Here is a 71,391-nt window from a genome sequence, read left to right on the forward strand (position 1 = left end):
GGTGATTCAGAAGGTGCAGCTTGCCAAGAGCGGGCTGACCGAATCCTGCAGCAGCCTTCTAATAGGCTTTGAGGTAAGAATTTCAATATGTATAAAATGGTACCACATAGACAGTAGCCCCTGATTCTCGGTTTGGTGTTCGGAAAGAAAAGTCGGACTAAGGATCTAAAAAGATATACGCAGGAGTTATATAAAAAATATGTCAATATGGGATTGCAGGTTGCGCTGCTGACCTCTGCCGCACTGACTGCGGAGGTCAATACTTTGAAGGAAAACCTTGAGCAGTCCGAGAACGAGCTCGGCCGTGCCAAGAAGCAGCTCGAGGACAAGGAAGGTGAGTAACACCTGAGTAAGATTGTACCTTATAGAAAAGGATTTTGGTTGCAAAAAGAATGACAAGGATAACGTGGGTATTGTAGGGGCCACTAACAAGGTGGCGACCCTGAAAGAGGCGGTGGCCGCGGCCGAACGCAATGCGGCTGCGGAGCGCACCGAGCGAGAAAAACAGGAGGCGCGGGTGGCGGAGGTGCAGCAAGAGCTCCAGGACCTCGTGAAAAAACATGAGAGCTTGGAGCGTGACTCGAAGACTCGAGAGTCTGAGCTTGCAACGGCTCTTGAGAGTGCCAAAGCCGCTAAGGCCGAAGCCTACAAGGCCCTCCAGGAGATTGAGGCGGTGAAGAAAATAGCAGCGGGTAAGGCATTTTTCATGCAAAGTAAGCATGTGAGTGTTAATTACCTGTTGCTTACCTGAATTCGGAGCTCTCCCGGAGCGTTCGCAGATCTTCCTCGCAGCGTGTCCGATGTTGCCGCATTCTACCGGGCCGAGGAGGGGAGCTCGACGGAGAAGGTCTTCTGGTCTCAGTATGCTGAGGCCGGACATCCGGTGCCCCTTAGCGACTAGCTGAAGCAGCTGGTCAAGCTCCACAAGGCGGCCGAACAGGCCATGAAGGGCCTCATAGTTCGGCTGTGGCCTAAGGAGATCATGCCTGGGAGCTACTTCGGCCTGGTGCGGCGGCTGGTGGATGCGTGCCCGTGGGTTGAAGTCATCAAGCACTCCGCCTGTATTGAGGGTGCCCGTCGGGCCCTTGCCCGCGCAAAGGTGCACTGGGGCAAGATGGATGCCCAGAAGCTTGTGACAGACCCACCACCAGAGGGCAAGGAGCATCGCACGCCCGAGATGTATTATAAGAGTGTGCTGAAGGGCGCCCGCACTATTGCGGGGGAGTGCTCCAAAGATGTAATTTTTGAGTAGACTCGCATTTTTGTTTTCCTGTGCGCTGAAAACTTAGTTCATATGCGCTAAGCAATGCTTGTTAATTTAAAATATTACCTTCTGTGCGGCTGTTTATCAAATCTGAGAGATGGCAAGTCATCGGCTTCAGCCCCCATGCCACGAGTGTTGGGGTGTTCGGGATAAACTTGAGCACTCTTGTTCCCATTTTTGGGTCCATCTAGGGAGGCGCTCAACACAGCGAACAAGGCAACCGGACTTATAATGCTTGAACACTCTCACTTAGCCATAGAATTCTATAATTTTAAATTTCGGCGAAGCCCCTAGTCTTCGGAAGGACGAATTTGGGGCGCTATCCACGCCTGGGCCGGACAAGATCCGGCTCCTCGCTCTAAGCGGCATAAGTCTTTAAGGACTCACAAAAACCTCTCGAACAGCGACCGGCTCTCGCCTCATCATGACGGTCAGTTTTAGCTTTCTCCACTGAGGCGTTAACCCACCTCAACTGGGGCGCAATCGCAGTGGTTCTCCCAGTGCTACCTTAGCCGATATAACAGAACGTAAGGTACCAAAACATGGGAGCCGGGCAAACCCAACTATTGACCCAAGACATGATTCGGAGCCGATGCATATAATGTTATAAGTTCGGGGTGCCGCACTTGTGAAAGTGTTCGGACTTATCACACCATGATGCAGGAAACATAAGCCCCTGGTGTGTGTTAACCATACCAAAGTGTACGGATGCAACATGTCGTAAATGAACATATGTATGAAAAAGAAATGCAATTATAAGCAAAAAGGTGTTGCATTGTCTTATTCAATAAGTGCTGCTATGAATGCAGAACGATACAAATAGTGCGATAAGCAAGGGACGGGATTGTTAAATGTGTCCCCCTCCAGGGGTAGGCTGCGGATTGGTGTATAAAAAATGCTCGTAATGGAGACCACCTGTATATTCGTTGTAGCCTTTATCCTTCCTTGGCTGTTGCATCATGAGTTCGGCAGGTCTGCTGCCGGACAGGGCCTCTGTCGAACGGAGTCCTGTGGGTAAAAAATAAAAGGTAAAGAAAAAAAGAACAGCACACTTGAGAGCCCCTGGTGTGGTTGAGCCGCAGTCTGGGCTTATTGTGGTCGTGCCCCTCCTCCCATGCCCATGGTATCTTCAGAGTGTAATGGTGTACACGAAGGACTTGCTTTGATGTCTTGAAGGGGCTGGGGTTGGGGCCGCACTGCTATGTGTGCTCGGAACGTGCCAGGTGGTCTTGTTGTAGGTTACTCCGAGCGTGCTTAGCTATGTCCGGCCGTTTAACGGCCGGACTCGAGAATTGCCTTAAGAGGTTGCTTTGTACTTCTGTCGCGAGAGCCGCTGTATGTTCCTCCGTTCGGAGAGAACGTTCAGTGTTTCCATTGACCGTGATGACTCCTCGAGGGCCTGGCATCTTGAGCTTGAGGTATGCGTAGTGCGGCACCGCGTTGAACTTTGCAAACGCGGTACGTCCGAGCAAGGCATGATAGCCGCTGCGGAACGGGACTATGTCGAAGATTAACTCCTCACTTCGGAAGTTATCCAGGGATCCGAAGACCACTTCCAGTGTAACTGAGCCTGTACAATTGGCTTCTACACCTGGTATGACGCCTTTAAAGGTCGTCTTGGTAGGTTTAATCCTTGAGGGGTCTATACCCATTTTGCACACTGTATCCTGATAGAGCAGGTTCAGGCTGCTGCCGCCGTCCATCAGGACTCTGGTGAGGTGAAATCCATCAACAATTGGGTTTAGGACCAATGCAGCGAAGCCGTCGTGGCGGATGCTGGTGGGGTGGTCCCTTCGGTCAAAAGTGATCGGGCAGGAGGACCATGGATTGAACTTCGGGGCGACTGGCTCCATCGCATATACATCCCTGAGTGCACGCTTCCGCTCCCCTTTGGGTATATGCGTTGCGTATATCATGTTCACCGTCCGCACCTGTGGGGGGAAACCCTTCTGTCCTCTATTATTCGGCGGTCGGGTCTCTTCCTCGTCATCGCTATGTAGCCCCTTGTCATTGTTTTCGGCAATTAACTTGCCTGCCTGCTTGAATACCCAACAGTCCCTATTGGTGTGGTTAGCTGGCTTTTCGGGGGTGCCGTGTATCTGGCACAAGCGGTCGAGTATTCGGTCCAAATTGGACGGACCTGGAGCAGTTCTTTTGAATGGCTTTTTCCGCTGACCGGGTTTAGAGCCTCTGAATCCGGCATTGACTGTTGTATCCTCACTATTGTCACCGTTGATGCGGCGCTTGTTTTTGTTACGACGCGACCTGCCATTTCGGTCCTTGAAATCTGGACTGCCAGAATGTTTGCTGAGGTTGTTGCTGCGTGCTAGCCAGCTATCATCGCCCGCGCAGAAGCGGGTCATGAGTGATGTGAGGGCTGCCATGGATTTCGGCTTTTCCTATCCCAGGTGCCGGGCAAGCCACTCGCCACGGATGTTATGCTTGAAGGCCGCTAGGGCCTCCGCATCCGGACAGTCGACGATTTGGTTTTTCTTGGTTAAGAACCGTGTCCAGAATTGTCTGGCTGATTCGTCTGGCTGCTGAATTATGTGGCTTAGGTCATCAGCGTCTGGTGGTCGCAAATACGTGCCTTGGAAGTTATCGAGGAATGCGGCTTCCAGGTCTTCCCAACTCCCAATTGACTTTGCTGGCAAGCTGTTAAGCCAATGTCGGGCTGGTCCTTTAAGCTTGAGGAGGAGATATTTGATGGCGTGAAGATCGTCACCGCAGGCCATGTGGATGTGAAGAACATAGTCTTCGATCCAAACCGTGGGGTCTGTTGTGCCATCATAAGATTCAATATTAACGGGTTTCAACCCTTCGGGGATTTGATGATCCATTACTTCATCTGTGAAGCATAGTGGGTGTGCGGTGCCTCTGTACTAGGCGATATCACGACGGAGCTCAAAAGAGCTTTGTCTGTTTTGTTCGGCCCAGCCGGACTTACTGTGTCCGGCGCGACGGTTGTCGTCACGTACCATGGGGCGCCCACGCGATCCATAGATCGATCTTGATTGTCTTGCCTTATCCTCCAATATATCTCGCAAGTCCGGAGCGTTCCCCTGTGGCCTTGTGCTTTTCGAGCGATGCCGGGGTACGGGTCTAGTGAAGGGCCGAGAGGCCTCTCTGTCGCGACCACGGGGTGGTCGGTCAGCCGTATTGTCTCCTGGTGATGCGGGTTCATACGCTTCCTCCTCTAATCAGGGGAGCAACTTGCGTTTAGGGTAGCTTATGGAGGGGCGTTCGAGCTCATGCTCTTCGGCCGCGAGGACTTCAGTCCATCTGTCGGCTAGCAGATCTTGATCAGCTCTAAGTTGTTGCTGCTTTTTCTTGAGGTTGTTCGCCGTGGCCATAAGCCTGCGTTTAAAATGCTCCTGTTCGACGGGATCCTCAGGCACGACGAATTCATCGTCGTCGTGGCTTGCCTCGTCTCCGGAGGGAGGCATATAATCCTCTACATCTTCTTCTGCCACTCTCTCGTGAGGGCTGGCGTCTCCGTCCTCCTGCGCTGCATCTTGCTGGAGTGGGTTATCTTCGGCACTATCCGGTGTATTATTATCTCCGGTGCCGGAGTCTTCATTCTTGCTGTGGCGGGATTTAGAGCGGCGCCGCTGACGCCGGCGCTTGGGCTGCTTCTTGGAGGGGTCATCCTCCTCTGTTCCTTCACCATTCCTATCCTTTGGGATATCCACCATGTATATGTCATATGATGAGGTGGCTTTCCAGTGCCCGGTTGGCACTGGTTCTTGTTCGTCTCCGGCACCGTCGTCCATACCGTCGATGTCCTCGGAGTCGTAGTCTAGCATGTCGGTTAGATCGTCGACAGTGGCTACCAAGTGGGTGGTGGGTGGGCTTTGAATTTCTTCGTCGTCCGCATCCCAACCATCCTGACCGCAGTCCGGCCAGGGCTCTCCTGATAACGAGAGACACTTTAGCGAACTCAAGATGTCGCCGAAAGGTGAGTGTTGAAAGATGTCTGCTGCTGTGAACTCCATGATCGGTGCCCAATCGGATTCGACCGGAGGGGGCGCGGGAGGCTCGGAGTCCGGCGAGGAGTCCGGCACCTCGGAGTCACGAGCTTTATGAGGGACAAGATCAGTGTTCGGCTCTATCGCCGTAGAGGTTGCAGCCCCCGAGGCGGTGTCTAGCCATCCGTCCCCGATCTGCGCAGCCGGCTCCGAATTGAAGATCGCAGCGGGTTCAAGTGCGGCCTCCAGGGTACTATCCGGCTGCAGAGCTAAATCATGGTCGCCGTGACAGTGCGGCACGCTCGGCTATGGCTCCAATCCTTTGAAGATCAAGTCCCCGCGGATGTCTGCCGTGAAGTTTAAACTTCCAAATCTGACCTGACGGCCAGGGGCGTAGCTTTCGATCTGCTCCAGATGGCCAAGTGAATTGGCCCGCAGTGCAAAGCCGCCGAATACGAAGATCTGTCCAGGGAGAAAAGTCTCACCCTGGACTGCGTCGTTGATGATGATCGAAGAAGCCATCGAGCCTATCGGTGACGACACAAAGGAACTCTCAATGAAAGCACCAATGTCGGTGTCAAAACCGGCGGATCTCGGGTAGGGGGTCCCGAACTGTGCGTCTAGGCGGATGGTAACAGGAGACAAGGGACACGATGTTTTACCCAGGTTCGGGCCCTCTTGATGGAGGTAAAACCCTACGTCCTGCTTGATTAATATTGATGATGTGTGTTACAAGAGTAGATCTACCACGAGATCAAGGAGGCTAAACCCTAGAAGCTAGCCTATGGTATGATTGTTGTTCGTCCTATGGACTAAAGCCATCCGGTTTATATAGACACCGGAGAGGGCTAGGGTTACACAGAGTCGGTTACAATGGTAGGAAATCTACATATCCTCATCGCCAAGCTTGCCTTCCACGCCAAGGAAAGTCCCATCCGGACACGGGACGAAGTCTTCAATCTTGTATCTTCATAGTCTTGGAGTCCGGCCGATGATGATAGTTTGGCTATCCGGACACCCCCTAGTCCGGAACTCCCTCAGTCGTCCTCATCCTCTTTGTCGACCGCTCTCTCATGAGGGTTGGCTCCTTTGTCCTCCTGCACTAAATCCTGCTGGAGGGGGTTGTCTTCAGCACTATCCGGCATGTTGTTATCTCCGGTGCCGGAATCGCTGTTTTTGCTTTGGCGGGACTTAGAGCGGTGCCGCTGACGTTGGCGCTTGGGTTGCTTCTTGGAGGGGCCATCCTCCGTTTTCTCCTCGCCATCCCCCGCTTTAGGGGTGTCCACCATGTATATGTCATATGACGAGGTGGCTTTCCAGTTCCCTATAGGTGCTGGTTCTAGATCGTCTCCTTCATCGGCATCCATGCCGTCGATGTCTTCGGAGTCAAAGTCGAGCATGTCGGTTAAATCGTCGACAGTGGCTACGAAGTGGGTGGTGGGTGGGCTACGAATTTCTTCGTCGTCCGCATCCCAACCGTGTTGGCCGTAGTTCGGCCAAGGCTCTCCTGACAAAGAGAGAGACTTTAATGAATTTAGGATATTGCCGAAAGGCGAGTGTTCGAAGATGTTCGCGGCGGTGAACTCCATGACCGGAGCCCAATCGGGCTTAATCGGAAGAGGTGCGGGATTAACGGAGTCCGGATCGGAGTCCGGCACCTTGGAGTCACGGGCCTCGCGAGGGACTAGGCTGGTATCCGGCTCTATCACCATAGAGGTTGCAGCTTCCGGGGCGGCGTCCAACCGTCCATCCCCGACTGGCGCAGTGGGCTCCGAGCTAATGGTCGGAGCGGACACCTGAGCGACGCTCTGGGTGTTGTCCGATGGCAGAGCTAAATCATGCCCATCGTGACAGTGCGGCGTGCCCGGTCGTGGCTCGAATCCGTCGAAGATCAAGTCCCCGCGGATGTCGGTCGTGTAGTTTAAGCTTCCAAACCTGACCTGATGGCCAGGGGCATAGCTTTCGATCTGCTCCAGACGGCCAAACGAGTCGGCCCGCAGTGCGAAGCCGCCGAATACGAAGATCTTTCTGGGGAGAAAAGTCTCACCCTGGACCGCGTCGTGCTTGACGAACGAAGAAGCCATCGGGACTAAAGGTGACGACACAGAGGAACTCTCAATGAAAGCACCAATGTCGGTGTAAAAACCGGCGGATCTCGGGTAGGGGGTCCCGAACTATGCGTCTAGGCGGATGGTAACAGGAGACAAGGGACACGATGTTTTTACCCAGGTTCAGGCCCTCTCGATGGAGGTAAAACCCTACTCCTGCTTGATTAATATTGATGATATGGGTAGTACAAGAGTAGATCTACCACGAGATCGGAGTGGCTAAACCCTAGAAGCTAGCCTATGGTATGATTGTTGTTCGTCCTACGGACTAAAACTCTCCGGTTTATATAGACACCGGAGAGGGCTAGGGTTACACAGAGTCGGTTACAATGGGAGGAGATCTTCATATCGTATCACCAACCTTGCCTTCCACGCCAAGGAAAGTCCCATCCGGACACGGGACGGAGTCTTCAATCTTGTATCTTCATAGTCCGGGAGTCCGGCCAAAGGTCATAGTCCGGCCATCCGGACACCCCCTAATCCAGGACTCCCTCATGAGGCATAATCCAATTGAAAACTAAAATCATGATGACAAGTTTCATGTTTATCATTATTTTTAATAGCATACAAGTCATCACAATAATCATCATGGATAGCAACTTTTTTTCTCATAATCAATTGGAACCTCTTCCGAAATAGTGGAATCATCACTAAATAAAGTTGACACTCTTCCAAGTCCACTTTCATGTTCATCACAATAAGATTCAACATCCTCCAAAATAGTGGGATCACTACTTCCTAAAGTTGACACTCTTCCAAACCCACTTTCATCAATATAATCATCATAAATAGGAGGCATGCTTTCATCATAATAAATATTCTCATCAAAACTTGGGGGACAAAAAATATCATATTCATCAAACATAGCTTCCCCAAGCTTGTGGCTTTGCATATCATTAGCATCATGGATATTCAAGGAATTCATACTAACAACATTGAAATCATGCTCATCATTCAAAGATATAGTACCAAACATTCTAATGCATTCTTCTTCTAGCACTTGAGCACAATTTTCCTTTCCATCAAACTCACGAAAGATATTAAAGAGACAAAGCGTATGAGACAAACTCAACTCCATCTTTTTGTAGTTTTCTTTTACAAACTAACCTAGTGATAAAACAAGAAACAAAAAGATTCGATTGCAAGATCTAAAGATATACCTTCAAGCACTCACCTCCACGGCAACGGCGCCAGAAAAGAGCTTGATGTCTACTACACAACCTTCTTCTTGTAGACGTTGTTGGGCCTACAAGTGCACAGGTTTGTAGGACAGTAGCAAATTTCCCTCAAGTGGATGACCTAAGGTTTATCAATCCGTAGGAGGCGTAGGATGAAGATGGTCTCTCTCAAACAACCCTGCAACCAAATAACAAAGAGTCTCTTGTGTCCCCAACACACCCAATACAATGGTAAATTGTATAGGTGCACTAGTTCGGCGAAGAGATGGTGATACAAGTGCAATATGGATGGTAGATAAATGTATTTGTAATCTGAAATTATAAAAACAGCAAGGTAGCAAGCGATAAAAGTGAGCGTAAACGGTATTGCAATGATAGGAAACAAGGCCTAGGGTTCATACTTTCACTAGTGAAAGTTCTCTCAACAATAATAACATAGATAGATCATATAACAATCCCTCAACATGCAACAAAGAGTCACTCCAAAGACACTAATAGCGGAGAACAAACGAACAGATCATGGTAGGGTACGAAACCACCTCAAAGCTATTCTTTCGGATCAATCTATTCAAGAGTTCGTACTAGAATAACACCTTAAGACACAAATCAACCAAAACCCTAATTTCACCTAGATACTCCATTGTCACCTCAAGTATCCGTGGGCATGATTATACGATATGCATCACACAATCTCAGATTCATCTATTCAACCAACACAAAGTACTTCAAAGAGTGCCCCAAAGTTTCTACCGGAGAGTCAAGAACGTGTGCCAACCCCTATGCATAGGTTCATGGGCGGAACCCGCAAGTTGGTCACCAAAACATACATCAAGAGGCACATGATATCCCATTGTCACCACAGATAAGCACGGCAAGACATACATCAAGTGTTCTCATAAAAGACTCAATCCGATAAGATAACTTCAAAGGGAAAAATCAATTCATCACAAGAGACTAGAGGGGGAGAAACATCATAAGATCCAACTATAATAGCAAAGCTCGGGATACATCAAGATCGTGCCATAGAGGGAACACAAGAGAGAACACGAGAGAGAGAGAGAGAAAGATCAAACACATAGCTACTGGTACATACCCTCAGCCCTGAGGGTGAACTACTCCCTCCTCGTCATGGATAGCGCCGGTATGATGAAGATGGCCACCGGTGATGGATCCCCCCTCCGGCAGGGTGCCGGGAAGGGCTCCCGAGAGGTTTTTGGTGGCTACAGAGGCTTGCGGTGGCGGAACTCCCGATCTATCTTGATTTTCAATGGTTTTAGGGTACGTAGGCTTATATAGGCGAAAGAAGTCGGTCGGGGGGTGCTCGAGGGGTCCACGAGACAGGGGGCCGCGCCCTGTAGGGGGGCACCCCCTATCTCCTGGGCTCCTCGAGGATCTTCTGACTTGATCTCCAAGCCTCCAGGATGATATTCTTCCAAAAAATCACGATGTCGAAGTTTTCATTCTGTTTGGACTCCGTTTGATATTCCTTTTCTTCGAAATACTAAAACAGGCAATAAAACAGCAATATGGGCTGGGCCTCCGGTTAATAGGTTAGTCCCAAAAGTAATATAAAAGTGTATAATAAAGCCCATAATCATTCAAAACAGATAATAATATAGCATGAATGCTTTATAATTTATAGATACATTGGAGATGTATCACATAGCAACGAGAGGGGAGAGTGTTGTCTACGTACCCTCGTAGACTGAAAGTGAAGCGTTATGACAACGCGGTTGATGTAGTCATACGACTTCACGATCCGACCGATCCTAGAACCGAAGGTACGGCACCTCCACGATCTGCGCACGTTCAGCTCGATGACGTCCCGCGAACTCTAGATCCAGCTGAGGTCGAGGGAGAGTTTCATCAGCACGACGGCATGGTGACGGTGATGATGAAGTTACCGGCGCCGGGCTTCGCCTAAGCACTACTACGCTATGACCGAGGTGTGTAACTGTGGAGGGGGGCACCGCACACGGCTAAAAGATCAACCTGTGTTGTCTGTTGTCCCTTTGGGGTGCCCCCTGCCCCCGTATATAAAGGAGGGGAGAAGGAGGCTGGCCAACAAGGGGCGCGCCAGGGAGAGGGGAGTCCTACTAGGACTCCAGTCCTAGTAGGATTCGGCCCCACCCTTTTTTCCTTCTACTGGAGGGGAAAAAGGGGAAGGAGAGGGAGTAGGAGAAGGAAACGGGGGTGGCGCCCCCTTCCCAAGTCCAATTCGGCCTCCTCCCATGTGGGGGGGCGCACCAGTCCCTTGTGGGCTGGTTAGCCTCCCTCCTATGGCCCATAAGGCCCATATATTTCCCCGGGGGGTTCCGGTAACCTCCCCGTACTCCAGAAAAATGACCGAATCACTCGAAACCATTCTGATGTCCGAATGCAACCTTCCAATATATGAATCTTTACCTATCGACCATTTCGAGACTCCTCATCATGCCTGTAATCTCATCGGGGACTCCAAACTAACTTCGGTCATCAAATCACATAACTCATAATACAAATCTTCATCGAACGTTAAGCGTGCGGATCCTACGGGTTTGAGAACTATGTAGACATGACCGAGACACATCTCCAGTCAATAACTAATAGCGGAACCTGGATGCTCATATTGGTTCCTACATATTCTACGAAGATCTTTAGCGGTCAAACCGCATAACAACATACACTGTTCCCTTTGTCATTGGTATGTTACTTTCCCGAGATTCGATCGTCGGTATCATTATACCTAGTTCAATCTTGTTACCGGAAAGTCTCTTTACTCGTTCCGTAATGCTTCATCTCGCAACTAACTCATTAGTTACAATGCTTGCAAGGCTTATAGTGATGAGTATTACCGAGAGGGCCCGGAGATACCTCTCCGAAACATGGAGTGACAAATCCTAATCTCGATATATGCCAACCCAACAAACACCTTCGAGACACCTGTAGAGCACCTTTATAATCACCCATTTACGTTGTGACGTTTGGTAGCACACAAAGTGTTCCTCCGGTATTCGGGAGTTGCATAATCTCAAAGTCTGAGGAACATGTATAAATCATGAAGAAAGCAGTAGCAATGAAACTGTAGCGATCATGATGCTAAGATAACGGATGGGTTATGTCCATCACATCATTCTTGTAATGATGTGATCTCGTTCATCAAATGACAACACATGTCTATGGTTAGTAAAGATAACCATCTTTGATTAACGAGCTAGTCAAGTAGAGGCATACTAGGGACACTATGTTTTGTCTATGTATTCACACATGTACTAAGTTTCCTGTTAATACAATTCTAGCATGAATAATAAACATTTATCATGAAATAAGGAAATAAATAATAACTTTATTATTGCCTCTAGGGCATATTTCCTTCATTGTCTTTGTTTCCAGTAATGCCCTTCAGCCACTGGGCCACCGTCTTACTGGTGACCTCCTCTGGGTGGACCCGAGCGGTGTCATTGGTTCCCGAATACATCCACATCGAATGATCACGGGCTTGGAGTGGCTGGATGCATGGACTGAGAAACACTTCCAATAAGTCCATGCCAGTCACGCCCTGACAGACCAACAGGACTACCCGCTCGACTAGCATGTTTGTCTCTACTCTCTCCGCTGCAGACACGATCAGTGAAGAAGGCTGCTGGACTCGACCTAGGGTAAAGGAAGGAAGACCGGTCGACTGACCAGGGGTCGGAATGTCTTGGCAGTAGAACCAGGTCGACTGCCATCCCCTAACCGACTCAGGAAGTGTCATAGGGGGGAAAGTGCTCCTAACCCTCATCTGAATCCCTAAACCCTCGGACATCTGAATCACGTGCGTCCCCTCGTCAGTCAGATTTTCCTTCTTCATAGATTGAGAACGACAAGTGAAGATATGTTTGAAGAGACCCCAGTGCGGTCTATAGCCCAAGAAGTTTTCGCACAGAGAAACAAATGCAGCAAGGTATTTGATGGTGTTGGGAGAGAAATGGTGAAGCCGGGCACCTAAAAAGTTCAGAAAACCCCGAAAGAAATGATGCGGAGGCAGGAAGAAACCAAGATCGACGTGGGTTGCAAGGAGGACGCACTCACCCACCCGCGGCTGAGGCTCTATCTTGTCCCCCAGCAGCCTCCAAGTCCCGTTGGCGATCAAGCCCGCGACAGATAAATACTCCAGATCTTCTTGCCGGAGCATAGATCAAATCCAATCCCCTTGGATCCATCCAGGCGGCAACCCAGACCTCGATGACGATCCCCGACTCGTTTTTTTGCCCTTCGCCATGTCGTCGCTTTCTTCGCACGCTCCAGGGTTATCTTCTTGTCCTTCACCATTGTGGCGGGCTGCGCACGGGCGGGGTCGCGGCATCGAGAGTGGAGGAAGACGTGGTGGTGAAGCAGAGGAAGAAGAAGGGGGATGGGGGCGCACTGCGCAAATGCATCGGGCTCGACGCCTTTTATGGGCCTCCTTTCGAGTGGCTGATGCGTGGGCCTGAGCGATCCTGTCAAATCTCACAACAGTCGCGCACCAGATATGTGGCGAAAAAGGTGGCACGGAAATCAAGGCGCCCCTGTCTATTCGTCCCGTTTACTGCGGCGCGCTCCGCCTCACGCGCTTCCCCAAATTTTTGAATCCCGTGAGATTCGGGAACCTCAGTAACCAATCACGCCGAAGATTTCGCACCATATCAACACTCGAAGACTGCCAGTATAAATTCACTCGACGACCTCTGAATTGATCAAGGCGACCGAAATGAAGTCAAAGTTTCAGCATGAACCCCGAGCTCAGTAAGAATGCTTATGAAGCATAAGAGTCATGGCAGGGTTAAGTTCGACTCTCTTTTCACTCGGACCTCAATCCATTCGGGGGCTAATGACGATGCCATGGACCTGGGGGTAGGGTCATAGGCCTGACCTATACACCCTACCCAAGGTTGCTACCCTAGAATCAAGGACATTCCAAGTATAGCAAGAAATACCGACTGAAGTAGCCATGGAGTGCAATCCACTCGACCAGTGACCTCACTCGGATACCCCCAATTTCACTCGACCTGGATGAAGTCATTCGACCATACATGAAACCACTCAGAGTAGAGAAGACCTAGAGTCACTCAGGATGGCAATGGTCAGGCGTTCACTCCGTAGGCTTAAAGATCATTAATAATACTTTATAGCTGGCGTTACCAGTAACATCATGTCTTAATGTACATTGAACCCTATAAAGGGGGATGGCTGGGGTCTTGGCACACTCTATGTAAGCCACCCCTCTCCTCTAGGACAAGGGTTCACACCCCTTGTAACACACACCCATATTCCAGTCGACCGCCTCAGGGCATGAGACGTAGGGCTTTTACCTCCTATGAGAGGGGCCTGAACTCGTAAACTCGTCTATACAACCTTGCCATAGCTAGAGCCTTGCCTCCTCAAACGTACCCCCTACTCTTACTGTCAGACTTAGTACCATGACAGTGGCCCGTTTCCTTTTTGTTTGTTTTCGTTGTGTGCCTCTTCTGGACAAGTGGAGAATTTGTAGATTCCACCGATAAATGGGCTCGTAGTTTTTCCAGTTGCAAGGCCACCCTCACCTCACAAATAGGCATGTGTTTTGTATTTCATCCCAGTTGCAAGTTCACGTTCAACTCGCAACTCGGCTGATAGTTTGTTATCATTCCAGTTGCAAGTCCACCATCGACTCACAAATGGTATCGTAGGTTTATGTAGTTGTCCCAGTTGCAACTCCTCTCTTGACTCCCAACTGGGCTCGTATTTTATTTCATCCCAGTTGCAAGTTCATCCTTAACTCGCAACCAGGATTGTAGTTTCGTAGTTGTCCCAATTACAAGTCCACCCTCGGCTCGCAACTGATCCCACAGTCTTGTTGTTGTCCCAGTTGCAAGTCCATCCTCGACTCGCAACTCATATCGTAGTTTCGTAGTTGTCCCATTTGCATGTCCACCCTCAACTCACAACTATGCTTGTAGCTTGTTTCATCCTAGCTCCGAGCCTACCCATGACTCGTATCTCGCCCTTTCTTTTCTTGTTCATCCTAGTTATTGGTCCACCCTTGACTCGCAACTGAACCGGTAATTTGTTTCATCCGAGTTGCAAGCCGGCCCTTGACTCGTATCTGGGATCGTAGTTTTTTACTTGTCCGACTTGCAAGCCTACCCTCGACTCACAAACGGATCTGCATTTTTGTTTTTCATCACAATTGCAATCCCACTCTCGACTCGCAACTAGGCTCATAGATTGGTTCATTCCAATTGCAAGCCGACCCTTGACTCACAACTAGGCTCATAGTTTCGTAGTTTCCCTAGATGCATACCCACCCTCGACTTGCAAATAGGCTCGTAGTTATCCTAGTTGCAAGTTCTAACCTTGACTCGCAACTGGGCATGTGTTTGTTTTTCATCCCAGTTGCAAGTCCACACTCCAGTGACAACTTGGATTATAGTCAGTTATTGTCCCGGTTGCAAGTCCACCATCAACTCGCAAATGGCAACATAGTTCTTTGCAGTTGCTGATGTTGCAAGTCCACCCTTGACTCGCAACTAGGCCATTAGTTTGTGTCATCCCAATTGCAAGTCCACCCTTAACTCACAACTAGGCTCATGATTTCGTAGTTGTCCAAGTTGCAGGTTCACCTCGACGCTCAACTGGGCCCATAGTTTTGTTGTTATCCAGTTGCAAGTCCACCCTCCGACTCGCAACTAAGCCATTTGTTTTCATCCCACTTGCAAGTAAACCATTGAATCGCAACTGGTATCGCAGTTTTGTGCAGTTGTCCCAGTTGCAAGTCCACCCTCGACCAGCAACTAGGCTCATAGTTTATTTTTCATCTCAGTTGCAAGCACACCCCTCCTTGTAACTGTGACTGTTGTTTATTTTCAATCTAGTTGCCAATCCACTCTCGACTCGCAATTAGACCCGTAGTTGTCCCAGTTGCAAGTCCACCCTCAAATAGCAACTGGTCCCATAGTTTTTTTGTAGTTGCCCCAATTCCAAGTCCACTCTTCACTCGCAACTAGGCATGTGTTTTATTTTTCATCCCAATTGCAAGTCCACCCTTCACTCGCAACTGGCCCCAAACCAATTTTTTTGTCCCAGATGCGAGTCCACCATTGACATGCAACTTGGCCCTTGATCTTTTTTTAACAGTTGCAAGTCCACGCTTGACTCCCAACTGGGCCTGACCTTTTTTGACCCAACTGCATGCCCAACGTCGGCCTGCAACTTGGCTCAACCCTTTTCTCATCCCATTTCTAAACCCACCATCAACTCACAACCAGGATATTTTTTGTCCTAGTTACAAGTCCACCATTGACATGTAACTAGACTTTTCGATCCCTTTTTTCTCAAGTTTGCAAGTCCACCGACTCACAATCGGGCCTGGTTTTTGGCCTCGGTTGCAAGTCCACCATCGACCCACAACTATGGTTGTTCTTGTCTCAGTTGCAAGTCCACCCTTGACGAGCAATTGGGCCCGACTTTGTTTGTCTTAGTTGCAAGTCCACCATCAACTCGCAACTACGACTAATTTTTTCTCAATTGCAAGTCCATCGTTGACTCGCAATTGAGCATGACTTTTTTTGCTTTAGTTGCAACTGGGAGAGGGGGGCCTTTTGTCCTAGTTGCAAGTCCATGCTAGACACACAACTCTGGATGAACCAATTTTTGTCCTAGTTCCAAATCCAACTACACCCCTGGCATGCAATTGGGGCCTGCCTTTTTTTCCAGTTGCAAGCCCACTGACGATATGTAACTCAGACTATGACCAATTTTTATCCCAGTTGCAACTCCACCCTTAATACGCGACAGGGAGCCCGACCCATTTTTGTCTCAGTTGCAACTCCATGCTCGACATGCAACTGGACCAGAAACCCTTTTTTGTACCAGTTGCAACTCCACGCTCGACATGCAACTGGACCAGAAACCCTTTTCTGTACCAGTTGCAAGTTCACCCTCGACATGCAATTGCATGTATGCAATGCTACAGGAATTACGGGCGGAAGGAGAGTTGTCCGCGAGTTGCATGTCCACATTTTAAAAAATCATGATTTTTTCTTTTTTCCAATTTCATATATATTTTTTTACAAAAAGTCATGAATATTTTCTTAGAATTAGAAAATCTTTTGAAAATCACAATTGTTTTTATAAAAAATGAAGATTTTCCAAATTTGTGGACATTTTATTGTATTTTATTTTATTTTTCGAATTCTTGAACATTTTTCAAATTTGCCAATTGCGTTTTTTTATATATGCAAATCAATTTTTCCAAATAATGTTGAAATTTTTTTAAATGCATGATGATATTGTTTAAAAAATACGCAGCAATCATTAAATTTTGTGAGCTTTATTTGTTGAAAACCTGGGCGTTCCCAGCGTGTGCCTGGATTATGCGCTCGTCTTGGGCCTCTGCTTGTGCATACAGCAGGCTCCCGCGGAGGACTCATGTAAAGAGAAAAAAAGAATGCATACCTACGTGACACGGACACTCAAAATGCATCTGCTGATTGATCCGGATTTTGCCACTGTAGCTTGATGCCCATAGCTTTGGCAAGAGATAAAACTGAAGGCTTAGCCCAACAACAAAGAGACTACAAGGTCCGTCTCCTCTCCGATGGCCCTAGGGTCATGGGGCACGATGGATCTCGGCAAGGGCCGGCGGGAGGGTTCCGTTTTTAGTCGTTTCTTTCAGTTTTATTAGGGTTTGTGTCCTGTTCAGGAAGACGAGACGGCGGCGACTCCCTGAAGATGAAATAAAGGTCTCCCCGCTAGTCCCCGTTCCAGCGGCACGTCTAGCACCGTTGGTGGGCGTGTGGAGGTGTATCTCCGGCAGATCTATCTTTGGTGGATTTGCTCGGATCTCGTCGTTGTTCGTCTACGTTCGCGTATCTTCGGATTGGATCTTTCTGATCTACGTTATTCTTCATCTGCGGCGGTTGCTGTTCTGGTGCGCTGGTCCTACGGGGCCTTAGCACGACGACTTCCCGACTGTCTACTATAACAAGTTGTGCCCGACTCCGGTGATGGAGGTGCGATGACGGCGGCGCGCCTTCGGCTCGGTTCAATGCTGGTAATCGTCGCTAGGTGGTCTATGGATCTGGATGTAATTTTTACTATTTCTAGTATTCATTGTACTGCCATAATCGAAGATGAATAAATCGGAAATTTTCTCGCAAAAAAAAAGAGACTACAAAAACAGTTTGCCTAATTCACATCTAGATATTTTTTAAAAATGTCACATCTAAATTTCCACAAATAACGCAGTAATAAGAAACAAAAAAAAGCTGAAACAAAAATAAAGACCATAAACATAATGGACGTGAGGTTAGATGTTCACATCTATCCTAGACGGATCGAAAGCCCCCGTTTCGCCATACACATCGGTGGGTGCAATGCAAGCAGGCAGGTTCTACACGGAGCCGAGGTCGCCGGACGGCCGCCGTGTCCTCCGTTTCACGAGCTGTCCTTTCCTCTGCTCGCTTCCTTCTTGCTGGTTTTCGAGCCTTTCCGTTTCATATCTCCTTCCTTTCCTTTTTGGCCCGATCCGTTTCCAGGGTGTTCGTCCCGGACACGTACAAGGAAAGGAAAGGAAAGGCGACGTGATAAATATGGCCCTCGTTGTCCTCGTCGTCGATAATTTCCTTGGCCGTGGACGGACAGATCGATACGCCGACGTGACTTGTACGATCAGATCAAGCTTGCGAGCGAGACAGCCGGTAGATCCATGGACGACAACATGCTTGCTGGCTTGCTGGCGGGCGCCGGCCTCCCCGTGCGGCCGCCGGGCGGCGACACGCCGCTCCCCGACTCGTCGGAGCAGATCTACATCGCCCCCGTCGCGCTCCTCAAGATGCTCAAGCACGGTACGCAGCCAACTAATCGACGGCCAATCTTAAACAATCTTAAATTAATTGCGTTGATCTGATCTATCTATGGATGGTTGCAGCGCGCGCCGGGGTGCCGATGGAGGTGATGGGGCTGATGCTGGGGGAGTTCGTGGACGAGTACACGGTGACGGTGGTGGACGTGTTCGCGATGCCGCAGAGCGGCACGGGCGTGAGCGTGGAGGCTGTCGACCACGCCTTCCAGACCAACATGATGGACATGCTGCGGCAGACGGGGCGGCCGGAGATGGTGGTGGGCTGGTACCACTCCCACCCGGGCTTCGGCTGCTGGCTCTCGGGCACCGACGTCCAGACGCAGCTGAGCTTCGAGCAGCTCAACCCGCGCGCCGTCGCCGTCGTGATCGACCCCATCCAGAGCGTCAGGGGCAAGGTGGTCATGGACGCCTTCCGCCTCATCAACCCGACGGCGATGCTCACGGGCCACGAGCCGCGCCAGACCACGTCCAACGTCGGCGGCACCGTGCGCCCCTCCGTGGAGGCGCGCGTCCACGGCCTCGGCGTGCACTACTACTCGCTCGCCATCGGGCACCGGCAGAACGAGGTCGAGGAGCGCATGCTCGCCTGCCTCAACCGCAAGCGCTGGTCCGACGGGCTCGTCCTGCAGAGGTTCGAGGACGCGGAGAACGCCGGCGCCGTGAGCGGGATCCGGGACCTCGCGGTGCAGTACGACGCGCAGGTCAGGGAGGAGGACGTAACGCCGCCGGAGAGGCTGGCCGTGGTGAGGGCGGGCAGGCTGGACGCCAAGAAGCAGCTCGGGGAGAGAGCCGAGGCCGCCATGTCCGGCAACATCGTGCAGGCGCTGGGCATGATGCTCGACACGGTCACCTTCTAGGCAGTACGTATGTGACTTGGGTTTCATCGGTTCAGCACTATAATTGATTTGGGCCTGTTCCATAGTTGGATGATCTTCGTTTGTCTACGGTGATCGCTTTTTGCAAGGAGCTTTGCTACGGACATGTCTGCAAAAGATGGTGCTGAAGATATATTGACGATCGACTCTGCTCTTTTCGCCAAAAGAAAAAGAAATAAATTGACTCTGCTCTTCGGTTCTCTGAATAACCTTTCTGTGTTTTAAATTGACGAGTCAGCATCAAAATGACAGTTTAATCTCATGAGAGCATGGTTAATAATATAGCCAGCTGCTGGCTATATGATGTTGCCATGTCACATATAGTCAAGCTTATAGCCAACAAGTACAATAGCTAGATATAAATATGTACTACTACTTTGTTGATACATGGCCCACCCCACTGTCTCATAAAGTACTTAGGAGCACGTGTTACGGCTGACTGTTAACTAGTAGTCCGCTTCTATTCTCTCTCCTCTTCTCTCTCTTCCAAATAAACAAGAATATAATAGTATTTAATGTTTTACAGCCCGCCTGCATCACCTTGTTGTATTTGTTCTGAGGGGCAGGCGCAGACAATACAACGTTCCTGCTGTCGAGCCCCTAGTGTTTCTTTCCAAAATGACATCGAGGATCATTGATCGGATTTTCAAATCCGTACAATATTTAACATTTTTAAACATTCTAGTATTACAATATATTGTGTATGGAAAACGACTAGAATCAGCCGGCTGATTACGCGCAGATTTTCGCCGCCACGCAGCCGTCAGATATGTGAGTACGATCGGACGACACATAACCTCTACTCAGCTTGACAGATCTTCTCCACGCGTGCCTTTGACACTTGACCATTTTCTGCAACATCATATATGTTGCAGAAGTCCTTTCATAACAAACTCATATTGTAAAAATGTTAAGATGAAAAAAAAAATCTGCAACGATACCTGTGTGCAGAAGTCCTTCCGGAACAACTTATGTTTTAAAAAAGTTAAGACATTTTTTTCTCTAACATAACCTCTGTTGCAAATGTTTCTGCAACATGAGGTCTGCTACAAACGGCTCTACAACAATGCATTTGTTGCAATGCTGAGGAAAAGGTTGGATCGATGGATGACTATCAAACAGCTGTGGAGGCGGCGGATCTTTTAAAAGGATCCGCCGGCCGATGCATAGCGTCACCCTATGCGTATATGTATTGGAATATAAATAATTATTTAGTATAAACAGGGTAAATATTTTGTACTTCATAGCATTCACAATTGTAATATGTTTTGAATATTTCATTATGGACTACATAAAAACTAAATGAGTGAATAAGGACATTAAAATGCGTCTATATACATCCAAATTAGAAAAACGTTAGAACATCTTATAATTGTGAATGAAGAGAATACACTGATGAAGCTCGGCAAATGGCCATATGGGATTTTGCCTGTCAATGAAAGTCGAAAGTCCTAATTGAAGGAAATATGCCCTAGAGGCAATAATAAAGTTATTATTTATTTCCTTATATCATGATAGATGTTTATTATTCATGCTAGAATTGTATTAACCGGAAACATAATACATGTGTGAATACATAGACAAACATAGTGTCACTAGTATGCCTCTACTTGACTAGCTCGTTGAATCAAAGATGGTTAAATTTCCTAGCCATGGACAAAAGAGTTATCATTTGATTAACGGGATCACATCATTAGGAGAATGATGTGATTGACATGACCCATTCCGTTAGCCTAGCACTTGATCGTTTAGTATATTGCTATTGCTTTCTTCATGACTTATACATGTTCCTATAACTATGAGAAATATGCAACTCCCGTTTACCGGAGGAACACTCTGGGTACTACCAAACGTCACAACGTAACTGGGTGATTATAAAGGAGTACTACAGGTGTCTCCGAAGGTACATGTTGAGTTGGCGTATTTCGAGATTAGGTTTTGTCACTCCGATTGTCGGAGAGGTATCTCTGGGCCCTCTCGGTAATGCACATCTTTATAAGCCTTGCAAGCAATGTGACCAAATGAGTTGGTTACGGAATGATGCATTACGGAACGAGTAAAGAGACTTGCCCGTAACGAGATTGAACTAGGTATTGGATACCGACGATCAAATCTCGGACAAGTAACATACCGATGACAAAGGGAACAACGTATGTTGTTATGCGGTTTGACTGATAAAGATCTTCGTAGAATATGTAGGAACCAATATGGGCATCCAGGTTCCGCTATTGGTTATTGACCGAGAATAGTTCTAGGTCATGTCTACATAGTTCTCGAACCCGTAGGGTCCGCACGCTTAACGTTACGATGACAGTTTTATTATGAGTTTATAAGTTTTGATGTACCGAAGTTTGTTCGAAGTCCCGGATGTGATCACGGACGTAACGAGGAGTCTCGAAATGGTCGAGACATAAAGATCGATATATTGGAAGCCTATATTTGGACATCGGAATCGTTCCGGGTGAAATCGGCATTTTACCGGAGCACCGGGAGGTTACCGGAACCCCCCGGGGGGTTATTGGGCCTACATGGGCCTCGAGGGAGAAGAGGGAAGGAGGCAGGAGGGGGCCGCGCGCCCCTCCCCTTCCTAGTCCGAATAGTACAAGGGAAGGGGGCGGCGCCCCCCCTTTCCTTCCCCTCTTCCTCCTCTTTCCCCCCTTCTCCTATTCCAACTAGGAAAGAAGGGAGTCCTACTCCCGGTGGGAGTAGGACTCCCCCCTTGGTGCGCCCTCCTTGGCCGGCCGCCTCCTTCCCCCTGGCTCCTTTATATACGGGGGCGGGGGGGCACCCCATAGACACACAAGTTGATCTACGGATCGTTCCTTAGCCGTGTGCGGTGCCCCCCTCCAGCATATTCCACCTCGGTCATATCGTTGCGAAGTTTAGGCGAAGCCCTGCGCCGGTAGAGCATCATCATCGTCACCACGCCGTCATGCTGACGGAACTCATCCCCGAAGCTTTGCTGGATCGGAGCCCGGGGATCGTCATCGAGCTGAACGTGTGCTGAACTCGGAGGTGCCATACGTTCGGTACTTGGATCGGTCGGATCGTGAAGACGTACGACTACATCAACCGCGTTGTCATAACGCTTCCGCTTACGGTCTACGAGGGTACGTGGACAACACTATCCCCTCTCGTTGCTATGCCATCACCATGATTTTGCGTGTACGTAGGAATTTTTTTTGAAATTACTACGTTCCCCAACAGTGGCATCCGAGCCTAGGTTTTATGGTTTAATGTTATATGCACGAGTAGAACACAAATGAATTATGGGCGATATAAGTCATACTGCTTACCAGCATGTCATACTTTGGTTCGGCGGTATTGTTGGATGAAGCGGCCCGGACCGACATTACGCGTACGCTTACGCGAGACTGGTTTTACCGCCGTGCTTTGCACACAGGTGACTAGCGGGTGTCAGTTTCTCTAACTTTAGTTGAACCGAGTGTGGCTACGCCCGGTCCTTGCGAAGGTTAAAACATCATCAACTTGACAAACTATCGTTGTGGTTTTGATGCGTAGGTGAGATTAGTACTTGCTGAAGCCCGTAGCAGCCACGTAAAACATGCAACAACAAAGTAGAGGACGTCTAACTTGTTTTTGCAGGGCATGTTGTGATGTGATATGGTCAAGACATGATGCTAAATTTTATTGTATGAGATGATCATGTTTTGTAACCGAGTTATCGGCAACTGGCAGGAGCCATATGGTTGTCGCTTTATTGTATGCAATGCAATCGCCCTGTAATGCTTTACTTTATCACTAAGCGGTAGCGATAGTCGTAGAAGCATAAGATTGGCGAGACGACAACGATGCTACGATGGAGATCAAGGTGTCGCGCCGGTGACGATGGTGATCATGACGGTGCTTCGAAGATGGAGATCACAAGCACAAGATGATGATGGCCATATCATATCACTTATATTGATTGCATGTGATGTTTATCTTTTATGCATCTTATCTTGCTTTGATTGACGGTAGCATTTTAAGATGATCTCTCACTAATTATCAAGAAGTGTTCTCCCTGAGTATGCACCGTTGCCAAAGTTCGTCGTGCCCAGACACCACGTGATGATCGGGTGTGATAAGCTCTACGTCCATCTACAACGGGTGCAAGCCAGTTTTGCACACGCAGAATACTCGGGTTAAACTTGACGAGCCTAGCATATGCAGATATGGCCTCGGAACACGGAGACCGAAAGGTCGAGCGTGAATCATATAGTAGATATGATCAACATAGTGATGTTCACCATTGAAAACTACTCCATCTCACGTGATGATCGGTTATGGTTTAGTTGATTTGGATCACGTGATCACTTAGAAGATTAGAGGGATGTCTTTCTAAGTGGGAGTTCTTAAGTAATATGATTAATTGAACTTTAATTTATCATGAACTTAGTCCTGGTAGTATTTTGCAAATTATTTTGTAGATCAATAGCTTGCGTTGTTGCTTTCATATGTTTATTTTTGTATGTGTTCCTAGAGAAAACTATGTTGAAATATGTTAGTAGCAATGATGCGGATTGGATCCGTGATCTGAGGTTTATCCTCATTGCTGCATAGAAGAATTATGTTCTTGATGCACCGCTAGTTGACAAACCTATTGCAGGAGCAGATGCAGACGTTATGAACGTTTGGCTAGCTCAATATGATGACTACTTGATAGTTTAGTGCACCATGCTTAACGGCTTAGAATCGGGACTTGAAAGACGTTTTGAACGTCATGGACCATATGAGATGTTCCAGGAATTGAAGTTAATATTTCAAGCAAATACCCGAGTTAAGAGATATGAAGTCTCCAACAAGTTCTATAGCTAAAAGATGGAGGAGAATCGCTCAACTAGTGAGCATGTGCTCAGATTGTCTGGGTACTACAATCGCTTGAATCAAGTGGGAGTTAATCTTCCAGATAAGATAGTGATTGACAGAATTCTCTAGTCACCATCACCAAGTTAGTAGAACTTCGTGATGAACTATAGTATGCAAGGGATGATGAAAATGATTCCCGAGTTTTTCATGATGATGCAATCGATGAAGGTAGAAATCAAGAAAGAACATCAAGTGTTGATGGTTAACAAGACCACTAGTTTCAAGAAAAGGGCAAAGGGATAGAAGGGAACTTCAAGAAGAATGACAAGCAAGTTGTTGCTCAAGTGAAGAAGCCCAAGTCTGGACCTAAGCCTGAGACTAAGTGCTTCTACTGCAAAGGGACTGGTCACTGGAAGCAGAACTACCTCAAGTATTTGGCGGATAAGAAGGATGGCAAAGTGAACAAAGGTATATTTGATATACATGTTATTGATGTGTACTTTACTAGTGTTTATAGCAACCCCTCGGTACTTGGTACTGGTTCAGTTTCTAAGAGTAGTAACTCGAAACGGGAGTTGCAGAATAAACAGAAACTAGTTAAGGGTGAAGTGATGATGTGTGTTGAAAGTAGTTTCAAGATTGATATGATCATCATCGCACACTCCCTATACTTTCGGGATTAGTGTTGAACCTAAATAAATGTTATTTGGTGTTTGCGTTGAGCATGAATATGATTTGATCGTGTTTATTGCAATACGGTTATTCATTTAAGTAAGAGAATAAACTGTTGTTCTGTTTACATGAATAAGACCTTTGATGGTTATACACCCAATGAAAATAGTTTGTTGGATCTCGATCGTAGTGATACACATATTCATAATATTGATGCCAAAAGATGCAAAGTTAATAATGATAGTGCAACTTATTTGTGGCACTGCCGTTTGGGTCATATCGGTGTAAAGCGCATGAAGAAACTCCATAAAGATGGATTTTTGGAATCACTTGGTTATGAATCATTTGATGCTTGCGAACCATGCCTTTTTGGCAAGATGACTAAAACTCCGTTCTCCGGAATAATGGAACGAGCTACTGACTTATTGGAAATAATACATACCGATGTATGCGATCCGACGAGTGTTAAGGCTCGTGGCAAGTATCGTTATTTTCTAACCTTCACAGATGATTTGAGCAGATATGGGTATATCTACTTAATGAAACATAAGTTTGAAATAGTTGAAAAGTTCAAAGAATTTCAGAGTGAAGTGGAAAAATCATCGTAACAAGAAAAATAAAGTTTCTACGATCTGATCGCGGAGACGAATATTTGAGTTACGAGTTTGGTCTTCAATTAAAACAATGTGGAATAGTTTCACAGCTCACGCCACCTGGAACACCACAAACATTATGGTGTGTCCGAACGTCGTAACTGCACTTTATTGGATATGGTGCGATCTATGATGTCTCTTATCGGTTTTACCACTATCGTTTTGGGGTTGTGCATTAGAGATAGCTGCATTCACGTTTAAAAGGGCACCATCTAAATCCGTTAAGACGACACCGTATGAACTATGGTTTAGCAGTAAACCTAAGCTGTCGTTTCTTAAAGTTTGGGGTTGCGATGCTTATGTGAAAAAGTTTCATCCTGATAAGCTCAAACCCAGATCGGAGAAATGTGTCTTCATAGGATACCCAAAGGAGAAAGTTGGGTACACTTTCTATCACAAATCCGAAAGCAAGACATTCGTTGCTAAGAATGGATCCTTTCTAGAGAAGGAGTTTCTCTCGAAAGAAGTGAGTGGGAGGAAAGTAGAACTTGATAAGGTAATTGTACCTTCTCCCTTATTGGATAGTAGTTCATCACAGAAATCTGTTCCTGTGACTACTACACCAATTAGTGAGGAAGCTAATGATGATGATCATGTAACTTCAGATCAAGTTACTACCGAATCTCGTACGTAAACCAGAGTAAGATCCACACCAGAGTGGTACGGCAATCCTGTTCTGGAAGTCATGCTACTAGATCATGATGAACCTACGAACTATGAGGAAGCGATGATGAGCCCAGATTCCGTGAAATGGTTTGAGGCCATGAAATCTGAGATGAGATCCATGTATGAGAACAAAGTGTGGACTTTGGTGGAGTTGCCCGATGATCGGCAAGCCATATTGTATAAATGGATCTTCAAGAGGAAGACAGATGTTGATAGTAGTGTCACTATCTACAAAGCTAGACTTGTCGAAAAAGGTTTTTGACAAAGTTCAAGGTGTTGAATACAATGAGATTTTCTCACTCGTATCGATGCTTAAAAGTCTGTCCGAATCATGTTAGCAATTGCCACATTTTATGAAAATTGGCAAATGGATGTCAAAACTACATTCCTTAATGGATTTATTAAAGAAAAATTGTATATGATACAATCAGAAGGTTTTGTCAATCCTAAAGGTGCTAACAAAATGTGCAAGCTCCAGCGATCCATCTATGGACTGGTGCAAGCATCTCAGAGTTGGAATATACGCTTTGATAAGTTGATCAAAGCATATAGTTTTATACAGACTTGCGGTGAAGCCTGTATTTACAAGAAAGTGAGTGGGAGCACTATAACATTTCTGATAAGTATATGTGAATGACATATTGTTGATCGGAAATAATGTAGAATTTTTCTGGAAAGCATAAAGGAGTGTTTGAAAGGAGCTTTTCAAAGAAAGACCTTGGTGAAGCTGCTTACATATTAAGCATCAAGATCTATTGAGATAGATCAAGACGCTTGATAAGATTTTCAATGAGTACATACCTTGACAAGATTTTGAAATAGTTCAAACTGGAACAGTCAAAGAAAGAGTTCTTGCCTGTGTTGCAAGGTGTGAAATTGAGTAAGACTCAAAGCCCGACCACGGCGGAAGATAGAAAGAGAATGAAAAGTCATTCCCTATGCCTTAGTCATAGGTTCTATAAAGTATGCTATGCTGTGAACCAGACCTATTGTATACCTTGCTCTGAGTTTGACAAAGGAATACAATTTTGATCTAATAGTAGATCACTGGACAGCGGTCAAGAATATCCTTAGTGAGGACTAAGGAGATGTTTCTCGATTATGGAGGTGATAAAAGAGTTTGTTGTAAAAAGTTACATCGGTGCAAACTTTTACACTGATCCAGATGACTCTAAGTCTCAGTCTGGATACATATTGAAAGTGAGAGCAATTAAGCTAGAGTAGCTCCATGCAGAGCATTGAAGACATAGAATGTTTGCAAAATACATACGGCTTTGAATGTGACAGACCCGTTGATTAAGCTTCTTTCACAAGCAAAATATGATCATACCTTAGTACTCTTTGGGTGTTAATCACATAACGATGTGAACTAGATTATTGACTCTAGTAAACCCTTTGGGTGTTGATCACATGACGATGTGAACTATGGGTATTAATCACATACAGATGTGAATATTAGTGTTAAATCACATGGCGATGTGAACTAGATTATTGACTCTAGTGCAAGTGGGAGACTGAAGGAAATATGCCCTAGAGGCAATAATAAAGTTATTATTTATTTCCTTATATCATGATAGATGTTTATTATTCATGCTAGAATTGTATTAACCGGAAACATAATACATGTGTGAATACATAGACAAACATAGTGTCACTAGTATGCCTCTACTTGACTAGCTCGTTGAATCAAAGATGGTTAAGTTTCCTAGCCATGGACAAAAGAGTTGTCATTTGATTAACGGGATCACATCATTAGGAGAATGATGTGATTGACATGACCCATTCCGTTAGCCTAGCACTTGATCGTTTAGTATATTGCTATTGCTTTCTTCATGACTTATACATGTTCCTATAACTATGAGAAATATGCAACTCCCGTTTACTGGAGGAACACTTTGGGTACTACCAAATGTCACAACGTAACTGGGTGATTATAAAGGAGTACTACAGGTGTCTCCGAAGGTACATGTTGAGTTGGCGTATTTCGAGATTAGGTTTTGTCACTCCGATTGTCGGAGAGGTATCTCTGGGCCCTCTCGGTAATGCACATATTTATAAGCCTTGCAAGAAATGTGACCAAATGAGTTGGTTACGGAATGATGCATTACAGAACGAGTAAAGAGACTTGCCGGTAGCGAGATTGAACTAGGTATTGGATACCGACGATCAAATCTCGGGCAAGTAACATACCGATGACAAAGGGAACAACGTATGTTGTTATGCGGTTTGACCGATAAAGATCTTCGTAGAATATGTAGGAACCAATATGGGCATCCAGGTTCCGCTATTGGTTATTGACCGAGAATAGTTCTAGGTCATGTCTACATAGTTCTCGAACCCGTAGGGTCCGCACGCTTAACGTTACGATGACAGTTTTATTATGAGTTTATAAGTTTTGATGTACCGAAGTTTGTTCGGAGTCCCGGATGTGATCACAGACGTAACGAGGAGTCTCGAAATGGTCGAGACATAAAGATCGATATATTGGAAGCCTATATTTGGACATCGGAATCGTTCCGGGTGAAATCGGCATTTTACCGGAGCACCGGGAGGTTACCGGAACCCCGGGGGGGTTATTGGGCCTACATGGGCCTCGAGGGAGAAGAGGGAAGGCGGCAAGAGGGGGCCGCGCACCCCAACCCTTCCTAGTCCGAATAGGACTCCCCCCTTGGCGCGCCCTCCTTGGCCGGCCGCCTCCTCCCCCCTGGCTCCTTTATATACGGGGGCGGGGGGGGGGCACCCCATAGACACACAAGTTGATCTACAGATCGTTCCTTAGCCGTGTGCGGTGCCCCCCTCCACCATATTCCACCTCGGTCATATCGTCGCGGAGTTTAGGCGAAGCCCTGCGCCGGTAGAGCATCATCATCGTCACCACGCCGTCGTGCTGACGGAACTCATCCCCGAAGCTTTGCTGGATCGGAGCCCGGGGATCGTCATCGAGCTGAACGTGTGCTGAACTCGGAGGTGCCGTACGTTCGGTACTTGGATCGGTCGGATCATGAAGACGTACGACTACATCAACCGCGTTGTCATAACGCTTCCGCTTACGGTCTACGAGGGTACGTGGACAACACTCTCCCCTCTCGTTGCTATGCCATCACCATGATCTTGCGTGTACGTAGGAATTTTTTTGAAATTACTACGTTCCCCAACACTAATAAGGTCACAATTGATTGAAGGATGAAACACACTCAAAAGTAAGTGATGGTTTCGAGTTCTTGGAAGTTATACCATATGTATGTCTATGTAGTATAAGACATGAGCTAATTATTTGAGATGAGACCATCAGTTAGGCTCGCATGGTCATACATGCAAAAGTGGATCCCCGCTTCGAGGCGCTTGGCGTAGACCTTTGAAAGTCATCAATCGGGTGAGCCAGTTATTATTGATGGACGCCAGGTCTACATACGTAATATCAAGTTACTTTGGTTTCTTGTCTTTCGTATGGAAACATTATCCAAGCAAAGGGAATAGAATAGGTACAACCCCTCTCTCATATCAAGCATGTGCGCTAGTTACCAACATATACTATTGTAACGCCCTAGACATACCCGCCAGTTATTGGTCGTTACTCCTAGCGAGAAATAGACCGGCCCACAGATCAATATAGTCTTTTCTACGCAATTTGTCCTCACTCGTGCGCATCTGAGACCGACTTTCTAGTCGGTCACCCATCCTGAAATTGCCCCAAGTTGAGCAAGCTTAACTTTGGAGTTATTTTCGAATAGGCTCCCGGAAAAGAATTCCTTACTAATATGAGTAGTCTATCATCCCTATTAAGACAGACTATCACAACTATGGAGTCCATGGCTACCTCCGCGGATGAAAGACCATATCATTTAATCAAATCGATTTCTTAGGATGGAATGGTTCAACATCTTTAGGGTATATTCTTTTTTAAATGGAACCATTAAAGGGCTCTAATAACCAAACAAAAGTACCTTGGTTCCTGCCCTGGTCATGAAGTGACTGGCCTGGAGCATTTTTGGAACGGGAAACGGTTTGGTTGCTGCCTTGGAAAAGTGGAAGTCGGGTTGGGATGGCACCCGAGCACCGTAATTCGCTTGGCCTAGGATAGCACATGTGACCAATTTCAAGCACGCTATCAGGATACTACTTGCAAAACAGCAGCATCGTAGTGTCTATTGAACAAGCCAACAATGCAGTCGACGGTCCATTTTGAAACCATTCCTCAGGCCAGGACCTCTACACAATAACTTTGCAAAAACTACCTTCATCCCACTAAATGCAAATCCATTTCAAGCTCCTATCATGGTTTCAACCAGGGGCACGGACGTTGCACCCTTTCCGCAAATAACGTCATCCCTTACCACCGCACAAACTACCCTCAACATTCCAACCAATTATCAACTAGTGTGACCTCTATCTTTTCGTCTGGTAGCCATTTAGTTGTCGCGAGGTCAAAGACTAGCTCTTTTGTCGACCGCTTTTGACAGTCTTCCCACACACTTTATGCTTTACTTCACGATGCCAAAAAGTGTCATCAAACATATGAGGAGTTTATCCTGGTCTCTCGAGGATTTCTCCTCTAAGGATAAGTTCCCTATGGCATGGGACAAAGTGTGTACCCATAGGGTTGATGGTGGCCTTCTTCTTGGGAATTTAGAAGCACAAATGTTTGGTCTTATGCTAGAATTTGCTTTCAAATTCATCCATTCCTAAGTCTTCCTTAGAAGGACTAGATCATATGCCAATCTCCACTTCACATTGGCCCTCACAACAAGGGGTTCCTTCCTTGGGAAGATCATTTTCAAACATCTCCAGAGCCTACGTGACATCCCCACCGCTCGGTGGGGAATGGCGCCTCCACTTTTTTGGGCTCGACATATGAGTTTTACTAGAGCCTATTTGCATCCTTCCGTGAGCTTTACTTGCACCACACTAAACCAATGCTTTAGTTGCTCAAATTTTGTAGGATGGATCGATTTAGGCTTGCATAGCTGGCTAAATCTAACCGTTGACGATGAACGTGTTGCTTTCAGACTTCTGTTGCAGGAGGTGCCTTAACTATTGTGCCAGAAACACGATGTTGCTAAATGGGAGCCCCTTCACAACCAAAGGTGCATATGATGCACTTGCTATGCAACTCTCCATTCTCTTGCTTGACAATCAAGGGTGCGAAGTAGGTTTGCATTTCGGATGTTCCATCTTGATCACATTAACACAAGGGAGAAATTTCACCAAAAAATGTTATTGTACTCAGTTTTCTGCCCCCACTGCAGTAATTCCATTGAAGACAGAACTCACATGCTCTTTAGATGCAGCGCTGGTTGACAAGTTTGGCGCACTCTTGAATACGTCTTAGCTTTAGCCTGATTGACAACGTATGGAAATCCTTGATACCCAATGGCCCACCAATGACCATCGGTATGTTCACCCTTTTGATTGTGTTACAGAAATTTTGGGACACCCATTACTCAAAAGTCTTCAAGGCTATGGATGTAGGCAACAACATTGTAGTCCATAACATCATCATCAGTATCTTACTTTGGTCCCAATGGCTTAAATGAGTCGAGCTCAAGGATCACACCGGGATGTGGCGTGATAACCATTCTTCACACTCGATGTGACTATGTAACAACACTTATTTTTGGAGTATATCCATGCGGGAAGTATTTCCCTTGACAGTTTCTTAAAAAAAATCCTCAGGTCGGACAAGAATCATTGTTTTTTTTCACACTTAGGAATGACATCAGATTTTCTCAGACGTGAAGCACGGGGTAACAACCAAACTAGTCCATAAAAGAGAGGTGTTGGAAGAACCTCAATTGGATTGGTTGCATCCGGGTTTTGGTTACTAGATGAAATACTGTGGTTACCACCTGGATATCAGAATTACCTATCCCCTCTAGTGGATGAATTTACTAGTTGAAAGCCCCTGTGTTGAGAGTAAATAACTAAAGTACTCTGGAGGTAGTGGCATCGAATCTCGTTGCCAGAACATTTTTTTGTTATTTTTTAGTTAGGCATGAATTTTGTCAATTTTTCATTACGGCGTGAATAAAAGGAGGACACCCTCACGAGGATGATTTATAGAGCAGACTCCATGCCAAAGGAGATAGGGCTCCAACCAGTTGACTAGGGCTGACACGATGTATATTGTGTGGTTCTTAAGCTTGTTACTATCAACATAAGTAAATAAATTCAAATTTTATTTGATTTTTTTATGAAACCTCAAAAGGTTCAATCCATTAAGTAACCAGAAGATAATTTTTCCAGCTATTTTCAGAAAAACAAGCGAAAAACATTTAACATGCCTAGAAGATAGGTCGCCACTGAAGGTGAGGAGAACAACATACAAATATCACATACGGTTGCAGGAAAATAACATAGAAAAAAGACAAAAAATGCTAAATCCACAGATGGTCAACAAAGATTTTACGAAGCCTTCCAAAATTACTCAAAAAAGAGGAGTGCAACTTGCAAATGCCTAACTCTTCAAACACGATAGAGGTCGTTGACCAAGGCAAAGGTGAATGTTGACTTGGGAGCAACAAAGAGCATAGCACCCAAAGGAACCATTGCTTGCTTTGAACAAAGGCGAACCTTGGCATGGTACCATTCTTTCAACACCAAAGAGGCTTCCCTACCCTCTCGCCCTACCTTGAAGAGCATCGGTCCGCTGAACGAAAGAAAGCTCACATGGAGCACACATGGTCACTAGAAACCATACCACCAGGAAGAAGAAACGCTTTGCCCGATCATCGTTGCCAGCCCCACCATGTCGAAAACAACACCGTCGTCACCATCCACGGACTACACCCCCAACAACCCGCTGAAAGGAACATGCTCTCAAGATAATGCATCCAAGGAATGAAGATGCTACGGCGCCTCCACTGCCCGGTAGGTCAAGCCGGCCAATGGTTTTCACCCAGAGTCAAAGGTGGAGGATGACAACTCACAATGACACCTCCAGGGAGGGGAACGACGCTCAAGAGCTTCATAGGCACCAACATCATCGGACTGAGTTTTCTCCTGAGAATCGACCACCAGCAACACAAAGTCCGCCAGCCACCCTCGGACTGACAAGGTCGAGATTACATGCCATCGTAATTACCTTTTCCCGAGTGAGCGACTCTAACTTCACCACGCCAACGAAGAAATTGAATCGTTGGGTTGCATCTATATTTGTGCGAAAATGCTACACTCACGTACTGCTATAACTTACCAAATTCTTACACATTCCTATCTAAGACTAGCCACAATGGGAGTACCTTCAGCAGTAACATCGAGTCCAACTCAGCAAATTTGCTTATGTGGCGTGAGTTAATGAGAAGAGAGGTAGTTATACTAACTTAGCTAGTTACCGTAACATCACATGTCCCAATGCAATATGAGTCTATAAGGCTGGTCATAGTGGGGAGTAACTTAGACTAGTAACATGCATATGTTAGTCTATGTTACTACCTCTATGGCCAGCCTAACCTAATAAATGAAGCTTTGCATATTACCACACTTATGTTACTACCCACTATGAAAGTAGTAACATAGTCTAGGGATATGTGTATGTTACTAGTGGCTAGTCTAATCTCTCCACCCCCTCATTTCAACTATGTGGGCCCCCTCCCCTGATTTCATCCAATCAAAATAGCCTACCTAATGCCTTATGTAGGTGTAGCATTACTCATTTTGATTAGCACGTTGCGTTGTCACGCCATTGTCTCCGTGGACGCTTTGCTTCATTCATTCACGCCCCCGCCATTGTCGTTGGCGCCATGGCCCCAAACAACAGACGTACGCGTGCCAAATTAAGGCAGCCCCAAAGGACCGTGCCCTCCGGCCATTCCTCCAGTCACCTCTGTCCTCCCCTCCACATCTCTCCAGGAGCGTGGTCGGTCGGGGGCTGCCATTGGCCTCCGCCGCCACCGCCCGGACCACGTACGTCGGCCGATCGCCCGATCAACCAACCAGCCTGCAGATCCCTACGCGCGCAGCGCAGCGCGTACGTGTCCCCGTCTCCGAAAATGCACCGGTGGCTCATCGGCGGCTGCGGCGACATGCGCCCGCCCCGCCGCCGCATCCAAGAACCGCAGGTCCAAGGTACGTGCGTGCGCCGCCCACGTTCTCGCATCTTAGATTGCTCCGGCGTGCACCATGCATGCATGCATGCGCACGCTCTAGAGGAGTAATATTTTGGGATTCCTTCGTGCAGAGGAGCCTCGGCCGCGTCGGCGTACGTCGTCCCCGCCGAAGCTGAGGAAGACGAGCTCGGAGCCGATTATGCTCTCCGTGCCCAAGGACCTGGCGGAGTTTCGGGCGATGTCGGTGTACGGGAACCTCAAGCTCTTCACGTACGACCAGCTCAGGCGGGCCACCGGCGACTTCAGCCCCACCCAGATCATCGGCGAGGGCGGCTTCGGCGTCGTCTACAAGGGGGTCGTTGGCGCTGTGGTGGTCGCCGTCAAGCGGCTCAACCCAGAGGGCATTCAGGGCGACCGCGAGTGGCTGGTGAGTTTCTTTCTGTCGACATATATCATCCACTTATCTTCAAAAGAGCAGCCATTGGAATGTGCACGTTGAATTCTTATACGAAACCAGAGCACGAGAAGTTGCAAAATTGCTTTGAAGAGAGTGAGTTTTCATGCAAGATACCCCAAAGGGAATTTGACCAGGGCTCTACATCGTGTTAGAATTCCGCCGACACATGGCTTTCTTTTACATGATAAAAAATATTCTATGTATTGAGCCATTTAATAAGAATTTGTAGGATTCCTACAATTCGTTATGCATTTGCTATTGGTAAGTTGCATGAATGAACCGGAGTCGATTGGGAATGGCTAGACATCAATCGTTTGAAAAACGAATTTGGGTCAGTCGATGCATTTCGGCCGTTGGATAGAAAAAAAAAATAAGGTGCAGATTGCTTCTTCTACCTCCCGGCGTCTTCTTCTTCCACCCGCCAAACATGCCACCGGCAGAACCGCCGGCCACCGCCGCCCGCGGCCGGCAGCGCTCCCGTGCCGCCTCGCCCTACCCAGAACCATCCCCACCGCCGGTCTTCCGCTGCACCCGGCCATCCCTCTAGGCCCCCCGCACCAAGTTTTTCCGCCGGCGAATTTCTTTGAGAATCTCACGTCGACGGACCCATTAGCTAAAGTCAGTCGATTGACATTTAGCCAATGTGAAGTCGATTTTCTTGGAGAAGAAATGGGGGAAGGCGGAGCTCCGCTCGGGGTGGGGTCACCGGCAGCGACCCGAAGTTGAGGACAACGTGGTTGTGGCGCCGATGAAATGGAGGGGGAGTAGTAGGCTTGAAGGTTGGATTGTGGGGTGGAATGTCGGGTTGAGAAGAAGGATTTTGTGTGTGTGTGTGGGGGGGGGGGGGGGGGCGAGGGAGACCGATGAAGGCGGCGGCGAGGCTCACGAGTCACGACAGTTGGACTGCCGTTGGATCAGGGCCGGGAGGAGAATGCAGAGCATCTGCAATGAAAATAGACATAAGAGTACCAAAATTCTACCCAAAATAAAATAAAAACTGGCTGTAATATAGCAATGCTTCTTCAGGTAATAACCATGCGATTGACTGCCCCAACTCATTGATCGATACATATTGATGGTGTCAAACTGTGGACTGTTTGTGTGCATGCAGACAGAGGTGAGTTGCCTAGGGCAGTACAGCCACCCGAACCTGGTGGAGCTCATCGGCTACTGCTGTGACGACGACCACCGGCTGCTGGTGTACGAGTTCATGGCCAAGGGCAGCCTCGAGAACCACCTCTTCCGACGTACGCACACCCACATCAATGATCAAACCCACTTCTTACATACTGCATGCTGAATATCTGTTTCATCACCGTCATCGGATGCACCAGGCGCATGCACCCTCTCGTGGACGACCCGGGTGAAGATCGCGCTGGACGTGGCGAGGGGGCTGGCCTACCTCCACGGCGCGGCGCGGCCCATCATCTACCGCGACTTCAAGACCTCCAACATCCTGCTCGACGCCGACTTCGGCGCGAAGCTGTCGGACTTCGGGCTGGCCAAGGAGGGACCGGTGGGCGGGAAGACGCACGTGTCCACCCGGGTGATGGGCACCTACGGCTACGCGGCGCCGGAGTACATGGCGACGGGGCACCTCACGGCGATGAGCGACGTGTACGGCTTCGGGGTGGTGCTGCTGGAGATGCTGGTGGGGCGGCGCGCGCTGGAGCCGAGCCGGGCCGGCAGGGCGGGCAACCTGGTGGACTGGGCGCGCCCGATACTCATCCGGGCCAAGAAGCTGGAGAAGATCGTGGACGCGCGGATGGCGCAGCAGGGGCCATACTCGCCGCGCGCGCTGGAGCGGGTGGCGAGGCTGGCGTACGACTGCCTCAGCCAGAACCCCAAGGTGCGGCCGGACATGAGCAGGGTCGTGCTCGTGCTCGAGGCCGCGCTCGCCATCCCGGCGGAGGAGGTGGACGACGGCGATGTGCGCGGCGAAGGAGGCCGTGGCAGCGGCGACGCCTCTCCGACTCCGGCCCGGTGATTGATGTGATGTCCCCTATTCGTATGTAGATTTTTGTTTTGGTAACTGCGAGGTAGATGTGGGTGTACATTTAAATGTGGAGAGAAAGCGCGGTTGTGGACGAACTAATCAAATTGATTTGTGTTCAAATAAAACGCGTCGATGTTGATGATCTGATACAAAAAAACAGACAAAAAAAATGCGTCGATGTGATACAAAAAACAGACCCAGAAAAAATAAAATGCGTCCATGTGATACAAAAAAAAGACCCAAAAAAAATAAAATGCGTCAATGTGATACAAAAAAAGAGGAATGTGTGGCTGCTGGGATTCGAGCCCAGGTCTCCACGGCCACAACGTGGAATTCTCACCACTAAACTACAGCCACATTGTTGGACACATACCGATTCCAGCATATAAATAATTTGGAGGAGGCAGTCAAAACCAACTTCAGTGTTGCTCCTTCCTGGGCAATCGACGATGATCCACAAGGTACATCGTGATATATATTCCGTAGACCCATGTTACATATTGCTGCGCCATTTCGATGTGAAACAGCTTCTCACTCCACATTATTTGTGAAACATGTGCAGGACGTACAGTAGATAGGAGCAGAATCGGTGCGTACAATTCTCCTGTCCAAGCTCACTTGATAGCTACTCGCTCCGTTTCAAAATAGATGACCCAACTTTGTACTAACTTTGTACTGAAGTTAGTATAAAGTTGAGTTATTTATTTTGGAACGGAGGGAGTACAACTTTACTGAACCTGGATGCTCATAACTTTGTGCTAAAGCCGCCTGAACCAACAGAGCAGGAACAAAGCCTCTCAACTAAAATTCTCAAACTGGGAATTTTCCGATGTTAAACATTGCCACGATGTATTTAGCAGACTTGCTTTTTGTTCCCATACACTTACCAGTAGCACAAAAAGCGACTAGTATCCAGCGTGTCCAATTTCAATTCCCGGTATTGCTAGTTACATGTTGGTCGATGGGTAACTACATCGTATCGGTGTATCACCAGCTTCCTCGAGGGGCTTGCGGCGTCTGTTGAACGGCCGCTAGTGGGTTCATCTGGACGGAGAAGGCGAGTTGGAGGGCGTCGAGGAACGCCCGTCGCAGGGACGAAGCGTGTTGGAACACAACCCTGTCCAGTGCAAATTAGCATTAAAAAAAATCAGCTGTATCAGAAAACCACACAAGATGCTCTGGATCGTTCGGAAGTCTGCGGCAGGTAGATGAAACCTGTACCTCTTTAAGCCGGCGCCTTTCCTCCGGAGGACGTAGACTGTCGAGAACAACAGCGAGAACAGAAGCATTAGCTTACCACTTGGTAGAACAATGTGCATTCTGCCAAACTTTACGCGCACCGAATGGAACCACCAAAACATGGGATCAAAGTTATTTGCGACGCGCTGAAGGGAAGGCTCAATGGACTTTGGTAAGCCATTTGTTTTCACATTGGGTGCACGCGTGGTGCTTGCTGGGGCATCCTCGTGTGTTGCTGGTGTTGGGCCTTTGTCAAAAGCAGAAAGGTTCCTCTCTGTTGATTGTTTTGATCCTCTAGCAGTGGATGACTTTTCATTTGCAGCTGCTTGTAATGCATGAAGTTTTTCAAGTAGCTCCTGTAGAAAAATTAAGTAACAACTTAATGATGCAAACAAATGATAGGGCAAAATAAATGCAAAGACAACAGAATTCCACTGTCAGCATTTAAGAAAATAATATGAAAAATATGGGAAGTCCTAACTCAGCATGCTATATAGTTATCTATAATTAACCTACTCCATCACAAGAATTACCTGTCGATCTTGCTCAATTAGTTCTGCCTTCTCTACCCATGAGATGGCATTTTCAGGCTCATCAGAGGCAATGCTAAGGAATGTAACTGTATACAATTCTACCACCTCCAAATACTCTTCAGTTGCCATAGTTGATGTAACAATAAGACCATTTGAAGATCTTTCCTGTTCTCCGTTCAAAACATAAACTTGATCATCTGTGTATCTCCATTTAGCAAGGAAGTCCTCGAAGATTGGTCGAAGGTCGGGCCCAGAACCTTCTGCCATTAGCATGGTAGCCCTATATGGAAGATATGTGTCAATGATACAGAAAGGAGGAACCACGAAGTAAAACCAACAACACATGAGAATTCTATGTAACAGATACCCTGTCAGGAAAACCTTCACCGGTATTGATGCCACTGAACCATACATAGCTTTAAGCTGAACAAACATCTCAGTTGTCCTGGAACAGTTAGCATATGTGTTAAACATATATTAAAATAAAAACCAGGTACCAAAAATTATGCAAATGTTCTACACAATAATAACGAATGTCTATATCATCAGTATTTTAAGGACTGCATGATATAGCATATGGCTTTTCATAAGCATCCATATAAAAATAGCCGAATAAAGAACTTTCTATTCCACATATATATCATATTCACTTGCCCGTTACTAGGGAAGCTAGCAATTAAGGCACATGTATGAATGTCCATTCATACGACACATCTGGTAATAAGTGAGACAGTTTAATACCCAATGCGCATTTATAAGACACATCTGGTAATAAGTGAGGCAGTTTAGTTCCCTTTTTTATTAGGACTACTTTTAAGGTGGTTCTGGCAAAACAATGCATCATCATATATAGCTGGCAACTCTGTTTTCGAGTCGCTCGACTAGTCGATGAGTCGCACTGGCAGGGTCGACTCAGCCTGGCGACTCGACTCATGGGATGAGTCGAGCGACTATCGACTAGTCACGACTAGTCATGTTTTCTGGGTCGAACGACTCAATTTTTTTTGAACCCACCTGTCCTATCTTTTTTTACTGCATTTGCTTGCCCATCCCCCCTGGAAACCTAGAATGAACCAGTTCCCCCTCCCCCCTGACCCAACCCTCTCCTTGGCAGCCGCCGCCGCCCATGGTTGGTTGGCTTGCTGCTCCTCCCCTCCTCCCCTGGTTGCTGCTGCTGGTCTGCTCCTCCCCTCCTCCCCTTGTTGCTGCTGCTGGTCTGCTCCTCCCCTGTTCCCCTCGTTGCTGCTGCTGCTGGTCTGCTCCTCCTCTCCTCCCCTGGTTGCTGCTGGTGGTCTGCTCCTCCCTGCTTAACTCATGTCGACTCGTTGACAAGGAGTCTAGACTAATCTAGAGTCACCCCCCACCCCCCAGATGGTTTTCCTTTTGCAAATACATTAACCCCATTAAGAATTTTGCTATTTTAGCAGTATTAGATCCTTAGCTTGTTACAACACATTTACAGAAACTGGAAATTAATTAGAACAAATAGCTTATATGCAACAAAAGGAGAAAAGAAATAGGATTTACCTTCTGAGCTCCTTAAGTGCTTGAACGAGTACAATCCCAACTAATTCGAGCATCTCCAAAAGCTCATCATCATCGCATACTCTTTCCGTATTGGCCGCTCGAATTTGATCAGACACGGACAATGCAGTCAAAACCGCTTGGTCGAACGATCCGCTGACCAGATAGCTGGAACCATGATAATTGCGACAGAGTAAGTGAACAAGTTCCAATCTTTGTATCTTCCCCTCTGGAACTTTCATGCTTAACTAAAACTATAAGTATGAATACACCATGGTCAACTACGCAAACAGTCAGCGGCAATTACACGAAAGGAAGTGCCAATTTCTACCTAGCAATTAGCATGGAAAGCATGTCCACTGACTGGTCTGAGTAAATCTTGCTACACTTCCAAAGTGAAGGAAATTGCATATCATATTTTTCTGCTAGTAATGTTGTAGAAAGACAATTATAGTTCATTCATCCAATTACATCGTGGTGAGCAAGCAGGATGAACACGTATGCTAACAAGTACGACCACGAAGCACATGAATGAATATGAAACGAAGTGAGAGCAGAGCAGCGGGGCAGAGGGAGGAGGAGGAATCTTACCACTCGGCATCGTCTATTTGCTTCCAGAGATCCGTTCCCTCGACCGCTGAGGTCCCCATGGTTCCCGGTCCCCGCCTCCACCTCACAAGTAAGTTCCTAGCTCTTCCTTTCCACCCGCCGGAGACCGCCGGTCAGGGAGGAGACGCGCCGTGCTGCGGCCGAGAGAGGGAGAGATGGTCAGGGACGGATTCGGCGGGGAGAGACGGAAATTTGTTGGGATTGCGAACGGAGTGGATAGCTGATGTGGGGAGCGTTTCTATACTCACCAGAAGAAAGGTTCCACAACTCGTGAGGGAGAAGGAGAGGAAGAATCGCTGGCGGCGGCGAGCCCCAGCGGCGGACGGAGCGGAGTGGCGCCGCGCGGTCGAAGTCGTCGGCGAGCTGCGACGGAGACGGCAGGCTCCGGTGGCATCGTGCCCGGGCCGGCCTCCTGGGTAGAGTTGGAGTCGTCAGACAGGCGGGCGGCCCAGTCCGGCCGAACCGTGGAGTTGGTTGTCGCTCGATGGGCCTATGTGTACATTGTTAGTTCAGTTTACAGCCCATGTAACGGGTACCACTTTTAGCATTTAGAGTTGGACTGTGCTAACCACCAGTCGACTGGTGGTTAGCAACAGATCCAAACGACTCTAACCCGCGCTACACGTCGCGCTCCTAATTCCGCGCGTTCCTTTCGCTCGTTTATCCCGAAAGACTCGTTCTTCACCTGATCGCTAAACATCCCGTCCTCACGTTTGCTTGGTTCCACCAAATTTTTTTCATCCTCCTGAAAACCGAAGATGCCAACAGTGAACCGTCGGTGGTTCTCCTCTCTCTATTTATAGGCAGAAAAGAACACGAAAAAAAGCAAACAATAACCAGAAAGAGGACTCGAACCCACGTCTATTGAGTAGCTACTAAACCCAACAACCAACTCAACCAGCTTTACTTGTTGTCTACTAAACGTAAACATGGTATTTGGACCCTCTTCGTTCTACCATATTAGCAAAAAAAGAGTTAATTTAAGGCTTGGTAACTTTGGGATAAGCACCATGACAAGTATGACATGACCATCCTGTTAACTTCGACGTTAGCGCCCTGGTAACCAAAAATAGAGTGGTAAGATTGATAACTACATCGTTAGAAGGCTGATAACTAGAGCATGATAAGTTTGATAACTTTAGCGTGATAAGGTTGATAAGTACATCGTTAGAAGCCTGATAGGTAAAGCGCGAGAAGCATGGTAACTTTAGAAATGATAAGGCTGAAAATTTCAACATTGGCACCTCGTAACAAAAATAGCATAGAAAGGTTGGTAATTATATCGTTAGAAGGCTGATAACCAGAGCATGAGAAGCGTGTTAAGTTTAGCATGGGCAACATGATAGCTTTACGTAAAAATTATCAAGAAATAACTTTACATAAAAATTATCAGAGATACAACTCCCCCCGCCCCCTTTAAACTTATCATGGTGTTTGAGCGTAATTATTATCTATGTGATCCGTAAGAATACCATATTTTTCGCACATACATTATCGGGGAGAAGTTTTCAACAATCCCCACCTCTAGTCAAAAGTTACCATGGTGTTCAAATGTAAGTTATCATGTCTGCTATACATATATTGTCATGCATTTTACGCAGAAGTTATCTAGGTATATTTCGACGAAATAATTCCCTCAGTCATAGTTGCCATGGTGTACGTAAATTATCAAGTCTGTGGTGCATATATTATCATGTTATTTACAGAGAAGTTACCGGGAAGTATGTTTGAACAACTTTTTTTTCTTCCGGTCATAGTTATCAAGGTGTTTGTATGTAATTTATCATGTCTGTGATACGTAAGTTATCACGTAATTTACACATAATTTACCGGGGTGTGTTTCAACCTACTTTTTTCCGGGTCAAAGTTATCGCGTTGTTTGTATGTAAGTTATCAGGTACATGTTCGTATATTACCATGTTATTTACACAAAAGTTATCAGGATGTGTTATTGATCTCAGTTAGTATTCATACGTATAATGTTTGGAGTATACTTGGTTGTTGATGTACCTGCTTGATGTGTGGTCATCCTTGATGTGTGGCCATCCGGATGCACGCATGGTTAGGCATAAAACTTTCTAATTTAGTATTCATGCATGATTTAGTTGCTAGTCCAGTTGGTAGTAGGAATATGTTCTCAATCCGAAGGTTTCGGGTTCAAGTCTCTTTCGAGGCACCTTTTTTCAGTGTTAAAAAATATAAAAGGAAAGAGTAGAAAAAGAAAGAAAGAGTCGCGGGATCAAAGGCGCAGTCATTAAGATAAGAACAGAAAAAGAAGGAAAGAGTGCAGCAGCGGGATTCAGGGCGACGGAGTCATTAAGATTAGAAGGAATTAATTTAGAAGGAAAGATGGATTAAAAGAAAAGAGTGAATGTGGTCAGTGTAATTGGAAGGGAAAGCAGGCGGGATATGCGGGAAAAGCGGATCCGTTCGATGCAGATCGTGCGCTTCGTGGTTCGTTCGTGCCTATCCCTAACGACCAATCGACTGGTGGTTAGATTTCTTGTTTAGAGTTTCAGATTTACCTCTTTTGTCTATGACTTGGTTGACAGCTAACTTTGTATTTCTCTCCAATCTACTGATTTGGTTTGGCCAACTAAACTGATTTTTTTTTTTGCAATGGGAGTGGTTCTTTGCGATGGATTTGATCTTGCGGTGCTCAATCCCAGAGACATAAAGGGACATGACACGTATTTGTATCATTGTCATTAAGATTAAAAAGATGGGGTTTATTCATATTAATTGAGTTTACTTTGTCTACATCAGGCCATCTTGCTTAAGGCGTTACTCCATTCTTTATGAACTTAATACTCTAGATGCATTCTGGATAGTGGTTAATGTGTGGAGTAATAGTAGTAGATGCGGGCAGGAGTCTGTCTACTTGTCTCAGACGTGATGCCTATATACATGATCATTGTCTTAGATATCGTCATGGTTATTTTATTTTCTATTAATTTCCCAACAGTAATTTGTTTATCCACCATATACTGTTTTAAGAGAGAAGTCTCTAGTGAAAACTATGACCCCCCGGTTCTATCTAAATCATATATTAAAATCCAAAAATACATTGTTGCAATTTTTTTTGTGTTTTTATTTATCTATTTATCACTACGAGATTTAATCCTTGCAATTAATCCTCAAGGAATTGACAACCCCTTGTTTGCATTGGGTGCAAGGATTTGTTATTTTTTGTGTAGGTACTGCTAACGAGTTATTGCGTGGTTCTCCTAATGGATTGATAACATTGGTTTCTAACCGAGGGAAATACTTATCTCTACTGTACTGCATCATCCTCTCCTCTTCGGAGAAATCCAACATAGCTCACAAGTAGCAGGAAGAATTTTCAACGCCGTTGCCGGGAAGACATCACCAGCATCTATCAAGTACCTATGCATACACTTTCATCTCCTAGTATTTGCTTTATGTTCCATTTACCTCTCATTTTCATCTCCCCCACTTCTAAAATGCTTTTACAAAAAACACAAAAATAATTTTCGTTTGCCTTTTTTATTGGTTTTCTTGTTTGCTCGCTTTGTCGTTATGCCTGGTTCTTCACTTGTGACATGTACCCCGGGAAATGAAGTGCTTAACTTTAAACAAATAGGGGGGAGTTTAAAAGATGCTTGGCATAGGATTTGTGGTGCTCATAAGAGATCAACTCGTAAACAATCTATCATTGTTCTTCTTCGCAATTTCTATGTGGATGTTATTACTTGGTATAGATTTGTGCTTGATACTATCACTAGAGGAAATTTTTTAGGTAGTAATCCTATTGACGCTTTTAATGTTGTGGGAAATTTAATGGGCGCACCTGATGAGGATACAAACCTGGAGTAGGGTCATAGGCCTGACCTATACGTCCTAACCAAGGTCACTACCCTCGAAGATAAGAAGTCCAAGAGGCAACATAGAACCCCCAATCAAAGGTGTCAAGTGCAATCCACTCGACCAATCATATCACTCGGATACCCCTCCTACTTGTTGTCACTCGACCATACAAGGAATCACTTGACCTACCGAAGATCAGGAGTCACTCAGCATTGCAACGGTCAGGCGTTCACTCCGTAGTCTTTAAGGTCATTAATAGCACTTAAGACTGGCGTTATCAGTAACGCCCCTACTTTATGTACATTAAGCCCCTTTTGTAATGGAGGATGGCTGGGGTCCTGGCGCACTCGGTATAAGCCACCCCCTTCCTCTAGAACAAGGGTTCGCACCCCGTGTAACATCACACACACATAATCCAGTCGCCCGCCTCCGTGCACCGAGACGTAGGGCTATTACTTCCTCCGCGAAGGGTCTGAACTCATAAATCCTGTGTGTACACCTTCGCCATAGCTGAGATATTGCCTTTCCTTACCTACCCCCTTTCTACTGTCAGTCTTAGAACCACGACAGTTGGCGCCCACCATGGGGCTGAAGCCGTACTGGACTGAAGCCGTACTCCCGAGTGATTTGCTCCATAATGCGCCCCAAGTCGAGCTCTTCTCAGAAGAAGAAGCGGAACAGGCTCGGCAAGATGCAGTCGATCTCCTGGAAGAAGAAAGAGGAGATGGCCTTGATTCAGTCGACCATTTATCAACAAGACCTGCGTCGATTCCACGCCAAAAACATAAGGGGTCGGGCATTTCAGGAGGGAGACTTGGTTCTTTGAGTGGACCAGCAGAAACCACACAAGCTCGCTCCTGCTTGGGAAGGCCCCTTCGTCGTCACCAAAGTGCTCCACAACGGAGCATATCGTCTTTTCAACATCGAGCACAATAAAGATGAGCCACGCGCTTGGAATGCGGAACTACTTCGCCCCTTTTACTCTTAAGCCTTCAGACTATTGAGATGTAATAAGAAATACCTTCTAGTTTGATTATCAAAGACATAATTTTACAGTCTTCCGAATGATTGTTGTTCATTTTTTGCATGTTCTAAAATCCCCCAGTGGATGCCTTAGCTGCGAATCCGTTTTGCCTAAGTTTGAAAAATCCTACCGAGTGGTGAGCCAGCCTCTCACTCGGGGGCTTAGCTGCGAATCCGTTTCGCCTAAGTTTGAAAAATCCTACCGAGTGGTGAGCCAGCCTCTCACTCGGGGGCTTAGCTGCGAATCCATTTCGCCTAAGTTTGAAAAATCCTACCGAGTGGTGAGCCAGCCTCTCACTCGGAGCCTTAGCTGCGAATCCGTTTCGCCTAAGTTTGAAAAATCCTAACGAGTGGTGAGCCAGCCTCTCACTCGGGGGCTTAGTTGCGAATCCGTTTCGTCTAAGTTTGAAAAATCCTACCGAGTGGCGATCCAGCCTCTCACTCGGGGGCTTAGCTGCGAATACGTTTCGCCTAAGTTTGAAAAATCCTACCGAGTGGTGAGCCAGCCTCTCACTCGGAGGCTTAGCTGCAGTCCAGTACTCGCCTAAGTGTAAAAAAATCCTATCGAGTGGTGAGCCAGCCTCTCAGTCGGAGGCTTAGCTGCAGTCCAGTACTCGCCTAAGTGTAAAAAAATCCTACCGAGTGGTGGGCCAGCCTCTCACTCGGGGGCTTAGCTGCGAATCCGTTTCGCCTAAGTTTGAAAAATCCTACCGAGTGATGAGCCAGCCTCTCACTCGGAGGCTTAGCTGCACTCCAGTACTCGCCTAAGTTTGAAAGATCCTACCAAACGGTACGGGTCGGCCACGACCCCTCCCCCCGGGGCTCCACCGTCAAGAACAAGGACGAGATTGTGCGCAATTCTTAGCCGCAGTCCAGTACTCGTCTAAGTACAAAAAATCCTACCGAGTGGCGAGCAATCCTCTCACTCGGGGGCTTAGCTGCAGGCCAGTACTCGCCTAAGTATAAAAATCCTACCGAGTGGCGAGCAATCCTCTCACTCGGGGGCTTAGCTGCAATCCAGTACTCTCCTAAGTATAAAAAAATCCTACCGAGTGGCGAGCAATCCTCTCACTCGGGGGCTTAGCTGCAGTCCAGTACTCGCCTAAGTATAAAAAATCCTACCGAGTGGCGAGCAATCCTCTCACTCTGGGGCTTAGCTGCAGTCCGGTACTCGCCTAAGTATAAAAAATCATACCGAGTGGAGAGCAATCCTCTCATTCGGGGGCTTAGCTACAGTCTAGTACTCGCCTAAGTATAATAAAAATCCTACCGAGTGGCGAGCAATCCTCTCACTCGGGGGCTTAGCTGCAGTCCAGTACTCGCCTAAGTTTGAAAAAACCCAACCGAATGGTACAGGTCGACCACGACCCCTCCCCCCAGGGCTGCATCGTCAAGAAGAAGCACGAGATTGCGCGTGCTGCCAAAGGCTCATTCAACAGTTGACGCCAAGGCGAGCTGCTTTCAGGAACGTCAAGACCATTGCTGAATGCCTCGCTGATGAGCTGATCAATGCTGCCAAAGGCTCATTCAACAGCTAGTGCCAAGGCGATCTGCTTTCAGGAACGTTAAGGCCATTGCTGAGTGCCTCGCTGATAAGCTAATCAATGCTGCTCAAGGCTCGTCCAACATGTCGACTGCAGCCTCTTCCTCAGAAGCTGCATCGAGAATACAAAAATCAATCCGAGGGAAGAACAAGTTCCGCTCGAAGACAAGCACAACATATTCAAAGATAAGCCAAATTCAGATAAATCCAAAGGTTTCTAACCGCGGATTAAAGTACTCGGGCGTCGGGCCCGAAGGAGTTTCAGCGATTACAAAATTACTCGGCATTCCGAGGCAAATGAGGGCAAAGTGTTGGGGAACGTAGTAATTTTTAAAAAAATTCCTACCCACACGCAAGATCATGGTGATGCATAGCAACGAGAGGGGAGAGTGTAATCTACATACCCTTGTAGACCGAAAGCGGAAGCGTTAGAACAACGCGGTTGATGTAGTCGTACGTCTTCACGGCCCGACCGATCAAGCACCGAGACTACGGCACCTCCGAGTTCTAGCACACGTTCAGCTCGATGATGTCCCTCGAACTCCGATTCAGCCGAGTGTCGAGGGAGAGTTCCGTCAGCACGACAGCGTGGTGACGATCTTGATGTTCTACCATCGCAGGGCTTCGCCTAAGCACCGCTACAATATATAGGAGCAAGGGGGAGGCGGCCGGCCTATGGAGGAGGCGCGCCAAGGGGGGGAGTCCTACTCTCACCGGGAGTAGGACTCCTCCTTTCCTTGTTGGAGAAGAAAAGAGGAGGAGATTGAGAAGGAAAAGGGGGCTGCCCCCCTTGTCCAATTCGGACCAGAGGGGGGGCGTAGGCCTCCTTCCTTTTGGCCTCTCTCCTCTATTCCCGTATGGCCCAATAAGGCCCATATACTCCCCGGCGAATTCCCGTAACTCTCCGGTACTCCGAAAAATACCCGAATCACTCGGAACCTTTCCGAAGTCCGAATATAGTCGTCCAATATATCGATCTTTACGTCTCGACCATTTCGAGACTCCTCGTCATGTCCCCGATCTCATCCGGGACTCCGAAATCCTTCGGTACATCAAAACTCATAAACTTATAATATAACTGTCATCGAAACCTTAAGCATGCGGACCCTATGGGTTCGAGAACAATGTAGACATGACCTAGAACTATTCTCGGTCAATAACCAATAGAGGAACCTGGATGCTCATATTGGCTCCTACATATTCTGCGAAGATCTTTATCGGTCAAACCGCATAACAACATACGTTATTCCCTTTGTCATCGATATGTTACTTGCCCGAGATTCGATCGTCGGTATCCAATACCTAGTTCAATCTCGTTACTGGCAAGTCTCTTTACTCATTACGTAATGCATCATTCCGTAACTAACTCATTAGCTACATTGCTTGCAAGGCTTATAGTGATGTGCATTACCGAGAGGGCCCAGAGATACCTCTCCGACAATCGGAGTGACAAAACCTAATCTCGAAATACGCCAACCCAACATGTACCTTTGGAGACACCTGTAGTACTCCTTTATAATCACCCAGTTACGTTGTGACGTCTGGTAGCACCCAAAGTGTTCCTCCGGTAAATGGGAGTTGCATAATCTCATAGTTACAGGAACATGTATAAGTCATGAAGAAAGCAACAACAACATACTAAACGATCAAGTGCTAAGCTAACGGAATGGGTCAAGTCAATCACATCATTCTCCTAATGATGTGATCCTGTTAATCAAATGACAAATCTTTTGTCTATGGTTAGGAAACATAACCATCTTTGATAAACGAGCTAGTCAAGTAGAGGCATACTAGTGACACTATGTTTGTCTATGTATTCACACATGTATTATGTTTCCGATTAATACAATTCTAGCATGAATAATAAACATTTATCATGATATAAGGAAATAAATAATAACTTTATTATTGCCTCTAGGGCATATTTCCTTCACAAAGCGTAATGTTTTTTTGATCACTCGGCGGGAGAAGGGCTGGCTGGATCGCAGAAGCTGTCAAGGTCAATGCTGTCAGCAATACGAGTGGCTGCCTCAAGGAAGGTGTCCATGAAGGACTGAAAGGTGTGCTTCTTAGTATTCACAACCTTGAGGGCCGCCAACTTGTCTTCTCTGGCCTCCTTGCAGTGCACTCGAACTAATGACAGGGCAACGTCAGCGCCACAGCGAGCGGATGACTTCTTCTACTCCTGCACTCGACTAGGAATCTGACCGAGTCGAGTCATCAGTGACTCGAGGTCTTGAGAAAGTTTCGCCTGAGGCCAAAGTTTGACGTCCACCCGGGTCATCGCCGCCTTCAGTCGAGCTAGATAGGCAACAACGCCGTCCAAGCGTGATTCCAAACCGCAGCAAGTTCATCGCAATGTCATCTTTCACAAGGCAATTGATGGGGTCGGGACCTGTCTCGACCCGCCCGGTTTCAGCTTCAAAATCCTGACAAAGTTCTGCTCCATCATGAAAAATAGTGAGTCGACAATATTACAACATACTTCAATCGACGACAATTAACTAATCGAGCGGCTGTACCTTCAAGCTTCAGAACTACTTTCGCGGCAAGTTGTCCCAGATAGGACTCTAGCTCGCCTGTCTTGGCTCTGAGGCCTCCAACTTCATTGGCCAGGTTCTCCTTGTCCTTCTTCAGTTGCTCGACTTCCCAATTGGCTTTTGAGATGGCGGTCTTCAGCTTCGCGTTCTCCTCTTCCAACTTGCCGACTGAAGCCAGCTTCTTGTCCGCAAGCGTTGTCTTGTCACGTGCTTCCTTCTGAGCAGCAGCAAGGTCCTAGTCCTTCTTCTCCAAAGCTTCCTTCATTCTCTCTAAAGAAACAACACTCTTCAGACGAGCTTGAAGTTGACGGTTTTCATTACGCACATCTGCTTGTGTGAAGTCACTTGGTTCAAAGAGACTGAAAGAAAAAACAATGAAAGATGCGAGCTACTAGGTGGACAAGAGTCAATTGGTTACCTCCCATGATTGTCGTTTCTTCTTGAGAAGTCTTGAGGTTCTTCTTTGCGAGTTCAAGATCAAGTTCAACGCTGATATGCTTCTTCTTTAACTCGGAAAGCCGAGCTCCAAGATCACAAGTCCTCTGCAGTCAACGAGAGAGATATGTCAGTCGACAGAAATAAGAGACAATGACAGTGAAAAGTTACTCTAAGACTACTGCCGAATCAAATATTCAACAGTAGTCTCGGGGACTACACCCAGTGGGTGCACTTAGCGTGCCCCCACTGGTTCAGATCAACACTCAGCATGGTTTGCCCAACGTGAGTCAAAAAAAGAGAAGATTCTAAGACCTCGGCCGACTGCCAGCAGTCGACCATGGTCTCGGGGACTACACCCAGTGGGTGCACTCGGTGTGCCCCCACTGGTCCGCACAGATTACTAAGACTCAGCACGAGTCGAGTGAAGTGGAAGATTTCCTAAGCTCTAAACACAGGCATACCCCAGTGGGTGACCGGATATAAAACAACATTCAAAAGTTCAGTCGGAGTTCGCCGACCTTAACATTGGTCTACAGGGCGGTGCTGGCGTTATAAGCCACCTGACTAGCCTTGTGCATCACCTTCACCTGCTCCATGACAAGGTTCACCTGGCGAAGAATTTCCCTAGCAGCACTTGGAGAATCATCTGGGGTCTGATATGCAGCAAAGAGCGATGGCTCCAAGGAGGCTGAAGCAGCTACTAGGTCAGACGAGTGGAGTTGCACAGGGGCGACAGTAACCGGAGCAGTCGACCCCGACGGACGATCAGTCGTCAACGGGCTGGCAAATGTGACGTTGGTCCGAACCGGATCTCCGGAACGCTTGACCACCGCCTCAAGCGCCGGTGTCGACTGAGGGACTTGAACTTCAAGCTTTCTCCTGCTCGAGCCCCCACCTCTCCTCCTCCTCTCCTGTAGAGGTACTTCTTCTTCATCATCATCAGGAAGCACGATGACTTCTCGCGGAACTGCAGAGAGAGAGAAACATTGTAAATTCAGCCGACTGACAACCCACTCGACTAAATGAAGCCTGGTCGAACGGACTTACCAACTCGGGAAGTGGCCGCATCGTCGGTCTCCTCGTCTCCTGGGGCTTTGTCGATATCCATGTCAGTTGCAGCAGAGGTTGGGCTGGAAAGATACATGATCCGTTTGGTCAGAACAAAAACTTCAGTCGGCCTAGATAAATGAAAGCAAGATACTCACCCTGAAGCAACGGGGACGTCCATCTTGATCCGTGGCAAAGTCTTCTGAGTCTTTGGAGGAGCAACCTTGGGCTGCTTGGCGACCTTATCTGTCGGCTCCGGAGTCGACGTCCGAGTGCGCTTCTGCATGTGGGTACTTGGAGCCACGTTCTTTCCGCGCCCGCCCACCGGGTCATGGTGTTGCTTGGATTGGCGCTCGGAGCGCGGCGGCGAGTCGACTTCTTCCTCGTCGTCTAACTCCTCGCTCTCCTCCTCCTCGTCTTCATCCAAAGATTCCCATTCACCACTCTCCTCCGCGTTGGCCTCTCCCTCCTGGTCCTGCTCCAGAGCTTGCTCACCGTTGGGCATCGAATACATGTCAGTGAAAACCTACAAGACAAAAACTCGAGTAAAAGTCAGTTGAGATCAAGTACAGTCGGAATGTGTATGCAAAGACAGTCGGAATAAAGAGCATACCTTGTCGGGCTGATTGTCATCACTGAAGGGGATGACTCGCCTGGCGCCTCTGGTGTTGTCCTGGTTGCCTATAATGCTCTTCAACCACATTGCCACAGTCTTGGTGGCACTTCCTCTGGATGAACCCGAGCGGTGTCGTCGGACCCAGAGTACAACCACATGGGATGGTCATGGGACTGAAGAGGCTGGATGCGTCGACTGAGGAATACTTCCAGCAGGTCCATGCTAGTGACACCCTCATTAATCAGTTGGACCACTTTCTCAACCAATATCTTCATCTCCACGTTCTCAGCCGCAGTCACTTTCAGTGGAGAAGGAGTCTGGACACGGTCAAAAGTGAAGTGTGGAAGGCCAGTCGACTGACCTGGAGTTGGGACGTCCTGGCAGTAGAACTAGGTCGACTACCAACCGCTAACCGATTCAGGGAGAGTCATGGCAGGGAAAGAACTCCTCTGCCTCTTTTGGATACCCAAACCCCCACACATCTGGATGACATGGGTCTTCGAGTCACTCGTTTTTGCTTTCTTCACCGACTGGGAACAGATGGTGAAGATATGTTTGAAAAGACCCCAGTGCGGTCGACACCCCAAAAAGTTTTCACACATCGACACGAGCGCGGCAAGGTACGTGATGGTATTGGGAGAAAAATGGTGGAGTTAGGCATCAAAGAAGTTCAGGAAGCCCCGGAAGAAAGGGTGCGGAGGGAGCGAAAACCCCGGTCGACGTGGGTGGCGAGCAGTACACACTCACCCGGTCGAGGTTGCGGCTCCGTCTCCCCCTCAGGAAGCTTGCTACACCCTTGGCGATCAGCCCAAACTCCGCCAGCTCATCCAGATCTTCTTACCGGAGCGAAGACCAGATCCAATCGCCCCGGATCCAGCTTGGCGGCAGCCCCGCACGCGATGACGACCCGCGGTTCTGCTTCTTGCCTTTCGCTGCCCCCGTCGCCTTCTTCGCGCGCTCCAGTGCCGCCGTCTTGTCCTTCACCATGGCGGCAGAGCGGCAGCGTCGAGGGCAGAAGAACTAGATGCGGTGAAGAAGCAGAGGAAGAAGAAAGAGAAACGGGTGTGCACAGTGCAGACGCCTGGGCTGCTTCCGAGTGGCTGACGTGTGGGACCAGACGATCCTGTCAAATCTTGCAACATTCGCGTGCAACGTACGTGGCGAAAAAGGTGGCGCAAAAATCAAGGCACTAGTATTTATCCACCCCGCTTACTTTAGCATGCCCCATCCTGCGTGCTTTCCTGAAATTTCGTATCCCGTGAAATCCGGGATACACTGCAATTAATCGCGCCAAAGATTCTGCACCCCAAGACATCACTCGGCAGATGATGCTACAAGTTCAGTCAGCAACTTTCTGAATGGATCAAGGCGACTGAATCAATGCTGAAGTACCAACATGAGCCTTCCGTCCTACGTAAAACACTCGCGAGACGCGAAACTCAGAACGAGATTAACTTCAGCCTACTTTCCATTCAAACCTCAATCCATTCGGGGGCTACTGATGAGGATACAAACCTGGGGTAGGGTCATAGGCCTGACCTATATGTCATACCCAAGGTCACTACCCTCGAAGATAAGAAGTCCAAGAGGCAACGAAGAACCCCCAGTCAAAGGTGTCGAGTGCAATCCACTCGACCAATCATATCACTCGGATACCCCTCCTACTTGTTGTCACTCGACCATACAAGGAATCACTCGACCTACCGAATATCAGGAGTCACTCAGCATTGCAACGGTCAGGCGTTCACTCCGTAGTCTTTAAGGTCATTAATAGCACTTAAGACTGGCGTTATCAGTAACACCCCTACTTTATGTACATTAAGCCCCTTGTAATGGAGGATGGCTGGGGTCCTGGCGCACTCTATATAAGCCACCCCTCCTCTGGGACAAGGGTTCGCACCCCTGTAACATCACACACACATAATCCAGTCGATCGCCTCTGGGCACCGAGACATAGGGCTATTACTTCCTCCGCGAAGGGTCTGAACTCGTAAATCATGTGTGTACACCTTCGCCACAGCTGAGATCTTGCCTCTCCATACCTACCCCCCTTTCTACTGTCAGTCTTAGAACCACGACATCACCACCTATAACTATCAACGAAACAACATTAACATTGGAACATGTCATGCAAAGGTTAAAAACTATTGAGAATAAAATTTCTACCATGGAGCATAATGAAAATTTGGATAGGAAGATCCATAACCACGTCAGTCGATTCGAGTCCAAGATAGGAACTACTCTTAAGACACTAAAGGAAAAGGAACCAGCAATTGATGAGAGAATAGAACAAAGTCCTGCTAGAATTGATAAGTTGGAAGAAATTATTAATAATTTGGGTTCTCCTTTTTCTTCCGTTAAAACTATTGAAAAGACTCCTCCTAGCAAGAACTGCAAGTTTATATATGTTCCTAAAAATAAGGGTGCTAGTGAAGATCTTAAAATGATTCGTGTTCACCCCAATTTCATTGATTTGACAAAGGAACCTATACATGAGAATAAATTCCTAGATTTTGTCCATAGGAGTATGATTATTAAAAAATATGCATGCTAGAACTCCTAGGAAGTATGTATATGTGATCGAGGAGTTGGAAACTAAAGATGATAACACTTGAAACTATGCATTACGCCTAGCTAGGGGCGTAAAACAATAACGCTAGTTGGGAGGCAACCCAATAGTTATATTAACTTTCTTGTTTCTTTTTTTGTGTGCAAACAATTATGCTACTATTATGGTTGTGTTTTTGGGTTTTAATTAGTGTTTATGCCAAGTAAAGCCTTTGCAATGATTTGGATGATAGTTGACTTGATTCTGTGAAAAAACAGAAACTTTTAAGCCCAGTAGCAAAATTGTTTAAATTCAATGGAACGTGCTTTTGATCTAAACTTTTTTACACATGATTGATATACAAATTGCCCAAGTTGTCCTAATTTTTTAGAATTTTAGAGTTATACAAGTATAGGCATAATTCAGGTTACTACAAAGTATTCTTTTTTGACAGATTATGTTTACGTTGCATTATTTGCTTGTTTTGATGAAACTATGGATTGTATCGGGGGGTATAAGCCATGGAGAAGTTAGAATACAGTAGGTATAATGCAATAATAGAATATGAAATGGGTTTACAACAGTATCTAAAGTGGTGATTTGCTTTGTTATACTAATGGTCCTCACGAAGGTTTTGTTGAGTTTTGTGTGCTGAAGTTTTCAAGTTCTGAGTGAGATCATGATAGATGAAGGAATAAGGATTGGCAAGAGGCTAAGCTTGGGGATGCCCAAGGCACCCCAATGTAATATTCAAGGACTCCCAAGCAACTAAGCTTGGGGATGCCCCGGAAGGCATCCCCTCTTTCTTCTACCAACCATCGGTAATTTTACTTGGAGCTATATTTTTATTCATCATATGATATGAGTTTTGCTTGGAGCGTTGTGTATTATATGGGTCTTTGCTTTTTTTGCTTTTTAGGTTGTCACAATCATCTTTGCTGGCCACACCTATTTGAAAGGGACACACACTTTTCGTGATTTGTTTGAATACTGTGCTTCACTTATATCTTTTGAGCTAGGCAGTTCCTCTAGTGCTTCACTTATATCTTTTTGAGCACGTCGGTGATTATATTTTAAAGAAATATTTGTACTCTCATGCTTCACTTATATCATTTTGAGAGTTGATAATAGTAATGGTAATTTGCACAAGTTATGAATTTGGTCTTAATATGATGGATATTCAAGAATGATATAAGAAAAAATTTCATGAAGATCATTGAATATGATAAGTTTGATTCCTTCCAATAGTTTTGCGATATGAAGATGATAATATGTGGGTTGTGCTAGTGAGTAATTGTGGTTTAGTAAGAATATTGGTGTTAAGGTTTGTGCTTCCCTATGCATGCACGTAAAGTCAATAGTTATGCAACGAAATTATATACTACTTATGGTGCATTATTCAGTGTTACTTATTTTCAATGCGTGTTTATGACTGTTTTTGTTTTCCGATTGGTCGCTTCTCAGTCTATTTGCTAGCCTTCATTTGTACTAAGCGGGAAAGCTACTTGTGCATCCAATTTCTTAAACCTATAATTGTGCCATATGAGTCCATCATACCTACCTATATGCGGTATTTACATGTCGTTCCAAGTAAATTTGCATGTGCCAACTCTAATCATTCAAAATAATAATCCACTTTGTGTGCCTGTACCGCTCATGGAGCGACATGGGGTGGCCAATATCTTTCATGCTAGATGGGTTATTCTCATGATGAGTGTTTATTCACTTGTCATTACATGAGAAAGTGGCAAGTAATAGGGATGCCCAGTCCCGAAATGAATTAAAATGAAATGAAAAAAATAAACTCCCCCTTGAAAAGTTGAAAGTTTGGAAGGCACCCGTGGATACGGCTAGCCATGGATTGTGAAAGAATGGTGGAGGGGGAGTAAACTTTATTTTCTGTTTGAGAACCGCTTATAATGTGTCTAACATGGAGGATATTGGGAATTTTCGGTCGTGACATTAACAGGAAAAACAGGCCTCTCAAAATAATTTATCTCTGTTTTAAGATTTGAGCTCTGACACCTCTCCAAATCTCTGCTTTCCTTTGTAAAGGGCCTATCTATTTTACTTTTATGATTTTTTTACTTTTGTTTTGAGTCTTCGCCTTCTCTTATAAGCACCAACTGGAGAGCACTTATGTCATATTTGTGCATTGGGAGTAGTTAATATTGAGTGTGTTTCATGAATGGGTCAACGATTGAGCATGACAGGCTAAGGATAACTTTCTTTAGCTTTGATATTTTGAAATACATGATTGTTTGCTAGTATGCCCGAGTATTGATGTCTTTATATTAAACTATAGACTATTGCTTTGAATCACTCGAATGTTAATATTCATGCCACAAAAGAAAGATTACATGATGAATATGATAGGTAGCATTTCACATCAAAGATTCTGTTTTTATTATTTACCTACTCGAGGACGAGCAGAAGTTAAGCTTGGGATGCTTGATACGTCTTCAACGTATCTATAATTTTTTATTGTTCCCAAATATTATAGTATCAATCTTAGATGTTTTTTATGCAATTATATATATAGGACTGAACTATTCTGTTACCAGTAACAGAATAATATTCCGTTACTATCGGCTGTATATAGGGCGCGATCTGTTCTCGCCGGATTCAGAAAAAACCCACCCGAGCAGGTGTGGCCCAAAACAGCAAAAGCCCACCCACTACTCACGCAATCCCTAACCTCCCTGATGCCCTTCTTCCGCCCACCGCCGCCGGTCCCCTGCTTCCACCCACTGCCGCCTGCCCTCTCGTTTCCATCTGCCGCCGAGGCACCCTGCTTCCACCCGCCGCCACTAGCCCCCGTGCTTCCACCCGCCGTCGGCGGCCCCCTTGCTTCCCCCCGCCGCCACGCCCCCGCCTGCCACATCCGGCGACAGGCCGCGCCCACCGCCGAACGTGTTCAGCGATGGCTCCGACGCCCCCACCCTAGCTTGCCCAGTCGTGGACTATGGTTCCCTCCTGGCTGCCGGCAGAAACGCCGCTCTTGTACCCACGGACGTCGTGCTCCCCGACCTGACGCGGTGCGGCTGCCTCCCCAGCGACCCCTCCAGCCGACGCCAGTGGTCAGAACCGCAAAACTCCCATCCCCTCTCGATCTCACATTCTTGTTGTTGTACTGCTGCTGCCTCTTCTTTGGAAGAGATCAGTCATTGTCCCCTGCAGATGGCAACCTGAACGATGAAGAGAATTTGGTTTGCCTCCTGCTGTGTCGGCAGCTCATGGCCACACCCATCTACAATTCAGCATGGCTTGCCAAGGCAGTCAAGGTGCGTTGGCTGTAAAAAGGAAAATAGAAAAGGAGAGGGTTTCAGTTCACACAAATTTGGGCGATAGAAAGTAGTGCTAATTATTGTAGTTCTAAGATGTTTGTGGACGATGGTGAGCATTTAAACATCAGTTCGAATTAATAAAACTGATTAGTTATACTTTCAGTAAACGGGTGAACCTGGGTGCAACAAAGTTCTGTCATTGTCAGTGGGGATTGTGTATTCACTATTGCTAGCCATTTCAACACCATACAATGCCCAACGTCATCAGGAAGTAAACTGACAACTATCATTGTTTTTAATACGGTTGAGGCTCATCAAGAAGTTCTTCTCCACCGTGAGAAGGCCCAACTGCTCATCACTCGTCCGTCCCCTTACATGCTCATCACTCATCCGTCCCCTTACATGCTCATCACTCGTCCCTCAGCACCGTGCCCCACCTTCTCCCCTAGATCGGGCCACGGCCTAGCGCCCCACCTTCTCCCTAGCTCTGGCTGCTAACCCGTGCCCACCTTCTACCCTCGGCCCCGGCCGTCGCCCCACGCCTCACCTTCTCCCTCGGCTCCGGTTGCCGCCCAATCCCCCACCATCTTGTGCCCCTGATCGCGCCCTATCCCCCATCCGCAGCGCCTGCCGCCCACATCACTAGCCGCCAACCCCCAGGTCGCCACCTGCCTCATCGCGACACCGCCCAATGTCCTTCCTCCTATATTCTCCCAGCCATGGCGAGTGCCTCCTCCCTGCTCCAAGCTTGCTGCAGACTACACAGAGCCGCCAGCCCCCGTTGCCTCCCGTGTAGTACAACGCCGCCCCTGTACAAGGTTCAAAGACCTTATAGTGAGAAGGAAGGGAGATGCCAAGGTCCGGTAGCTTCCTCGTTGCCATCCTGGTACGGTGTGTATCCCTTGTTCATCCTCTGCCATTCATTTCACTAACTAGCATCACTATAACCTCCGACTGCACAATTTTTCATATAGGTTCTAAAATTTCTAGAGCTTCAGTCCAACTATGTGGCTTCTGCGATTATCTGTACGCAGAAAATCACACCGAAGATTGTTTTGTTCTTTGAACCTAAACACATTTGTTCTTTGAGCTTAAATGCATTTATTCTCTGAACATAAACGGGCTGGCTCTCTGAATTTAAGTGTGTCGAAGAACGACGTTGACCTTCCTGTAGAATTTGTTGCTTGTTGGCCTATGATACGTCCATTTTGCATCATGCTTTTATATCGATATTTATTGCATGATGGGCTGCTACTACACATTATGACACAATATTTATACCTTTTCTCTCTTATTTTACAAGGTTTATATGAAGAGGGAGAATGCCGGCAGCTGGAATTCTGGGCTGGAAAATGAGCAAATATTAGAGACCTATTATGCACAACTCCAAAAAGTCCTGAAACTTCATGAAGACACTTTTTGGAATTAATAAAAAATACTGGCAAAAGAATCAACCAGAGGGGGCCCACACCCTGAACACGAGGGTGGAGGGCGCCCTACCCCCTGGGCGCGCCCATTGTCTCATGGCCCCCCCTGGCAGGCCTTCGGTGCGCATCTTTCGCTATATGAAGTCTTCGCCCAGGAAAAAATAAGAAGGAAGCTTTTGGGACAAACCGCCGCCGTCTCGAGGCGGAACCTTGGCAGAACCAATCTAGGGCTCAGGCAGAGTTGTTCTGTCGGGGAAACATCCCTCTGGGAGGGGGAAACCATCACCATTGTCATCACCAGGAGGGGGTCAATCTCCATCAACATCTTCACCATCACCATCTCCTCTCAAACCCTAGTTCATCTCTTGTATCCGGTCTTTGTCTCAAAACCTCAGATTGGTACCTGTGGGTTGCTAGTAGTGTTGATTACTCCTTGTAGTTGATTGCTACCTCTTGAGCATGTGTTGGTTTTCCCTTGAAGAGGAAAGGATGATGTAGCAAAGTAGCGTAAGTATTTCCCTCAGTTTTTGAGAGCCAAGGTATCAATCCAGTAAGAAACCACACGCAAATCCCTCGTACCTGCACCAACAAATAAGAACCTAGCAACCAACGCGATAAAGGGGTTGTCAATCCCTTCACGGCCACTTGCAAAAGTGAGATCTGATAGAGAAAATAAGATAAATATTTTTGGTATTTTTATGGTATAGATTGGAAAGTAAAGATTGCAAAATAAACGGCGATAGAAATAGCACGTTGGCGGGAGATTAATATGATGGAAAATAGACCCGGGGGCCATAGGTTTCACTAGTGGCTTCTCTCAAGATATCATATTTTATGGTGGGTGAACAAATTACTACCGAGCAGTTGATAGAAGAGCGCATAGTTATGAGAATATCTAGGAATGATCATATATATAGGCATCACGTCCGTGACAAGTAGATCGAAACGATTCTGCATCTACTACTATTACTCCACACACCGACCGCTATCCAGCATGCATCTAGAGTATTAAGTTCATAAGAACAGAGTAATGCATTAGACAAGATGACATGATGTAGAGGGATAAACTCAAGCAATATGATATAAACCCCATCTTTTTATCCTCGATGGCAACAATACAATACGTGTCGGTTCCCTTTCTGTCACTGGGATCGAACACAGTAAGATTGAACCCAAAGCTAAGCACTTCTCCTATTGCAAGAAAGATCAATCTAGTAGGCCAAACCAAACTAATAATTCGAAGAGACTTGCAAAGATATCAAATCATATATATAAGAATTCAGAGAAGAATAAAATATTGTTCATAGATAATCTTGATCATAAATGTCAGGACCCCGACTCGATGTCACATTGATCTAGCCGGTAACACCTCATATCACTTTGCGGCCTCACGCACGGTATCCCCACGGGTGTCGCCTTACCTTTGCCCGGGACCGTTTGCGCCTTTTGGCTCACGTATATGATAGTGTCGCTAGCATCCATACGATAAGGAGCCCGGGCTGACATGACTAGTCGTAAACCCAAAGTGGCACAGACTTACAGGGACAGGCATCCATGACCCAGCTCCGAACGTGTCGGTCATCAGCAAGTGGGTCCGGGCTGTAGCACTGGGCTAGCAGGACTCCGGTAAACCGGGCTGTAGCGGGCTAACAGGACTCCGGTACTCAATGCGTGACATTTCCCCGAAGGGACAGACACAGGAACGAAGAAGGACACATGCCTGCCAGCGTAAGTGTTCCAGAGCAGTAGCAAGCTACCATGGCTCAGCGGTAACACTAGGAGACATTTCCCGGTAAGAGAGGCTACTAAAGATAAACAACTAGGTAGTCAGATCCCACACATACCAAGCATTTCAATCATACACACAATATGCTCGATATGTGCAAATACAACGAAGCATCACAACATGACTCTACGACACAAGTACTTTATTTAAGGCTCAGGGAGCCATACATAACATACACAAAGGTACGGGTCTCACGACCCAACATTCAAGTCATACAGTCATACAAACCAGCAGCGGAAGTAACTTGTCTGAGTACAGACAACTAGTAAAATAAAAGAGGCTTGGAAAGCCTCGCTATACTACAAGGTCCTTCACAAGCTCAGGATCACCACCTGGGTCTTTAGCCTACTCGTTGATGTCAACGTCTACATAGAACCCATCAGAAGGGGTTGCAGCGTCTTCTGTAAAATGTAAATTATAGCAACATGAGTACAAAGGTACTCAGCAAGACTTACATCAGATCCTACATACATGCATATTATCAAGAAGGGTTGGTGGAGTTATTGCAGCAAGCCAGCTTTGACTCTTGGCTAGACTATCCTACGATACTCCAACTTGAAATGATTTTGCGCACACGAGTCCACTACTCACCAATTCAATACACTACCGAGGATCCGCCTCCGTCTTCCTATGGAAGAGCCATCCTCGGCACTCACACTTATCTTGAGGCTTTTAGTAGTTTCCATTTACTTGTCTATGAACTGTATAGGCAACCAAGTAGTCCTTTACCGCGGACGCGGCTATTCGAATAGGTTATGATAACCCTGCAGGGGTGTACTTCTTCATACACGCTCTCACCACTTACCGCCGTTTACACGACATGTACTCGGCAACCTTCAAGCGGAAGCCCAACGTGGGTGTCGGCCACGACCTACCTAATCACCTAAGCCTCCAGTCCAGGTTTATCGCCTATCCAGGTTCCATCCGCAGGGAGTCCGGCCGAGGTTTCCCATACGGCCCCGAACGATGTGAACAGGGTTCCCGAGATACCTAACGGGTATTCGGTACACCGTGCCACGTACCTACCGCATCACAGCCCACCCCTACGGTCAGCGCTGTCCACGGCCTCCAGTAGGCTACAAACACCAGAAACTACTTGCAACTCCTGGACGGAGAACTAGGGTGAATAAGAAGCCGAGAGGGTCCATTGGTTTCGGGCCCAATGCATGGTAGTAGCTGATTCTTAAATCACACATACAGATCTCAGTGCTTAAGGTCGGCTTCAATGAAACAACCCACCATGTACTCCTACATGGCCTCTCATCGATACCTTTACCAAATCGTGTTCACCACACCACTCTCATTACCGACATAAACATTTCACTCTAGCCCATCACCCAGATGAACCAGACCTGACACGACTCTAAGCATAGCAGGCATAGCAAGGTAGGAACAACACATACATATGGCTCAATCAACTCCTACACATGCTAGTGGGTTTCATCTAGTTACTGTGGCAATGACAGGTCATGCAGAGGAAATGGGTTCAACTACCGTAGCACACAGCAGTTTGAAACGCGTTGTCTTAATGCAGTAAAAGAGAGCAGGAGCGAGAACATGGGATTGTATCGATATGATCAAATGGTTGGTTGCTTGCCTGATGGTTCGATGCACTGATACGGTTCTTCGTTAGGGTAATCACGGTACTCCTCGGAGGCAGAACCTGTCGCAAAGGACACCGATACACAACCATCACCAAACAATGTGCAACAATATGATGCATGCATGAAACATGGCAATATGAGTGTGTTGGGCTAATGCAACTAAAACCAGAAGGGTTTGAACAGATTTGAATCAAAGATTCAAATTTCAAACTCAAACATGGCCTTTTAAAGTGCTTTTCCTTGTTCTGCTTAAAACATCAATTTAACTTGTTTGATCATGCATGAAAATAGTACAGATGGATAGATTGGATTTTTCTGATCATTTTTCATATATAATTTGTCTAATTTGGAGTTACAGAATAAAAGTTATGAATTTTTGAAGTTTAAATAATATTCTGGAATTTCCTGATTTAATTTAAATCCAGAAATATATATATTACGCCAGCATGACGTCAGCATGACGTCAGCGGTCAACTGCGGCTAGCTGGGGTCAAACCTGACGTGTGGGGTCCACACGTCAGTGACAGGGGGGTTTAACAGGGTTAATTTAATCCTAATTAGGAATTAGTGGCGCTGGGGCCCACTGGTCAGTGTCAGGGGGTTAACTAACAGTGATTAGCACTAATCTGACCACCTGGCCGACGGGGCCCACGCGTCAGTGACCCTGGGGGGGTCAAACCCCAGGTCAAACAGGTCAAACCAACCGGCGACATGACGCCGGCGAGGCCCGAGACGGCGGCGCGATACGGAAACGCGCTACAGGGCACGGGCGAGGCCGTGCTTGGGCTCGTTGGAGAGCCCTTGCTCCCGCGCGTCGAACGGTGGTGGTGGCCGTGCCTGAGGTGGCCGGTACCGACGACGGCGAGCTCGTGAGCGGCGGCCGGAGTTCGGCCAACGGCGGGTTAGGCGATGCAGGGCGCTAGGGGAGGCGTTGGTGCGTGCTACGTGCTCCTGGTGAGGTGTGGAGCACGATGGTGTGCTCGGCTTCGAGCTACAACGGCTCCAGCCACGGCGGTGACGAGGCACGGCGGCGGCGAGCTTCGGAGCTCAAGGGGACGGTAACTACAGGATGCTAGGGACGACGGGGCAAGGGGGAATCGGGTCAGCGGCTCACCGCGGAGCTGCAGGGATGGTTGGCGGGCTCGGGGACGTCCGGTAGCTCTCGAATCGACGACGAGGATCCACGGCGGCCGACGACGGAAACGACGATGGTGGCGGCGTTGCAGCGCGTCCGGGGCCTCGTGGCTCGGTGGAGAGGAAGAGGGGGTCGAGGCGGAGCCTCTGGGCTAGTCGGGGGAGCGAGGGAAGGGCGGTGGCTGCAGCTACGGCGAACGGCGTCGGCGGCTGCGCTCTGCTTCGGGAGAGGGGGCGAGGGAGGCGAAGCAGGGAGAGAGGGAAGAGGTGCACGGGAGAGTGAGGGGGGTCAGGGGGATCGGGACGGCCTGCGGAAGTCGTCCACGCGGCCAGGAGCTCGTCGACAAGCAGGAGGTGGCCGCGCGGCCGTGCGCGTGCGAGCACGCAGCAGCTTCGGGGCGAGGGGAGGAAGACGACGGAGGGCTGCAGTGGTGGGCTGGGCCGCCTGCTGGCTGGGCCGGCCAGGGAGGAGCCCAGGTAAGCTCCTCCTTTTATTTATTTTTGTTTTTCTAATTTCTGACATTTGTTTTGATTTAAATAAAATATTAAATCATTTTATTACCTTATGCCAATTTTTGCAGGAGCTAGATATATTATTCCAGAGCTCCCCAACAGGTGGCATAATTTTTGGACATATATTAATATATATAACTAATATATTTCCAATGCAAATATTTATGCATTAATTCCAAATGCCCAAAATAAATACTTATGAGCTCTTAAAAATATTGGTTTGATTTTTATCTTTGTCCAATATTTTCAGAGAGCAACATGAGCATTTTCTTGGACCTTTTTGGAGAAATTTTTATTTGGATCATTTTCAGAAATGATTCTGAGGGTTTCACAAATCCCCACTTCAAGTTAAATGGAATTTTAAACATGATGCACACACTCTGATGCATGACTAGCTAGGGTGTGACAACTCACCCCCACTCAAAAGAATCTCGTCCCGAGATTTGGGTTCCTCCGGGAAGAAGGCGGGATACTCAAGTCGAAGACGATCCTCCCTTTCCCAAGTTGCTTCATCCTCAGAATGGTGCGACCATTGAACTTTGAGAAACTTGATATTATGACGTCGGGTGGTACGTTCGGTTTGATCGAGAATACGAATGGGGTACTCTCGATATGTAAGATTATCTTGGAGATCAAGCGTTTCGTGGCCCACTCCACGGATAGGATCCGAGAAGCAACGCCTGAGTTGAGAAACGTGGAAGACATCGTGGACTCTGGAGAGGTGCGGAGGTAGTTCCAACTGGTAGGCAACTTCTCCTCGTTTGGCAAGAATGCGAAAAGGTCCAATGTAACGAGGAGCCAATTTACCTTTGATACCGAAACGATGGGTTCCCTTCAGAGGGGTGACCCGAAGATAAGCCTTCTCGTCAACTTCGAAAGTCATAGCCTTATGTTTTCGGTCATATTGACTCTTTTGACGAGATTGGGCTGTTTTCAACTTTTCACGAACGATACGAACTTGTTCTTCTGCTTCCTGAATCATATCCGGGCCAAAGAATTGTCTTTCCCCGGTCTCTGACCAGTTAAGGGGTGTTCGGCACCGTCGTCCATAGAGAACTTCAAAAGGGGCTTTACCCAAGCTAGATTGATAGCTGTTGTTGTAAGCGAATTCGGCAAATGGAAGGCACTTCTCCCAGTCCATTCCGAATGAGATAACAGAGGCTCGAAGCATGTCTTCTAGAATCTGGTTGACGCGTTCCACTTGACCACTCGACTGAGGGTGGAAGGCGGTGCTAAAGGAGAGACGGGTTCCCATAGCATTTTGGAAACTTTCCCAAAATCGAGAGGTGAAAAGACTTCCTCGATCCGAGTTGATTTCCAAAGGAACACCATGGAGGGACACTATTCGGGAGATGTATAAGTCTGCCAGCTGGCTAGCGGTTATACTCTCACGAACAGGTAAGAAATGGGCTACTTTGGAAAGACGATCGACCACGACGAAAATAGCATTATTCCCTCTCTTGGTCCTGGGAAAACCGGTAATGAAATCCATACCAATTTTATCCCATTTCCATTCAGGAATAGCTAAGGGTTGAAGGGTGCCAGCAGGCCGTTGATGCTCTGCTTTTACACGACGACAGACGTCGCAATTAGCAATATACTGAGCAATTTCTCTCTTCATCCTAGTCCACCAGAACCTCTGGCGTAGGTCCTGATACATCTTAGTACTACCGGGATGAATGGTGAGAGGAGATTCATGAGCTTCCTTAAGGATCAATCGCCTCAGGTTTCGCACTTTGGGAACCACTAGTCGATTCCCGAAGTATACGACCCCTTGATCATTAATGGAGAAACAATTCGCAACTCCTTTCTGAATGTTTCTCTTGATGCGGGAAATTCCCGGATCTACCTTCTGTGCTTTGATAATCTGATCCGTAAGGGTAGGTTTTGCCACCAAGGTGGAAAGAAAACCTTGAGGTACAATGTGAAGGTTAAGCTTCCGAAATTCCTCATGGAGAAGCGGTTGACTTTGTTGTAACATCAGGTTGTTACAATAAGATTTACGACTTAGTGCATCAGCCATGACGTTGGCTTTCCCTGGGGTGTAGGTTATTCCTAAGTCGAAGTCTGTGATCAACTCAACCCAACGTCTTTGCCTGAGATTCAGATCCGGTTGGGTGAAAATGTACTTCAGACTTTGGTGATCAGTGAATATTTCGCAACGGTTACCGAGGAGGTAATGTCGCCAGGTTTTAAGTGCATAGACTACGGCTGTAAGCTCTAGATCATGAGTAGGATAATTCTCCTCATGTGGGTGCAATTGCCGTGAGGCGTAGGCAATTACCTGTCGATCTTGCATGAGAATGCAACCTAGTCCTTGTCGCGAGGCGTCGCAGTAGATAACAAAGTCCTTGGAGAAGTCTGGCGGTACCAGTACGGGAGCAGAGGTCAGGCGTCTTTTCAGTTCCTGAAAGCTGTGCTCACATTGTGGAGTCCATTCGAACTTCTTATCTTTCTTGAGGAGTTCGGTTAGAGGTTTAGCAACCTTGGAGAAGTTCTCGACAAAGCGACGACAATAGCTCGCTAAGCCCAGAAAACTCCGAACTTGCTTGACCGATTCAGGTGGAGTCCAATTAAGGACGGCTTGAACTCGCTCAGGGTTAACGGCAATACCTTTACCAGATATTACATGACCCAGATAGGTCACTTCTGACAACCAGAATTCACATTTAGAAAATTTGGCATAAAGGCGATGCTCTCGAAGTTTCTTCAACACTAGCCTTAGATGTTCGGCATGTTCTTCCTCGTTCTTGGAGTAGATGAGTATATCATCGAGGTAAACCACGACGAATTTATCCAAATACTCCATGAAGATGGAGTTCATTAACCGAGAAAAGGTGGCTGGAGCGTTGGTTAAACCGAAGGACATGACGGTGTACTCGTATTGGCCATAACGAGTGACAAAGGCCGTTTTAGGAATGTCCCCGTTTCTGATTTTGATTTGATGGTAGCCCAACCTCAAATCCATCTTGGAGAAGACTGAGGATCCAGCGAGCTGATCATACAGGTCGTTGATCCTGGGGAGCGGATATTTGTTCTTGATTGTGACCAAATTGACAGGTCGATAATCCACAACCATCCGGTCCGTACCATCCTTCTTCTTGACGAATAGGACGGGGCAAGCCCACGGAGATGAACTAGGGCGGATGAAACCCTTTTTCAAGGACTCATCGAGTTGTTTCTTAAGCTCGGCTAGTTCTAGTGGTGCCATCTTATAAGGTCTTCTAGCAATCGGAACGGTTCCTGGGATGAGGTCTATTACGAATTCAACATCCCTGTCAGGTGGAACACCTGGCAATTCCTCTGGGAAGACATCCGGGAAGTCACGGACTACCGGAACGTCCTCAAGGTCTGGCAAAGGGCTGGCGTTAAGAGAATATAATTGTTGCTTGGCTATTCGGGTTAAGACATTGACTATCTTGCCCGAAGGGTGAGTGAGTTGAACAGTCCTAGAGAAGCAATCAATTTGGGCATGATGAGCCGACATCCAGTCCATACCCAAAATGATGTTAATATCTGAAAATTTAAGGGCTATCAAAGATGCAAGGAAAACAAGTCTGTCGACTTGGATTTCATTTCCATGGCTTACTCTAGAAGTTTGCCATTTGGATCCCGGAGTTTGAATTACCATAGAGGTTGGCATATCACCGAATGCGACGTTATGCAAACGAGCATAGTTTTCAGATATAAAAGAATGAGAGGCTCCTGTATCGAAAAGAACAGATGCCGGGTGGCAATTAACAAGAAGCGTACCGAGAACGACGTTGGGATCCTCTTGAGCTTCTTCGGCAGAGATACAGTTGACATGGCCACGTGAGGCGGTGGCCGGCTTGGCGTGGAACACTTTCCCTGTCGGCTTGCCACGGCCAACAGCTTTAGCAGACTGGTTGGGGTTGGTCTGGGGACACTCACGCATATAGTGGCCAGATTCCCCACACTTGAAACAAGTCACGGAACTGGTACGTGGAGGAGCATTGTTAGTTGGACCCCCATAGGGCTTGGCTGGAACAGACTGTTGAACAGGGCGAGGCGCCTGGAAAGATGGCCTCGGTGTGAACCTGGGTGGCAGGGCGGTGTTGGGCACCCACACGCGGCGCTTCTGAGGACCAGCACCGGATGAGGAACCCATGTCACGGCCATGCTTGCGTGTTGCGTCATAGTCAGTCTGACCAGTTTCAGCACTGATGGCTTTGTTAACAAGTTTCTGAAAAGATGTGCACTCATGCAGACGGAGGTCGCGGCGAAGCTCAGGACTAAGGCCCTTACGGAACCTTGCTTGCTTCTTGGCATCAGTAGACACTTCCTCAGTTGCATATCGTGCGAGATTACCAAACTCCCTGCTATAAGCATCCACAGAAAGTCGGCCTTGGGTGAAACTGCAAAATTCCTCACGTTTACGGTCCATGAGACCCTCCGGAATGTGATGTTCACGGAAAGCCTCACTGAATTCAGCCCAAGTAGTGACATGGCCCGCTGGGCGCATAGCTCCATAATTCTCCCACCATAGACTGGCGGGGCCTTCAAGATGATATGCAGCAAAGGTGACCTTGTCAGCCTCCGCTACCAGCGTGGAACGCAGTTTGTGAGAGATACTGCGAAGCCAGTCATCAGCGTCGAGAGGCTCGACGGAATGGTGGAACGTGGGTGGATGTAATTTGATAAAATCACTGAGTGACACCACGTTAGTCCTCTGATGGTGTGCCGTGTTCTGTTCAATACGCTCCAACAAACGGTTGGTCTCCCGCTTGTTTCTCTCAGCTTCCATCATAACCTCGGCTAGGGAAGGAGGATGAGGCAGATTTGCATCCCTGACTTCACTGCCTTCGGCCTGCTCTTGAGGAGCAGGGTTAGTGCGCGTGTTGACCATCCTAGGTAAACAAGACAATGATTTAGTCAGGATGATAAAATTCCAACATAGGATACAAAATGTAAGGAATAACTCGGAATGCAAGATGATCATCCGTATGACATGGTAGATACAGAAACTGCTTCTTTTATTCCATCGTCATACACACCATACAGGGTTTAGTACAAGACCAAACAAAGTACTATTACGGTGAAAAGAGGATTACATCTCATCGGAGGCATCCCAAGCTCCTATACATTATTTTTCTACACCTCCGGAAAGAGTACAAACTAGGTCATATCCCACGAGTCACGCGGGACGATAGACGACACAGCTAGTGCGAACTAGTGATACTACCACTAACTCAGACCGATCCGTAGTAGTCCTCGTAGAAGTCACCTCCATAGCCTGGAAGCTCAACATGATCATCCGGAAACAGACGATCTCGCGGAGCTTGTGGACCATAGGGGCTAGGATGAGGTCTTGGACCAACAGACGGTGGCCTGCGGGGACCGCGAGGTGGGGTGATGCCTCCTACATCACGCCAACCCATCACGTCTGGCAGAGCAGATCTCACAGGATAGAGATCGCGCATATCCGAATATCCAGCTTGCACCGCCGGTGCGAACCGAGTCAATGTGGCCCAGTGGTCAGCACGGGTATTGAAGAGCTCTAACCTCAAGGCCCGATTTTCACGGTCCTTATCCTCGAGCATCTCAGCAGTGGTGCGAGTCCGTGAATCCTCCTGGGTGGGGTCAGCATAGATAGCCTGGAGATACCCTTGTGCTCCCGGAAGTGATCCTGGCATATACCGGAAATCAGAGTCCCGAAATAGACCAGATCTGACTCGCATGATGGTCATCATAGAGTAGGCGGCATCCTGCACAGCCATCTCAATAGTAACCCCGAGTCCATAGGAGCAGTGAAGGGGCTCGGTGGATCCAGGATAAGATGGAAATATCCTGACAGTGCAGAGATACTGGCTTTGATTGAAGTCCCGAAATTGCTCTTCGACCGTGTACTCAGGATACCAGCGGTATCCAGCCTCAGTCATTACCCTGACCAACTTGGCAGTATGGCCGGGTACATCTAGGCATCGAGTCAGGCGAACCACTTGATTGAGGTCGCGAGTGGCCATCTGAAAGCACAATCATAATGCAAAGGCATTAGAATTTCTAGCAAAATTTCGGCAGCATAACAGCTGTAAATGCTCAAGAAGGATTTTGAGACATTTGACAAAGGATTACATACACACTCAACATCATCATATCAAAGTTCTGAGTCCATCCTAGCAACATAATATGGTAGAAGAACTGAACTAGGCTTGTATCCATCATACCTATAAGGTACTACTGATTAGTAACACGTGATCCTGATAGAGAGAATAGATCCTAATTCCTTAACCCCCGGTGGAAGAATGGACTGACTCAGATCAGAATGTCATAAGATAAAGGAGTAAAAAGAGCCTTACGTTCCAACCCACAAACAATTCCCCTACATATAACTAAAGAATTTCTAGACTCAACATCGACCAGTTTGGCTTGGAGAACCTACAGGCAGTCCGGCTCTGATGCCAACGCTGTCAGGACCCCGACTCGATGTCACATCGATCTAGCCGGTAACACCTCATATCACTTTGCGGCCTCACGCACGGTATCCCCACGGGTGTCGCCTTACCTTTGCCCGGGACCGTTTGCGCCTTTTGGCTCACGTATATGATAGTGTCGCTAGCATCCATATGATAAGGAGCCCGGGCTGACATGACTAGTCGTAAACCCAAAGTGGCACAGACTTACAGGGACAGGCATCCATGACCCAGCTTCGAACGTGTCGGTCATCAGCAAGTGGGTCCGGGCTGTAGCACTGGGCTAGCAGGACTCCGGTAAACCGGGCTGTAGCGGGCTAACAGGACTCCGGTACTCAATGCGTGACATTTCCCCGAAGGGACAGACACAGGAACGAAGAAGGACACATGCCGGCCAGCCTAAGTGTTCCAGAGCAGTAGCAAGCTACCATGGCTCAGCGGTAACACTAGGAGACATTTCCCGGTAAGAGAGGCTACTAAAGATAAACAACTAGGTAGTCAGATCCCACACATACCAAGCATTTCAATCATACACACAATATGCTCGATATGTGCAAATACAACGAAGCATCACAACATGACTCTACGACACAAGTACTTTATTTAAGGCTCAGGGAGCCATACATAACATACACAAAGGTACGGGTCTCACGACCCAACATTCAAGTCATACAGTCATACAAACCAGCAGCGGAAGTAACTTGTCTGAGTACAGACAACTAGTAAAATAAAAGAGGCTTGGAAAGCCTAGCTATACTACATGGTCCTTCACAAGCTCAGGGTCACCACCTGGGCCTTTAGCCTACTCGTTGATGTCAACGTCTACATAGAACCCATCAGAAGGGGTTGCAGCGTCTTCTGTAAAAATGTAAATTATAGCAACATGAGTACAAAGGTACTCAGCAAGACTTACATCAGATCCTACATACATGCATATTATCAAGAAGGGTTGGTGGAGTTATTGCAGCAAGCCAGCTTTGACTCTTGGCTAGACTATCCTACGATACTCCAACTTGAAATGGTTTTGCGCACACGAGTCCACTACTCACCAATTCAATACACTACCGAGGATCCGCCTCCGTCTTCCTACGGAAGAGCCATCCTCGGCACTCACACTTATCTTGAGGCTTTTAGTAGTTTCCATTTACTTGTCTATGAACTGTATAGGCAACCAAGTAGTCCTTTA

The 71,391-nt window shown here is 47.2% G+C and overlaps 4 protein-coding genes and 1 non-coding gene across 5 annotated transcripts; 3 read left to right on the plus strand and 2 right to left on the minus strand.

Moving 5' to 3' along the window:
- Positions 1-17,832: 17,832 nt before the first annotated feature.
- On the plus strand, positions 17,833-19,760 carry LOC123159489 (26S proteasome non-ATPase regulatory subunit 14 homolog). Its single transcript, XM_044577325.1, has 2 exons — positions 17,833-18,345; positions 18,429-19,760. Exons 1-2 carry the CDS (start codon positions 18,207-18,209, stop codon positions 19,217-19,219), a joined length of 930 nt encoding a protein of 309 aa, XP_044433260.1. The 5' UTR covers positions 17,833-18,206; the 3' UTR covers positions 19,220-19,760.
- A 14,067-nt stretch (positions 19,761-33,827) lies between these two features.
- LOC123160961 (probable serine/threonine-protein kinase PBL17) lies at positions 33,828-36,676 on the plus strand. The gene is made up of 4 exons (XM_044578808.1): positions 33,828-34,101; positions 34,214-34,509; positions 35,651-35,786; positions 35,874-36,676. Exons 1-4 carry the CDS (start codon positions 34,026-34,028, stop codon positions 36,524-36,526), a joined length of 1,161 nt encoding a protein of 386 aa, XP_044434743.1. The 5' UTR covers positions 33,828-34,025; the 3' UTR covers positions 36,527-36,676.
- Positions 36,677-36,820: 144 nt separating this feature from the next.
- TRNAH-GUG (transfer RNA histidin (anticodon GUG)) lies at positions 36,821-36,892 on the minus strand. Its single transcript has one exon. It is a non-coding gene; the product is annotated as a tRNA-His (tRNA).
- A 412-nt stretch (positions 36,893-37,304) lies between these two features.
- On the minus strand, positions 37,305-40,924 carry LOC123157065 (protein APEM9). Its single transcript, XM_044575305.1, has 7 exons — positions 40,689-40,924; positions 40,423-40,574; positions 39,835-39,999; positions 38,675-38,752; positions 38,308-38,587; positions 37,757-38,130; positions 37,305-37,652 (listed from the first exon to the last, which is right to left on the minus strand). Exons 2-7 carry the CDS (start codon positions 40,479-40,481, stop codon positions 37,523-37,525), a joined length of 1,086 nt encoding a protein of 361 aa, XP_044431240.1. The 5' UTR covers positions 40,482-40,574; positions 40,689-40,924; the 3' UTR covers positions 37,305-37,522.
- Positions 40,925-56,670: 15,746 nt separating this feature from the next.
- LOC123159232 (myosin tail region-interacting protein MTI1) lies at positions 56,671-59,099 on the plus strand. Its single transcript, XM_044577059.1, has 2 exons — positions 56,671-57,307; positions 58,614-59,099. Exons 1-2 carry the CDS (start codon positions 56,729-56,731, stop codon positions 58,737-58,739), a joined length of 705 nt encoding a protein of 234 aa, XP_044432994.1. The 5' UTR covers positions 56,671-56,728; the 3' UTR covers positions 58,740-59,099.
- Positions 59,100-71,391: the final 12,292 nt, after the last annotated feature.

Source organism: Triticum aestivum, chromosome 7B (assembly GCF_018294505.1).
Source record: "Triticum aestivum cultivar Chinese Spring chromosome 7B, IWGSC CS RefSeq v2.1, whole genome shotgun sequence".
NCBI classification, from domain to species: Eukaryota; Viridiplantae; Streptophyta; class Magnoliopsida; order Poales; family Poaceae; genus Triticum; species Triticum aestivum.

Coding starts and splice junctions, on each gene's coding strand:
- LOC123159489 (XM_044577325.1), top strand. CDS start 18,207: ATGGACGACAACATGCTTGCTGGCTTGCTGGCGGGCGCCGGCCTCCCC. Junction 18,346..18,428: donor CCTCAAGATGCTCAAGCACG/GTACGCAGCCAA, acceptor GGATGGTTGCAG/CGCGCGCCGGGGTGCCGATG.
- LOC123159232 (XM_044577059.1), top strand. CDS start 56,729: ATGCCCTTCTTCCGCCCACCGCCGCCGGTCCCCTGCTTCCACCCACTG. Junction 57,308..58,613: donor GGCTTGCCAAGGCAGTCAAG/GTGCGTTGGCTG, acceptor TTATTTTACAAG/GTTTATATGAAGAGGGAGAA.
- LOC123157065 (XM_044575305.1), bottom strand. CDS start 40,481: ATGGGGACCTCAGCGGTCGAGGGAACGGATCTCTGGAAGCAAATAGAC. Junction 38,753..39,834: donor GCACTTAAGGAGCTCAGAAG/GTAAATCCTATT, acceptor TAACTGTTCCAG/GACAACTGAGATGTTTGTTC. Junction 38,131..38,307: donor TAATTGAGCAAGATCGACAG/GTAATTCTTGTG, acceptor ATTTTTCTACAG/GAGCTACTTGAAAAACTTCA.
- LOC123160961 (XM_044578808.1), top strand. CDS start 34,026: ATGCACCGGTGGCTCATCGGCGGCTGCGGCGACATGCGCCCGCCCCGC. Junction 34,510..35,650: donor AGGGCGACCGCGAGTGGCTG/GTGAGTTTCTTT, acceptor GTGTGCATGCAG/ACAGAGGTGAGTTGCCTAGG. Junction 35,787..35,873: donor CGAGAACCACCTCTTCCGAC/GTACGCACACCC, acceptor CGGATGCACCAG/GCGCATGCACCCTCTCGTGG.